Here is a 72089-nt window from a genome sequence, read left to right as displayed (position 1 = left end):
GGAAGTTCTTGGATGGATTCCATACCCATACCATGTCTCTCCTGGGATGCCTGGGCTTGCAAAACGAGCGCTTACCTTAGCATGTCATTTGTCTCGCATGGTGCCAATGTGTGCCACCCTGGGGACGGGAGGGTGCTGGCTGACAGGCTGATGCTAGGCAGCACTAGCCCAGGACCTCCAGCTATCTCTTTCTCACATGTGTGGCAGAAGTTAAGTCTCCAGTGAAGCAGGCTCTCTTTCCTTGCCTCCTCCTCCCAGTCTCTACCCTTTTCTCAAGGACCTTGGTCTCTTCACAATCCTGGGTCCTGCAGCAGCCATACCTACCGTTCCCATGGCAGCCAATGCCCCACAGACGGAGGGGTCCACAGGCAGTGGTTTTAAAGCCCCACACCACTTGATCTACTCTGGGTGACTCCTCAAACCCTCTACCCGTGCTTAACAACACACACAGACAAAACAACACAGCAGAAATTCTGAGCTTGTTTATGTCTCTTTCTCTAATTGCAGAGTTGTGGACTCACTGTCAGGAGCTGTCCCTGGCCATCCTTCTTTCATTGCTGTCCTGGGCATGGGCACCACACAGATGCGTGGACCAGTCTCCCCTAGGCTGTGGATGCCTTGGGCCTCCTCTTCTGGTTGTTCCACGTCTCATGTTCTGTCACCCTCATCTCTGTGTCTGCAGTGGGCCAGAACCACGCACCATCCACAAACACAGGCGACATGAACACACACCTGTACACACACACGTGCGAGGCACAGGGACAGAACCGTAACAGAGAACACATGTTTCAGTAGCTGAAGAACCAGTGGTTCACACGAAATAGAGAGATTTCCATAGTTCTTATGGGAAATTCCCCATTCTGATCTTCAAATGTGAGATACAGAGAAGCCCAACTTTATGAAAGGGTATTAGCACCCAGATTTTTATATAAGAGATACAGAGAATTCCATATCTCGTGGTGGAAAACTGCCTTGGTATATGTGTGAGAAATACAAAGAATTCCATATTTCATGAAGAAACAGTGATGCCCATGGTGGTCATGGCGACCTCATTCAAAAGGACTTATGCCAGGACTGTTACAGTCAGTGCTCCTGAAGCCATGGCAGGCCACTGTCGACACACGCCTCCACCAGAGACTCCTGAACACTCACTGGCCTCTCTCGTGGCCTCACTGCTCCTTGCTCCTGGGTCCTGGCGCACACAAGGTTGTGTCTGTGCCTTCCAAGTGTCTGTTTCCCTTGTCCTGTGGAAGCTCCATAACCAAACCCACTGGCCTCCAGAATCAAATACGCTGGGAGTTCTCAGTCCCTCTGCTGGATCCACAGGGTGGGAAATCTGTTTTGGGTCCTAGAACTTTCATAACAGTGGGAGGACTTCTTTGGGATAATTGTTCTCTAGTTTATGGGCTGTCTGCTTCCAAAACCTACGGGAATCAGTAAAAGCAGTGCTAAGAGGGAAGTTGATAGCAATACAAGCCTACCTCAACAAAGAAGAAAAACGTCAAATAGACAGCCTAACTCTACACCTAAAGCAGTTTGAAAATAAGTTAAAAAAATCCAAACTCTAAGTTAGTAGAAGGAAAGAAATCATAAAAATCTGAGCCAAAATAAATGAAAAAGAAATGAATGCAGCAATAGTAAAGATTTACAAAACAAAAAGTTGGTTCTTTGAGAAGATAAACAAAATTGACAAATAATTAGCCAGACTTATCAAGAAAACAAAGGAGAAAAATCACATGAAGAAAATTAGGAATGAAAAAGGGGAGTTTACCACAGAAAACACAGACATACAAAGGATCATAAGAGACTATTATGAGCAACTGTACGGTAATAAAATGGACAACCAGAGGATATGGACAGATTCTTAGAAAAGTTCAACCTTCCACGACTGAACCTGGAAGAAATAGAAATTATGAACAGGACTATTACAAAAACTGAAATCAAAACTGTGATCAAAAACACCCAAAATCACACAGCTCAGGGACAGATGGCTTCACAGGTAAATTCTATGAAACATTTAGAGAAAAGCTAATACCTATCCTTCTGAAACTCTTCACAAAATATGCAGAGGAAGGAACACTTCCAAACTCCTTCTATGACAGCACAACCTCCCTGATACCAAAGCCAGACAAAGATATCACAAAAAAAGAAAATAACAGGCCAATGACACGGATGAACATAAATGCAAAAATCACCAACAAAATTCTAGGAAACAGAATGCAACATCACATTAAAAAGATCACAAGTATGATTAAGTCAGATGTATTCCAGGGATGCAAGGATTCTTCAATATATGCAAACTGATCAATGTGATACACTATATTAACAAACTGAAAAACAAAATCCAAGGGATAATCTCAATAGATGCAGAAAAAGCTTTTGACCGATTTCAGCACCATTTTATGATAAAAACTCTTCAAAAATAAGTATAGACGTAACCTGACTCAACATAGTAAAGGTCATACATGATAAACCCACAGCAAACATTATTATAAATAGTGAGAAAATGAAAGCACTCGCTATAAGATGAGGAACAAGAGAAGGGTCCCCACGCTAGCCACTATTATTCAAATACTTTTGGAAGTGCTAGCTACGGCAATCAGAGAAAAGAAATAAATAAAAGGAATCCAGATTAGAAAGGAAGAGGTGAAACTCACACTATTTGCCGATGACATGATACTGTACATAGAAAACCCTAAAGATAACATCAGAAAATAACTAGAACCAATCAGTGAATTTAGTAGTTGCAGGATACAAAATCAATACACAAAAATCACATGCATTCCTATATATTAACAATGAAAAATCAGAAGGAGAAATTAAGGAATCAATCCCATTTACCATTGCAACTAAAAGAATAAAATACCTAGGGATAATCCTACCAAAAGAGGCAATAAAACTGTATACAGAAAAGTATAAGACACTGATGAGATATCAAAGATGATATAAACAGACAGAAGGATATTCCATGCTCCTGGGTTGCAAGAATCAACATTGTGAAAATGACTGAACTACCAACTGCAATCTACAGATTCAATGCAATCCCTATCAAATTACCAATGGCATATTTCATGGAGCTAGAATAAAAAAAATTTCACAGTTTGTATGGAAACACAAAAGACCCTGAATAGGTAAAGTAACCTTGAGAAAGAAGAATGGAACTGGAGGAATCAACTTACCTGATCTCAGAGTATACTACAAAGCTACAGTCATCAAGACAGTATGTCACTGACACAAAAACAAAAGTATTGGCCAGTGGAACAAGAGAGAAAGCCCAGAGAAAAACCCACACACATATGGGCACCTTATCTCTGACAAAGGAGGCAAGAATATGCAATGGGAACAAGACGGCATCTTCAAGAAGTTGTGCTGGAAAACTAGACAAGTAAGTGCAAAAGAATGAAATTAGAAAACTTCCTAAAACCATACACAAAGGTAAACTCAAAATGGACTAGAGACCTAAATGTAAGACCAGAAACTATAAAACTCAGAAAAAAACACAGGTAGAACACTGAAGGACATAAATCGTAGCAACATCCTCTATGACAAACCTCCTAGAATAAAGGAAATAGAAACAAAAATAAATAAGTGGGAGCTAATTAAATTTAAAAGATTTGCATAGCAAAGGATACTATAAACAAGGTGAAAAGACCACCCATGGAATGGGAGAAAATAACAGCAAAGGCAACAACTGACAAAGTATTAATTTCCAAAACATACAAGCAGCTCAGACACGTCACTACCAGAGAAACAAACAACCCAGTCGAAAAGTGGGCAAAAGTCCAAAACAGATATTTCTCCAAAGAAGACATATGGATGGCTAATAAACACATGAACAGATGCTTGACATCACTCATTATTAATGAGTGTTAGTCGCTCAGTCGTGTCCAACTCCTTGCAACCCCATGAACTGTAGCCTGTCAGGAATTTTCCAGGCAAGAATATTGGAGTGGGTTGCCATTTGCTTCTCCAGGGTATCTTTCCAACCAAGGGACTGAACCCGGGTCCCCCACACTGCAGGCACACTCTCTACCCACTAAGGCATCAGGGAAGCTCATTATTAGAGAAACACAAAGCAACACTACAATGTGATATCACCTCACACCAGACAGAATGGGCATAATCAAAAAATCCAAACAACAAGTGCTGGAGAGGGTGTGGAGAAAAGGGAAGCCCCATGCACTGCTGGTCGGAATGTAAATTGATAGAGCCACAATGGAAGGCAGTATGGCAATTCCTCAAAAAACTAGGAATAAAACCACCATATGACCCATCAACCCCACTATTAGGCATACATCCTTCAAAATCCAAACCTAAAAAGACACACGCACCCCAGTGTTCACTGCAGCACTATTGACAACAGCCAAGACATGAAAGTAAGCTAGATGTCCATGGACAGAAAAATGGAGAAAGAAGCTTTGGTGTACACATACAATGAAATACTACTCAGCCATAGAAAAACAGGAATGCATCTGAGTCAGTTCTAAGAAGGTGGATGAACCCAGAGCCTGTTATACATAGTGAAGTAAGTCAGAACGAGAAAAACAAATATACATTAACACACATATGTGGAATCTATGGAAGGATGGTACTGATAAACCTATTTGCAGAGCAACAATGGAGATGCAGATATAGAGAACAGATTTAGGCACAAATGTGGGGGAGAAGAGGGAGTGGGTGAGATCAATGGAAAGAGAGTAACATGGATACATATACACTAACATATGTAAATAGAGAGCCAATGGGAATTTGCTGGATGACTCAGGGAACTCAATGCTGACTCTGTAATAACCTAGACAGGTGGGAATGAGCGGGAAGTGGGAGGGATTCAAGAGGGAGGGGACATATGGACACCTACACCTATGGTTAATTCAGGTTGATGTATGACAGAAATCAAACCAATACTATAAATAAGAATGAATCAATGAAAAAATATTTTTTAAAAAGCTAAAATTCATTATTTGGAAATTATTTAGAATGTCACAGTTGAGAGAAAAAAATAAAACTTAGTAAGTGGTCTATTGCCCTCCAGGTTCTGTTCTCTTCATTTTTAAAAAGTATGAGATAAGGGAGTTAATGTCTTCATGATACTGTCTCTGCTGTTCTGTTTATAATTATACAATGGTTATGCTACTTTCCATAATGATGAGCGTGCTCCACTAATGTTGGTCACAGGAAACACATGTTGAGGCCTTCATTTGGACCAGGAACTTCTATGTGATGTGTGCAGGTTGACATGAAAGCCCAAGGTCTTTCATGCACTTTGGAGACACTGTGTTCAATCCAAACACAGATTCATACACAGTAATGTTTCCTGCAGATGGACATGTTGACCTGTCTTTTGATCCAGAGGACACTAGACACGGCACTGTATTCCAGATTGGGGGTCAGATACAACACGTCTCTGCTTCTTTCTGGCCTGGGCACTGATCTGATTCAGCTCTTGCCAGGAAGGTGACTTTGGGCAAATTCATTCACTCGTTAACTGCTATGTGTTTCTGCTTCCCCAGCTGCTGAAAAGGATGGTAGCAGTAAAAATGCTTAACCTCATCGTGTTGCTCTGAGTACTCAAAAGATTTTATTATACGTGTACACATGGAGAGCTAACCACGGTTCAGAAGGGTGAGCTTATCTCCTTGCCTCTCTTCACTTCCGTTTCTGCTTGTACTCACATTCCCTTGTCCCTGCCCCACCATTTCCCCCTCCCAGCCAACTCCACTCTCTCTCACCTGTGCCCCATCCTCAGACTCTACATCCAAAAACATGGCTGAAAAATCTCATGATTTGCCTCAGAAAATATCCATACCATCACCCTTGGATTAAAAAAATCATGAATATTAGCGGAAGAAATCAGAAACTTGCTAAAACTGGTTGTGTGAAAACTACACAAGAAATAAAGCATTATTGGTGAAAGTTTGACTATGAACATTTTCATATCTTCATCAGATTCAGATTTTCAGAATTCAATACTGGAGGATTATACTTGATAGAAATAATGGCAAAAAATAAAAATAAAAAAACCATGTTATGAGGTTTCTTGGCCTTTAAATATCCCTCTACAAGGTTTTTAAAACTTTATATACTCATGTTCTATTACTGTCCTGTGCCCACTTATTTCCTATCATTATACAGATCATGTGAAGGGGTCATTAGACCTGTATCTTCATAGAGAATATGCATTAAACGTTTCCATACAAGCACACAATGAAACCTCAGTGTTGCATTTAGGCTTCACAATATCCCCATAAGAAGAGGCGAATACTCATTATGCTGAAAAAAAAAAATCCTTCCCCCGTCCCCCCATGCCTAATACACTCTGTTCTTGAGGCCCTGAAGGGCTGAATTGACAGTGCTAGGTCCATGCAGTGAGTCAAAGGTGCTGCTGACACTGTGTCCATGGAACAGGGAAATGTGGAACAGCAATAATATTAACAACAGTAATGACAGCAGCTAGAATTGACTGGAACGTACCATATGTCAAATATTGTTCTGATGATCTCCCATGTCTTAACATGGTCAGTGTTCTATACTGCCCCATGAAGTAGTTAACTTTACTCCAAGCTAATGGGGCTAATGGAGGAATGAGGCACAGAGACGCTAAGTCACTTGCTCAGTGTCACCCAGCAGTAAGGGAGCCACTGTTCTGGACGTGTTGTGGAACATTGTGTGCTTGTATTTATTCAGTCAAGGGTAAGATCCAACGGCTATGGCAAAATATGCAGAATAACAGCTACCACATAACACAAATATATATCACATTATGGAAAGGCACACTAAATAGAAATCTGATTTCTTCAGAAATCTTTCAGATATAGGCTTGGCAAGACTGGAATCAGGATGTTTTGTAGAAATGATGGTCTGAGAGCCTCCTGAGAACAGCAGACAGAATGGCAGTGAGTCTGCTAGACTGGAGGTCGTGGGTTTGTGTGTCAGAGAAGGCAGTAAACCCCTGTCACCTACACAAGCTCCCAATGGAGACAGAGCATGGAAGTAGGCAACATAAGACCATTCCTCTGCTCTGGTAGTGCCCAGACAAGTTGTCCTTGTCAATCAGAACTGAGGGATTCTAAAAAAAAAGAAAGAAAGAAAATACTGCAGATTTCACGACCTTCACTCAGAGAATCTCACAGCTACAAGAGTGCCCTAGAATCTGTGAGTTTTCACTCGGCTTGGGAAACTCTCAGGGACTTTATTAAACCCCTTTAGTACCGAGACTGTCAGCAAAATAAGGGAAATAGTGATCAGAACAGATATTAGAAAAAAAATAGAGATTATCGACAAAACCCAAAGGTGGCTCTGTCAAAAGTTCAATACAAATTCATAAACTTCTACTCATATAGACCAAAAAAGGCAAGAAAGCTAAACACAACACTTACAAATATTGGGAGTAAAATAGGTTTCAGATCCCACAGAGATTAAAAGGATTCGACGACTGATTCTACATAACTACATCAGGCAATTTTGGTGAAAGGAAATAACTAACTACGTTGAGCAAAAAAGAAATTGATAATCTGTTTAAAAACCGAGCTTGTAGTTGAAAAACGTGCAGAAATCTCCAGGCCCATGTGGTACCCCTGGCACAAAAGAGAAAGGGAGGGAAAAAGTGGGTAGGGACAGAGAAAAGGTGAATATATTCTAATACAATCAGTTACTCAAGGTAAATTGAGCCAAATCCAAGCAATGTGATGAAGCCATTGGGTTTTATTTTCTCATTGTCCTCCAGCTTCCCCGTCCTGCCTCCCTCCTTTGCCCCAGTTGCTTTCGCCTTCTTAAGTCCTGCCCTCCATCAAGACTAGCATGATTATGAGGCATGATTCCCACATTAAAACTGATATCCACTGGCTGACTGACATTCAGCATGGATGCTATCATCCCTGCAGCTGGTATACTCAAGCTCTCTGTCTCTCATCATACCAGAAGGTTTCACTCCTAATTTCAGGTATAGCTAGGAGAGACTGGGCAGAGCACATGTTGGAGCCTTGAGCCCTTCATCTGTGAAATTTGGATGACCACAAATTGTGGAAGAAACAGAGATAGCATCACCAGACCCCTTTCAATGAGTGCTAAGCCCACTGAAACATCCCAAACCCAGAGTATCACAGGAATCCTTGACATTCAGAAGCATGTCAGGTGGATTTCCCTGCCAGGACTGTGGCATTTATTGTTCCTTCTGCTTGGAGTGCTCTTCCCTTAGGTAGCAATACGGCCTGCTCCCTCACTTCCTCCAGATCTCTGCTTAATTGCCATCTTTCAGGGAGACTTTCCCTCATTATCTTGAGTAAAATAATGATATCATACCTACACACACCCTTTCCGTGATCTAGCAACTCATGTCCATCGAGTCTGTGATGCCATCCATCTCATCCTCTGTCGTCCCCTTCTCCCCCGTCTTTGATGTGCATCTCTCTAATAATTAGTGATGTTGAGCATCTTTTCATGTGTTTTTTGGCCACTTGTATGTCTTCTTTGGAGAAATGTCTGTTTAGATCTGCCCATTTTTGATTGAGTTTTTATTTTGTTTTGTTTTTTTTTTTTTTTTTTTTGATACTGGCCTACATAAGCCCTTTGTATATTTTGGAGAATAATGCCTTGACCACTAATGAGGTTTGTGACATTACACAGGAGGCAGTGATCAAGACCATACCCAAGAAAAACAAATGCAAAAAGGCAAAATGGTTCTCTGGGGAGGCCTTACAAATAGCTGAGAAAAGAAGAGAAGCTAAAGTCAAAGGAGAAAAGGAAAGGTATACCCATTTGAATGCAGAATTCCAAAGAATAGCAGGGAGAGATGAAAAAGCCTTACTCAGTTATCAGTGCAAAGGAATAGAGGAAAACAATAGAATGGGAAAGACTAGAGATCTTTTCAAGAAAATTTGAAATACCAAGGGAGCATTTCATGCAAAGATAAGCACAATAAAAACCAGAAAAGGGATGGACTAACAGAAGCAGAAGATATTAAGAAGAGGCGGCAAGAATACACAGAAGAACTACAGAAGAAAGATCTTCATGACCCAGATAAACACAATGGTGTGATCACTCTCCTAGAGCCAGATATCCTGGACTGTGAAGTCAAGTGGGCCTTAGGATGCATCACTATGAACAGAGTTAGTGGAGGTGATGGAATTCCAGTTGAGCTCTTTCAAATCCTAAAAGATGATGCTGTGAAAATGTTGCCCTCAATATGCCAGCAAATCTGGGAAACTCAGCAGTGCCCACAGGAGGGGAAAACGTCAGCTTTCATTCCAATCCCAAAGAAAGGCAATGCCAAAGACTGTTCAAGCTACCACACAATTGCACTCATCTCACATGCTAGCAAAGTAATGCTCAAAAGTCTCCAAGACACGCTTCAACAGTACCTGAACTATGAACTTCCAGATGTTCAAGCTTGATATAGAAAAGGCAGAGGAACCAGAGATCAAATTCCCAACAGCTGCTGTACCATGGAAAAAGCAAGAGTTCCAGGAAAACATCTACGTTTGTTTATTGACAACACCAAAGCCTTTGACTGTATGGATCACAACAATCTGTATGCAGGTCAAAAAGCAACACTTAGAACTGGACATGGAACAACAGACTGGTTCCAACTTGGGAAAGGAGTACCTCAAGGCTGTATATTGTCACCCTGCTTATTTAACTTATAGTATATTCATGAAAATAACCTCAGATGAATACCTCTATATATGGTTAAAAGGATACATGAATGTGTACAATTACAATAAGGCCATTTGTGTCACTATGCATGGGGCGAAAGATGATTATATGAAGTGAACTGAGGCACACAGAGAAATACAAATACCAAATGATATCACTTAAATATGGAATCTAAGATGTGATATAAATGAACATATGTATGAAACAGAAAAAAAAAACACTCATGGACATAGAGAACAGACTTGTGGCTTCCAAGGCAGAGAGAATTGGTGGAGGGAGAGTAAGAGATTGGGGACTATACATATAAACTAGAGTATATGGAATGGACAGATTAGTTCCTACTGTAGGGAATAGAGAACTATATTCAGTATCCAGTGATAAATCATAAAGGAAAAGAATATATATAGGACGTCCCTGGTGGTCCAGTGGCTAAGACCCCACACTTCCACTGCAGGGGATGCAGGTTCAATTCCTGGTCAGGGAACTAATCCCACATGCTGCACATTGTAGCCATTAAAAAAGATTAAATAAATGAATATATATGTATATGTGTGTGTGTGTGTGTGTATACACACAATATATGTTAAGACATATATGTAAATAACTGCATCACTTTGTTGTAAAGCAATAATTCACACAACACTGGAAAGGAACTATACTTCAAATAAAAAATAACAAGACTGGGAAAAAAAGATGGGTGTATTTCATTGTACATAAACCTTATATTTCAAAGAAAACTACTGTAAACAAACATAGCTCACTACTGAATGGCAGGCTTGCTAAAATACTTATGGAGATGCACACTGATGTCTGCAATTTATCACAAAATGCACCAGGGAATAAGAGGGATTCACGGATGGATAGAGGGATGGACACATGGATAATTACATGACAAAGGAAGTACCTTAAAATGGTTACAGAAGAATCAAGGTGGGAAGTCTGTGTCTTAGCTAGAAAAAATTTTCAACTTTGTGGAATGTTTGGAAGATTTTATAATAAAATATTCAGGAAAGTACAGAGCAAAGAACAATGAAAACCAAAATGCACATGAAGTGTAATTCCAACTTTAAAAATATGGGCTGAAACATGATGGGGAGGAAATGGGGTAGAATGTGCACTGTGGTGAAAGGAACCATGGTTTCTGCTTACTATTTCACACTCCGTGCACTGACCAAGCTCTTTTCCCAATAGCCAAAGACTACATTTTCCATAATAAAAGAAGCATCACCTTCCCACTGGCCCAAGGGAGACAGGCTAACTGGGCAGCATCATCACCCTGCTTGTGCTTCCCTCCTCATGACCTTGGCTCTGAGCACGTGCTGGGGCTCCTGAGTCCTCCAATCACAGCTCGAGAGACGCGTCCCTTTTGGCTTTACAGGGCTGACCAAGCCTATGGCTGACTCATCTGTTTGGAGTCCCAGGTGCAGCTCCACCCCGTCCTGGCTTCATCTTGGCCCATCATGGCACTACCTGCCTTCACTTACTGTTTTCTCTATATATATATGTATATTTCAGTGCAAAGTAAATAGTTTATTGAAAAGTACATGTGGAAAGGCACACAGGTGAACTCAGAGTGAGTTGCCCGCCACCCCATAATTCTTTTAGTGTACACCCTCTAGCACCCTGGAGTTCTCTCAGCTATTTAAATTTCTTAATTTAAGTGATCTTTGTCCAGAAGCTAAAAAGGGAAAATTTACACTGTGTAGTAAAATTCCTGTAAATAAATAATAAACAAGGAATTATAAAAAGAGAATTGAGAAATATTTGGAAGATATTGGACAGAGGGCTCATATACCTAATTTATGCAGAGTTAAAAAGTCAAAATAAGAAAAGAAGATGAAAAATCCAATAGGAGACAATCAGGAAGTAAACATTCAGTACAAACAAATACAAATTACTCAAAAGAGGAAAAAAAAAAGAAAAATTACCAAAAAACAGGAGGAAATGTTGAAACTAATTAGAAATAAAAGAAAGACAAGCCAAAACAATAATGGAATGTGATTTCTCACCATGCAATTTGCCAAAGTTCAATGAGAAAGTTGAAAGGTCCCAAATGTTTCCTCCAAATTGAGGCTGAGGGATTGGAAAATGAGTGCTCATGCAGTGTTGTGAAAGCATAGTGTGATGCAACTTTCTGAAGGATACTTTCACACTATCTAGTAAATTTATAAATACATGGAGCCACTTAGCAAGACCCTGTTTGGAATTTACACTGCAGAAATATTTATGCAATTTCACCAAGATTATATGATGCTCAGTGCAATTTTTTCTCAGCATCCTAGAAAAGCTCTTTGGTACCCTTGCCCACACTGCCCTTCCCACATGAAACCCCTCTTCTCAGTTCCATTAGTAGAGATTGCTTTTGCCTCATCTAGAACTTCCTATAAATGGAGCCTACAGTATGTACACATGCAGTTGCTTTACAATGTCCTGTTACTTTCTGCTGGACAGCAACCTAAATCAGCTGTGTGTTTGTGTGTGTATATATGCCCTATTTTTTGAATTTCCTTTGCATTTAGGTCACCACAGATCATTGAGGACACTTGCCTGTGCTACAGAGGTAGTTCCCATTAGTTATCAAGGCACTATTCTCCAAAACATAAAAACAGCTCATGTACCCAAGTATAAAAAAAAAAAAAAAAACACTCAAAAAACAAGCAGATCTAAACAGACATTTCGCCAAAGAAGACATTCAGATTAAGATAAAACACATGAAAAGAGGCTCAACATCAGTAATTATTAGAGAAATGCAAATCAAAACTACAATGAGGTATTACTTCACACCAGTCTGAATAGCTATCATCAAAAATTCTACAAAGACTAAATCTAGGGAGAGTGGGGAAAAGGGAACCCTCTTGCACTGTCAGTGGGCATGTAAATTGGCACAGCCAATATGGTGAACAGTATGGCAGCTCCTTTCAAAGTTAAACGGAATTACCATATGACCTAGCAACCCCTCTCTTGTGCATATTCCTGGAGAAAACCTTATTTCCAAAAGGTACATGCACCCCAATGTTCATCGCAACATTATTTTCCATAGCCACGACTTGCAACATTTTTTAGTCATAGCAATAAGTCACACACACACACACACAAAGACCTCCTTGCAACAAAGAGTCTCTAAACAGGGGGTCAAATTACTAGGCATTTGTAAAAATAGAAGCTTAAAGATAAGTAAACAAAGCAAGAATCATGTATCAGAACCAAGTTCTACGTTAGCATTCAAATAGCAGAAAGGATGATTTTATACTAAAAGAACTAGTGCACTCTCATCTTTTTATCTCTCCTTCCCAGGAACTCAGAATTCTGAGGCAATGCTATATGAAATCATGGGTGATTTTTTTCTGTCTTTGTATTTTTCTAGCAACTTCACATTTTCTGTTATGAGCATGTGTTAATTTTTTTAAATGTTATACAGTATCATTTCCAACATGTAAAGAAAACAAATGGTTTTTATAAATTGCTCGGGCCTGGTGCACTGGGAAGACCCAGAGGAATCGGGTGGAGAGGGAGGTGGGAGGGGGGATCAGGATGGGGAATACGTGTAAATCTATGGCTGATTCATATCAATGTATGACAAAACCCACTGAAAAATTAAATAAAGGAGAAAAAAAATAAAATAAAATAAAAATTAAAATATAAATTGCATTCTTAAGCACTCTTCTATTTCTCCATGAGAGGGCAGAATAAGCACAGTGTATGTTTATTCATACCCACATGTACTTATGAGAGAATACATCTGGATTTTATACATTACATTCCAAAGCATTCTTCTATTACTCCATGAGATGTCAGCATAAGCACAGAAAATATGCATTCATACACACGTATACATATGAGTGAATACCTTGGATTTTGCAAATTACATTCATTAGCATTTTTGTTTATCCTCGAGAGGGCATCATATGCACAGTAAATATTTATTCATACCCACATATACATATGTGAGAACATCCGGATTTTATGAACTGCATTCATAACCATTCTTCTATTTCTCCACGACAGGGCAGCAAAGGTACAGTAAATAATTATTCACACCCACATACTTTGGCCAGCTGATGTGAAGAGCTGACTCATTGCAAAAGTCCCTGATGTTGGGAAAGACTGAAGGCAGGAGGTGAAGTGGACGACAGAGAATGGGATGGTTGGGTGTCATCACCGACTTAATGGACATGAGTTTCAGTAAGCTCCAAGAGAGGTGATGGACAAGGAAGCCTGGCGTGCTGCAGTCCATGGGGTCACAAAGAGTCAGACACACTGACCGACTGAACTGGACTCACATATGCCGGAGCCTGCCGGCAAACGAACTGGTCAAGAACGCGATTACCAGAGTACCTAGGAAAAAGAAGACTCAGAAAGAGAAAGATGGGGTTGAGAGGGACGGAGTCCGCTTGCGTCTGACTCCGCCAACTTTATTGAAGAATACCACGCCTATATATACGCTAACAGGAGTTACTAAGAATAGATCGAGGGTTTGCATACGTGCAGAGCTACAGATGTTTTAAATTCCCACACTCAAGATCAGTAAAGCGTTAATTACCCTAGTGCCCAACATGATTAAGATTAGAACATTAGATAGAAAACAGGCTTCATCAATAGAACATTAGATGGAAAACAGGTTTCAGGCATGATGAGTTTATCAGCACCAGAAAAACAGGCAAAAAGGTCACCAGTGTGTTTTTTCCCTGAAGGAGACAAATGCCAGTCTATACTTTTAACAAGAAGGGGTGGCAGGACAAAGAGAGACCTTTTGATCTCTCTTAGGGCCGTAAGGGGCCTGTACATTCAGGCCAGCTCCCTGCAACTCCCCCTTTTCTTTAAACTATTGGCAAATATGTCTCCCTCAGGGGAACCCGTTGTGCCTGTAAATGAGAAAACATCAACAATCTTTTATCATCTCAGATATACATTGACAAATTCAGTGGCCAAAGGTTATTTCCACAAACCCATCGGGTATTGTTAGAAGTTACCCATCTTATACCAGGATTATTGTTCCTAGTCTGACCCAGGCCACACAAAGGACTTATTAGTATCAAATGTCACATCTATCACAATTTTACATTTGTAGGTAGGTAACAGTCCCATATATTTCATCAGGTTTCCTGGGAGTGTTCAGTCTTCAAATGTTGGTATATGAGTCTTTTGCTCCCAGCAAATGTCGGCAGGGGTCAGTAGCTGTCCTTTTTCAGGGGTCATCCAGAAATACTCATCCCAAACTTGATAATAATCTTCTTCAAATCAATCAGGAGCACTGGGGGAAAGCTTGATTAATTACTGTACATGCTAATGTAAGAACAATATAGGCCAGAGCAGATCGGGGTCGAGCAGCGTCAGCGGCCATCCCTCTCGCCTGCAAGATGAACTCATGCATCTGCTGAGCTGTTGGGAATGCACTTCTCTGCTGTAGAGACAGCCGACCCATCCGCCGGCTCAGTGATCCTCTCCGTCTGCCGCACCAGCCTTTCCGGGAGCCAGCACGGTGTTTCGGCATCCAATGGAAAAACACATACATAACCCCTCCCCCAAATTAATACCGGATCCGGACCATGCCATGAATTGTCCAATGGGTCCTTCCATCCACGAGGGTTGACACCTAAATGAGGGACTGGAAGAAATTGAGGACAAACAGAACAAGATTTAACAATTTGTCGGGGAGCTTCTCAAGGGATTTGAAATTGCAAACAAAGGTTATTGCTATTTTGATGATGTAAGGCATGTGATTGTTGTGCTGCATCTACCTGTGAAAGAAGGACTCGAGTATGAGAATCGGCTATTTGATTTCCCATAAAGGTCCAGGAAGCCCGGTATGGGCGCGTAAACGCCCAAAAAAGCAAGGTGAGGCACACTGTTGAAGAAGAGATTGAATTGAGCGCAGTAAATACTGAATATTAGAATTAGTAGTGGAAATGAAGGGAACAGTTTCTATATATTGTAAGGCATGAACAATATATTTACTATCCGTAAACAAATTAAAAGGCTGTAAAAGATATTGAGAACAGACTTTGTGAACCGCTGGAAGTTCGACTTCTTGAGTGGAGGTATATCCAGTCTGCCAGGAAAAAGAAGTATTATTAACCACAAAAGCAGCAATTCCATTAGAAGATCCATCAGTAAAAACAGTTAGTGCATTTTGGATAGGGGAATTGGAAACATTTTTGGGGATGATAAATGAATGTTGACTAGCAAAATGTAAAACTTTGTCAGGAGGTAAATGATTGATAATCTGTCCTGTAAAAGAATCAAAAGCCAAAGCCCATGAATCATTAAACTGAAAAAGCCATTCCTGTTGTTCTTTAGTATAAGGCACATAAATGTAAGTAGGATCGGCCCCCAGCATTTCTCTGGAAAGACGTCTTCCTTTGGCTACAAGGAGGCTAATAAAATCAAAGAAAGGAGTAAGAACTTTTGAAGGCGATACAGGCAAATGGATCCAATGTAAAGGGGCATCTTGATATAACACTGCCGTTGGAGTATGTTTTGAGGGAAACACATATAATCCCCACAATCAAGAAAAGTCACAGTAGGTAGCAGAATGCTGAGAGAGGGCCTGTTCTACTAAGGCCAGAGCAGCTCGCCCCTCATCGTTTAGTGTTCTAGGGGAAGAAGGGTCAGTGGATCCTTTTAAAATATCAAACAAAGGCTTCCATTCTCCAGTGGTCAATTTTAGATAGGGACGGATCCAATTTATGTCCCCTAATAATTTCTGAAAGTCATTTAAAGTCTTCAGATTATCTTTTCGAATCTGAAGTTTCTGTGTTCGAAAGGCTTCTCCCTCTAACCTAAACCCCAAATAAGAAAACGGCGGGGATCGTTGTATTTTTTCAGAAGCAATTTGCAATCCAAATTTAGTTAATTGAAGCAATAGTAAGTCATACGCTTGCAAAAGAATACCCTCTATACAATGAGCAAGTAAAATGTCGTCCATATAATGAACCAAATAAACTTCAGGATAAGTCTTTCGAACGGGGTCAATTGCCTGATCAACAAATTTTTGACAAAGTGTAGGGCTGTTAGCCATGCCCTGTGGAAGGACTTTCCAATGATATCTTCATGCAGGCTGTTTAAAATTTGTAGAGGGAATACTAAAAGCAAAGCGATGACAATCATTAGGATGTAGAAGTATCATGTAAAAACAATCTTTTAAATCTATAATTATTTTATAGGTTGCACGTGGTATCCCACCAGGTGAGGGCAAGCCGGGCTGGAGTCCCATAACCACCATAGTTTCACTAACTTTGCGAAGGTCTTGTAACAACCTCCACCTGCCAGGCTTCTTTTTAATAACAAATATGGGGGAATTCCAAGGGGAGTTAGATGGCTCAATATGTCCTAATTGCAACTGCTCCTGTATCAATTGCTCAGCTGCAGAAATTTTCTCTTTAGTCAGGGGCCACTGATTAACCCAGACAGGTTCATCAGATTTCCAACTGATTGGGTCTGCATGGATTACAGGAGAATCAGTAACCCCCGTTAAAAACAACCTAATCCAGATCTAGAAGGTTTAGAAATAGGCATAACTGGTTGGGTAATACCTTGATTATTTCTTCCTAGCCCCTGCTGGGGAAGTAACCCTTGATTCATCATCATCTCAGAAACAATCTGATTTGGAGCAAAAATATAAACCCCCATTTGTTGCATTACATCTCTTCCCCATAAATTAACCGGGAGATGAGGGAGAATGAAAGGTTGAAAATCTCCCTCATGTCCTTCAGAGTCTCTCCAATGTAGGATACTGCTGCTCTGCTGTGGATTTTGAGATTGTCCTATTCCCCGTAACATGGAAAAGGCCTCCTGTTTGGGCCAATGCTGAGGCCAATGCTCTTCAGCTATAACTGACACATCTGCACCAGTATCTAAGATCCCTGTAATTTTTTTATTTTCAATAAAAAGATCTAGTTTGGAACGCTCAGCAGAAATGGACTGCACCCAATATACATCAGAAGAGCCAAAACCATGAGTCTTTCATTCTTGTTTAGAAGCAGTTTTCCCCTCTAAATGAAGAGGTAGCAAAATCAGTTGTGCTATTCGTTGATTGGTGGGAATGCTAATTATATTTGAAGGTGCATGGGCCATAATTTTAAGTTCCCCCATGTAGTCTGCGTCAATCACCCCTGGGGACACTGACAACCCTTTCATAGTCCAACTACTTCTACCAATAATTAGTCCTACAGTTCCTTTTGGTAACGGCCCGAAAACTCCAGTTGGAATGGCTTGCATTCCCATATCAGGTGTTAATACTGTGTGGGTGGTGGCACACAAGTCCAATCCTGCGCTGCCTGGGGTGGCTCGGAAAAGGCTTTTAATGCCGGGTCGATTAGGTTTGACTGAGGCTCGGTCTGAAGTGCCCCATAACATTGTTTTGGGGCCTGGGGCTGGCCCCTCACCCAGTTTCCCGACTGTGGAGGAAGAGGTTTGCCTTCTATATTCATTTTTGATCTACAGTCCCTGGCCCAATGTCTTCCTTTTTTGCATCTGGGACATACATCAGGATTCTTTGTACTATCTAAATTATTTTTCTTAGGACATTGGGCCATACGATGTCCCAGTTGTCCACATGAAAAACAACTACAGGGAGGCCCTCCCTTTTTCACACCACCCTTGTTCTTAATCTGTTGATATAAAATTCCTTGATAGTTTTTCCCTGGATAGCAGCAGCCATAGACAACCCCTAAAGATAGGAAGGGCCAATGTCAGCACAAATTCTTATATAATCTCTTAAACCCCCCTTTTTTCTATAAGGTCTCAAAGCGGCCTGGCAAGCAGCATTTGCATTTTCATATGCCATCTGTTTAGTTACAAGAGTGCCAGCTTCTTCATCTCCAATAATTTTAGACACAGCATCAAGTAACCGAGCGACGAAATCCTGATAAGGTTCGTCAGGTCCTTGCCTAATTTTTGATAAATCTTCAGTCTATTTGAGGCAGGGAGTTTTTTCCACGCTTTTAGCGCCGCTTCATTGATCTGTGGGTAGGCTTGTTCAAGATAGTTTAATTGCTGATTAAGATCTCTAAATGCTCTTTCCTCCATTAACATGTCCAAAGGTAACAAGTCTAGTTGTTCTATTCTCTGAGATATGGATGTTAGCATATCTTTAAGTTCAGAAAAAGGGGAGCCTTTATCTTTATTTTTGTGTTTAGTTACTATAAAGGCATCCCAATTTTCTTTATTATACTCAAAAGCCTGCTCTTCTAAGTCGTCCCGGTCTTCAGGGAAAAGTTCTGAATCAAAATCTTGCTCAAGAAAAATAGTCTCATCATCATTTTTTCTAGGACCTGGGATTATTGGGGAATCATATATGTGTTCCGCTACCCTCTGAGGAGTACTCAAACATTTGGGTGTTATAAGTTTCAAAGCTGTTTCAAGTTTCTCACTTTCGTGTTCTGGGTCCAAACAATCTCTTATTAAAGTCTATAGGGAATAGGCATCAGGAGGAGCTCTATCTGGCCCATGGAGAGTATAAGCAGCTTGAATTTGCTCTCCCACCTTTGCCCAAGTTTCCAAGTTAACAGTTCCTTCCTCCAGGAACCAAGGACAAGTTTCCTCTACGAAAGCAAGAAATCTTTCCAATTTCCGTTTAGACACCAAAACTCCTCTAGCTTTTAACATAGAAACAAAGAACTGTCTACTATTATTTTGCCCCATGATTTTTACTCTCAACTATACCCTCTCCACCCGCAATCATCCACAATACCTGTACTCGTAGATACTTTCTTTACCCCATATATACCTTTCTACTTCCCGCGGGACAACTTTTTTTCTTCGGGTGGCTGTACGCTGGAATCCGTTCCTGTCCCTGTTCGGGCGCCACTATGCCAGAGCCTGCCGGCAAACGAACTGGTCAAGAACGCGATTACCAGAGTACCTAGGAAAAAGAAGACTCAGAAAGAGAAAGATGGGGTTGAGAGGGACGGAGTCCGCTTGCGTCTGACTCCGCCAACTTTATTGAAGAATACCACGCCTATATATACGCTAACAGGAGTTACTAAGAATAGATCGAGGGTTTGCATACGTGCAGAGCTACAGATGTTTTAAATTCCCACACTCAAGATCAGTAAAGCGTTAATTACCCTAGTGCCCAACATGATTAAGATTAGAACATTAGATAGAAAACAGGCTTCATCAATAGAACATTAGATGGAAAACAGGTTTCAGGCATGATGAGTTTATCAGCACCAGAAAAACAGGCAAAAAGGTCACCAGTGTGTTTTTTCCCTGAAGGAGACAAATGCCAGTCTATACTTTTAACAAGAAGGGGTGGCAGGACAAAGAGAGACCTTTTGATCTCTCTTAGGGCCGTAAGGGGCCTGTACATTCAGGCCGGCTCCCTGCACACATATACATTTGAGAGAACACATCTGGATTTTATAAATTACATTCATAAGCAATCTTCTTTTTCTCCACGAGAGGCCAGCATAAGCACAGTAAAGATTTATTCATACCCACATATGCTCTGGGGACTCCCTTGGGCTATAAGGAAATCAAACAAGTCAATCCTAAAGGAACTCAGTCCTGAATATTCATTGGAAGGACTGATGCTGAGCTGAAACTCCAATAATTTGGCCAACTGATGGGAAGAACTGACTCATTTGAAAACTCCCTAATGCTGGGAAAGATTGAAGGCAGAAGGTGAGGGGCACACCAGGGGATGAGAGGTTTAGATGGCATCACCCACTCGATGGACATGAGTTTGAGCAGGCCCCAGGAGTTGGTGATGGATACGGAAGCCTGGTGTCCTACAGTGCATGTGCTCGCAAAGAGTCAGACACGACTGACTGACTGAACTGAACTGACTGACAAAAACGTATAAAATGCTAACACAGCTTCAAAATGGACATGCTATTCCACGAGTGGTGTACTACACAAGTTTTCATAATATATCCGGGAAAATAACCACAGATGAATACCTCTATGTGTGGTTAAAAGGGTACAAGAATCTGTACAGCTACAACAATAAGGCCATTTGAGTCAACAGGCATGGACCGAGAGATGATCATACTAGCTGAAGTGAGGCACACAGAGAAAGACAAACAACAAACGATATCGCTTAAATGTGGAATCTAAGATATAAAACAGAGTGAAGGAAGCCAGAAAGATAAACACCAATACAGTATACTAACGCATATAAATGGAATTTAGAAAGATGGTAACGATAACCCTATATGCAAGACAGAAAAAGAGACACAGATGTATAGAACAGACTTTTGGACTCTATGAGAGAAGGCGAGGGTGGGATGATCTGAGAGAATAGCATTGAAGCATGTATATTATCAAGTGTGAAACAGATCGCCAGTCCAGGTTGGATGCATGAGACAAGTGCTCAGGGCTGGTGCACTGGGATGACCCGGAGGGATGGGATGGGGAGGGAGGTAGGAGGGATGTTCAAGATGGGAAACACATGTAAACCCATGGCTGATTCATGTCAGTGTATGGCAAAAACCGCTACAATATTGTAAAGTATTTAGCCCCCAACTAATAAAAATAAACCAAAAAAAGAGATATAACACAAATGAGCACATGTATGAAACAGAAACACACTCGTGGACATAGAGAACAGACTTGTGGTTTCCAAGGCTGAGAGAATTGGGGGAGCAATGGAGTATGAGATCGGGGTTAAGATATATAGACACGGAATGGATTGACAAGTTCCTACTGTAGAGGACAGAGAACTATAATCAGAATCCTATGATAAATCATGATGGAAAAGAATATATATGGGACATCTCTGGCAGTTCAGTGGTTACGACTCCACACTTCCACTGCAGGGCATGCATGTTCAATTCCTGGTCAGGGAACTAAACCCACATGGTTAAAGTGTAGTCAAAAGAAATACAAAAATTAAAGATGAAACAAAAGAATGCATACATATATATATATATATATATATATATATATACATACACAGTGTATATATACAATATATGTGTTTAACTGAATCACTGTGCTATAAAGAAGAAGGGAAATGGCAAACCACTTCAGTATTCTTGCATTGAGAATCCCAGAAACAGTATGAAAAGGCAAAAACATAGGACACTGAAAGATGAACTCCCCAGGTCGGCAGGTGCCCAATATACTACTGGAGATCAGTGGAGAAATAACTCCAGAAAGAATGAACGGATGTAGCCAAAGCAAAAACAACACACAGGTGTGGATGCGACTGGTGATAGAAGCAAGGTTTGATGCTACAAACAGAAATATTGCATAGGAACCTGGTATGTTAGGTCCATGAATCAAGGCAAATTGGAAATGGTCAAATGAAATGGCAAGAGTGAACACAGATGGACTGGAATGGATGAATTTAACTCAGGTGACCATTAAATCTACCACTGTGGGCAAGAATCCCTTAGAAGAAATGAAGTAGACATCGTAGGCAACAAAAGACTCTGAAATTCAGTACTTGGATGCAATCTCAAAAATGACAGAATGATCTCTCTTCGTTTTCAAGGCAAACCATTCAACATCACAGTAATCCAAGTCTATGCCCCTACAAGTAACACTGAAGAAGCTGAAGTTGAATGGTACTATGAAGACCCGCAAGACCTTTTAGAACTAACACCCCAAAGAGATGTCCTTTTCATGATAGGGGACTGGAATGCAACAGTAGGACATCAAGAAACACCTGGAGTAACAGGCAAATTTGGCCTTGGAGTACAGCATGAAGCAGGGCAAATGCTAATAGAATTTTGCCAAGAGAACGCATTGGTCATGCAAACACCCTCTTCCAACAACACAAGAGAAGACTCTGCTCAAGGACATCACCATATGATCAACACCGAAATCAGACTGATTGTGTTCTTTGCAGCCAAAGATGGAGAAGATCTATACAATCAGCAAAATTGTATCACAGCCAATAATGTGATGAACAATAATGAACTCCTTACTGCCAAATTCAGACTTAAATTGAAGAAAGTGGGGAAAACCACTAGACCATTCAGGTATGACCTAAATCAAATCCTTTATGATTATACAGTGGAAATGAGAAATAGATTTAAGGGACTAGATCTGATAGACAGAGTGCCTGATGAACTATTGATGGAGGTTCATGACATTGTATAGGAGACAGGGAGCAAGACCATTCCCAAGAAAAAGATTTGCAAAAAAGCAAAAGGGCTGTCTGAGGAGGCCTTACAAATAGCTGTGAAAAGAAGAGAAGCTAAAAGCAAAGGAGAAAAGGAAAGATACATCCATTTGAATTCAGAGTTCCAAAGAATAGCAAGGAGCGATAACAAAGCCTTCCTCAGCAGTCAATGCCAAGAAATGGAAGAAAACAATAGAATGGGAAAGACTAGAGATCTTGTCAAGAAAATGAGAGATACCAAAGGAATATTTCATGCAAATTGGGGTCAATAAAGGACAGAAATGGTATGGACCTAACAGAAGCAGAAAATATTAAGAAGAGATGGCAAGAGTACACAGAAGGACTCTACAAAAAAGATCTTCACAACCCAGATAATCACAATGGTGTGATCATTCACCTAGAGCCAGGCATCCTGGAATCTGAAGTCGAGTGGGCCATAGGAAGCAGCACTAGGAACAAAGTTAGAGGAGGCGATGGAATTCCAGTTGAGCTATTTCAAATGCTAAAAGATGATGCTGTGAAAGTGTTGCACTCAATATGTCAGCAAATTGAGAAAACTCAGCAGTGGCCATAGGACTGGAAAAGGTCAGTTTTCATTCCAATCCCAAAGAAAGGCAATGCCAAAGAATGCTTAAACTACCACACAATTGCACTCATCTCACACGCTAGTAAAGTAAAGCTCAAAATTCTCCAAGTCAGGATTCAGCAATACTTGAACTGTGAAATTCCATATGTCCAAGCTGGTTTAGAAAAGGCAGAGGAACCAGAGATCAAATTGCCAATACCCACTGGATCCTCAAAAAGTCAACAGAGTTCCAGAAAAACATCTATTTCTGCTTTACTGACTATGGCAAGGCCTTTGACTATGTGGATGTCAATAAAGTGTGGAAAATTCTGAAAGAGATGGGAATACCAGACCACCTGACCTGCCTCTTGAGAAACCTGTATGCACGTCAGGAAGCAACAGGTAGAACTGGACATGGAACAACAGACTGGTTCCAAGTAGGGAAAAGAGTACTTTAAGGCTGTATATTGTCACCTTGCTTTTTTAACTTATATGCAGAGTACATCAGGAGAAACGCTAGGCTGGAATGAGCACAATCTGGAATCAAGACTGCCGGGAGAAATATCAATAAACCCACATATGCAGATGATACCAGCCTTATGGCAGAACATGAAGAAGAGCTAAAGAGCCTCTTGATGAAACTGAAAGAGGAGTGAGTGAAAAGTTGGCTTAAAGTTCAACATTCAGAAAACTAAGATCAAGGCATCCGATCCCATCACTTCATGGAAAATAGATGGGGAAGCAGTGGCTGACTTTATTTTTGGGGGCTCCAAAATCACTGCAGAGGGTCACTACAGCCATGACATTAAAAGACGCTTACTCCTTGGAAGAAAGGTTATGACCAACCTTGACAGCATATTAAAAACCACAGACATTACATTGTCAACAAAGGTTCATCTAGTCAAGGCTATGGTTTTTCCAGTAGTCATGTATGGATGTTAGATTTGGATTATAAAGAAAGGTGAGCCCGGAAGAATTGGTGCTTTCAAACTGTGGTGTTGGAGAAGACTCTTGAGAGTCCCTTGGACTGCAAGGAGATCCAACCAGTCCATCCTAAGGGAGATCAGTCCTGGGTGTTCATTGGAAGGACTGATATTGAAACTGAAACTCCACCACTTTGGCCACCTAATGCGAAGAGCTCACTCCTTTGTAGAGACACTGATGCTCGGAAAGATTGAGTTCAGGAGGAGAAGCAGACGACACAGTATGAGACGGTTGGAAGGCATCACCAACTCAATGGACCTGAGTTTGGGTAAACTCTGGGAGTTGGTGATAGACAGGGAGGCCTAGCATGCTGCGGTTCACTGGGCCGCAAAGAGTCAGTCATGAGTGAGCAACTGAACTGAACTGAGCTGAACACAACATTGTAAATCAACTATACTTCAATTAAAAAGCAGAATGACTGGAAAAAAAAGATTGGGACATTTCATTGTATATAAAGTTTATATCCAAAGAAAATTGCTGTAAACAAACACGGCTCACTACTAAATGGCAGGCTTGCTGAAATACTTACAGAGAGACACACTGATGTCTGCAATTTACCAGAAAATGCACCAAGGAAAAAGGTCAATTGATGATTGGACAGAGGCATTGGCAAATGGACAGCTAAATGACAAAGGAAGTATTGTAAAATCATTACAAAAGCAGACCCCTACACATGCTGTCTACAAGGGACCCACCTCACACCAAGGGACACCTACAGAGTGAACATAAACGTTTGCAAAAAGGTATGTCATGCAAATGGAGACCAAAAGAAAGCAGGAGTATCAATACTCATATCAGATAAAATAGACTTTGAAAGAAAGGCTGTGTAAAGAGACAAAGGACACTACATAAGAATCAAAGGATCAAACCCAGAATATATATACGTACCCAACATAGGAGAAGCTCAATATTCATAATGCAAATGCTAACAAACAGGAAAGGGGAAATTAACAGTAACACAATAAGAATAGAAGACTTTAATACACCATTCACACCTATGGATAGATCAACCAAACAGAAAGTTAGCAAAGAAACACAAATTTAAATGATACAATGGACCAGTTAGACCTAATTGATATCTATAGGACATTTCACCCCAAAACAATGAAATTCACCTTTCTCTCAAGTGCACATGGAACATTCTCCAGAATAGATCACATTCTGGGCCATGAATCTAGCATTGGTAAATACAAAATAATCGAAATCATTTTGAGCATCTTTTCTGATCACAATGAGGTAGGATCAGATGTCAACATCAGGAAAAAAACTATTAAAAATAAAAACATACGGAGGCTAAACAACGTGCTTCTGAATAACCAACAAATTACAGAAGAAATAAAAAAGAAATCAAAATATGCATAGAAACAAATGAAAATTAAAACACGAGAACCCAAATCTATGCCATTCAGTAAAGCAGTGCTAAGGGGAAAGTTGATAGCAATAAGAGCTTACCTCAAGAAACAAGAGAAACATCAAATAAATGACCTAACTTTACACCTAAAGCAACTAGAAAAAGAAGCAATGAAGAACCCCAGGGTTAGTAGAAGGAAAGAAATCATAAAAATCAGGGCAGAAAGAAGTGGGGAAAAAAAAAAAAAAGGAGACTATAGCAAAACTCAACAAAACTAAAAGCCGGTTCTCTGAGAAGATTAATAAAATAGACAAACCACTAGCCAGACTGATCAGGAAAAAAAAGGGAGAAGAATCAAACCAGTCAACAAAATTAGAAACGGAAATGGAGAAATCACAACAGACAACACAGAAATACAAAGGATCACATGAGACTACTATCAGCAGCAGGAAGAAATGGACGAATTCTTAGAAAGTATAACCTTCCAAAACTGAACCAGGAAGAAAGAGAAAATTTTACCAGACCCATCAAAAGCATGGAAATTGAAACTGTAATAAAAAATCTTCGGACAAACAAAAGCCCAGGACCAGTTGGCTTCACGGGTGAATTCCTCCAAACAATTAAAGAGCTAACACCTATCCTACTCAAACTCTTCTAAATTATTGCACAATGTAAACCCCCAAACTCATTTTATGAGGCCCCCATCACCCTAATCCCAAAACCAGACAAAGATGCCACAAAAAAAGAAAACTACAGGCCAATATCACTGATGAACATACAGGAAAAATCTTCAACAAATTCTAGCAAACAGAATCCAACAACATATCCAAAAGGTCAGACATCATGACCAAGTGGGTTTATTCCAGGGATGCAAGGATTCTTCAATATTTGCAAATCAGTCAATGTGATAAATTGCATTAACAAACTGAAAGATAAAAACCATATGGTTATCTCCATAGATGCAGAGAAAGCCTCTGACAAAATTCATGCATTTATGATAGAAACACTCCAGAAAGCAGGCACAGAAAGAATCAACACAAATCAACATAATAAAAGTCATATATGATAAAATCATAGCAAACTTTATCCTCAAAGGTGAAAAATTGAAAGCATTTCCCCTAAAGTCAGGAACAAGACAAGAGTGCCCACTCTCACCACTACTATTCAACATAGTTTTGGAAGCTTTAGCCATGGCAATGAGAGAAGAAAAAAATTAAAGGGTATCCAGATTGGAAAAGAAGAAATGAAACTCTCACTGTTTGCAGATAACATGATCCTCTACACAGAAAGCCCTAAAGACACCACCAGAAAATGACTAGAGCTAATCAATGAATACAGAAAAGTTGCAGGATATAACATTAATACACATAAATCCTTTGCATTTCGATACACTAACAATGAGAAAACAGAAAGTGAAATGAAGAAACAATCCCTTTCAGCATTGCGGTGAAAAGAATAAAACTACCTAAAGAAACAAAAGACCTATACATAGAAAACGCTAAGACACTGATGAAAGAAATCAAAGATGACAGAAATAGATGGTGAAATATACCTTGTTCATGGATCTGAAGAGTCAACACAGTGATAATGAGTATACTACCCAAGGCACTCGTAGATTGAATGCAATCCCTATCAAGCTATCACTGGTATTTTTCACAGAACAAGAACACATAATTTCACAATGTGGATTGAAATACAGAAAACCTCGAAGAGCCAAAGCTATCTTGAGAAAGAAGAATGGAAGAGGAGGAATCAATCTGCCTGACTTCAGACTATACTACAAAGCTACAGCCATCAGGACAGTATGGTACTGGCACAAAGACAGAAATATAGATCAATGGAACAAAACAGAAAGCTCAGAGATAAATCCACGCACCCATGGACACTGTATCTTTAACAAAGGATGCAAAAATATACAATGGAGAAAAAACAATCTCTTTAACAAGTGGTGATGGGAAAACTGGTCTACCAAATGTAAAAGAAGGGAACTAGAACACTTTCTAACACTGTACACAAAAATAAACTCAAAATTGACGAAAGATGCAGTACTAGACACTATAAAATTCCTAGAGGAGAACATATTCAAAACACTCCCTTACATAAATCACTGTAGGATCATCTATGACACACCTCTCAGAGTAATGGAAATACAAGCAAATTTAAACAATCTGGACCTCATTAAACTTAAAAGCTTGGGCACAATGAAGGAAAGTATGAGAAAGGTGAAAAGACAGCCTTCAGAATGGGAGAAAATAATAGCAAATGAAGCAACTGACAAAGAATTAATCTCAAAAATATACAAGCAGCTCCACACCAGAAAAATAAATGACCCAATCAAAAAAACGGGACAAAGAACTGAAGAGACTTTTCTCCAAAGAAGATATACAAACGGCTAACAAACACATGAAAAGATGCTCAGCATCACTCATTATCAGAGAAATGCAAATCATAACCACATGAGGGATCATCTCTCACTGGTAAAGATGGCTGCTATCAGGAAGTCTACAAACAATAAATGCTGCAGAGGGTGCAGAGTAAGGGAACCCTCTTACACCGTTGGTGGGAATGCAAACTAGAATGGCCCTATGGAGAACACTGTGGGGATTCCTTAAAAAACTGGAAACAGAATTGCCAAACAACCCTGAAATCCCACTGCTGGGCATACACACTGAGGAAACCAGCACTGAAAAGACATGAGTACCCTAATGCTCATCGCAGCACTGTTTACAATAGCTTGGATATGGAAGCAACCTAGATGTCCTTCAACATACAAATGGAAAAGAAAACCATGATACACATGACTCACCTATTAAAAAGAACGTCTGAATCACTTCTAATGAGGTGGATGAAACTGGAGCCTATTATAAAGAGTGAAGTATGTTAGAAGGAAAAAGACTCATAAAGTATATTAACACATATACATAGAAATTAGAAAGATGGTAATGATGACCACATATGCAAGGCAGTAAAAGAGACACAGATATAATGAAGAGACTTTTGGACACTGTTGGAGAAGGCCAGGGTGAGATGATTTGAGAGACTAGCAGTGAAACATCTATATTACGATATGTGAAATAGATCACCTGTCCCAACTTTGATGCATGACATAGGGCACTGAAAGCCGCTGTACTGGGGAAACCCTGAGGGGTGGGATGGCGAGAGAAGCGGTAAGGGTTTCAGGATGGGGAAGACATGTACTCCCATGACTGATTCAGCTCAATATATGGCAAAAACCACCACAAGACTGCAAAGTAAGTAGCCTCCAATTAAAATAAATACATTAATTTAAAAGAAAAAGACCCATGTACCTGCTGTCTATAAGAACCCCACTTCAGACCTAAAGAAACATACAGACTGAAAGTGACAGGATGGAAACATATATGCCATGCAAATGGTAATCAAAAGAAAGATGGAATAGCAATCCTCATATCAGACCTTAAGCTAAAGAAGATTACAATAGATAAGGAAGGACACTACATAGTGATGAAGGGATCAGTACAAGATGAAGACATAGCAATTGTAAACATCTATGGCCCAACAAAGGAGCACCTCAATACATAAGACAAACATTAGCAGACATTAAAAGAGAAATTGACAGTAAAAAAATCATAGTTGACTTTAACACCCCACTCACACCAATGGACAGATCATCAAAACAGAAAATTAATGCAGAAACACGTGTCTTAAATGATACATGAGATGAGATGAATCTCATTGATATCTTCAGGACATGCCATCCAAATGGAGAAGAATACACCTTCTTCTCATGTGCACAGGGAACATTTTCCAGGAGAGACCACATCTTGGGTCCCAAATTAAATCTCAGTAAAATGAACAAAATTGAAATTGCATCAAGCATCTTTTCTTACCACAACACTATGAGACTAGATATCAATTAGGAGAAAAAAAGAAAACTGTAAGAAACACAAACACATGGAGATGAAACAACACGTTTCTAAATAACCAACAGGTTGCTGAAGAAGTCAAAATGGAAATTGAAAATTTTCTAGAAAAAAATGACAATGAAAACACAACAACTCAAAATCTATGGGATGCAGGAAAAGAAGTTCTAAGAGGGAGGTTTGTAGCAATACAATCCTAACTCAAGAAACAAGAAAAGCATTGAATAGACAAGCTCAATTGACTCCTAAAACAACTGATAAAGAAAAACAAAACCAAAAAAAATAGCCAAAATTTGTACATGGAAAAAAATCATAAAAATCTGAGCTGAAATAAATGAAAAATAAATGAAAGAAACAATAGCAAAGGTTAACAAATTAAAAGCTGGTTCTTTGAGAAGATAAACAAAATTGACAATCCTTTAGCCAGACTCATCAAGAAACAGAGAAGAATGAAATCAACAAACTTAAAAATGAAAAGGGAGAATTACAACAGAAAATGCAGAAACACAAAGGATTATAAGAGACTATTATGAAAAACTCTATGGCAATAAAATAGATAACCTGGTAGAAATGGACAGATGCTTAGAAAAGCTCAATCTTCCAAGACTGAAACAGGAAGAAATAGAAATTATGAACCACCCAATTACAAGCTCCAAATCGAAGCTGTGACCAAGAAATTCCCAAAAGACAAAATCCCAGGACCAGATGACTTCACAGGTGAATTCCATCAAACATTCAGAGATGAGCAAATGCCTATCCTTCTAAAACTCTCTCAAAAATATTTCAGAGGAAGGAACACTTCCAAACTCATTCTACAGGACTACCATCACCCTGATACCAAAACCAGGCAAAGACAAGACCAAATAAGAAAACTACAGGCCAATATCACTGATGAACATAAATGCAAAAAATCCTCAGCAAAATTTTAGCACACAGAATTCAACAACATATCAAAAACCATGATCAGGTTGGCTTTATTCCAGGGATGCAAGGATTCTTCAATATTCGCAAATCAATTAATGTGACACACCATATTAACCACAGGAAAGCTAAAAATCATATGATAACCTAAATAGATGCAGAAAAGGCCAGTAAATTTAAAATTTTACAATTATTAAATTAAAAAATAATTTTTAAAAAGAAATAAACTTTAAAAAGGAAAACAACATTGAAATAACTCAAATGACCATGAACTGGTGATCGAATAAATAAAACATGCAATACAAAATTATTTGGCCATCAAATGAATGGAGTTCTTATATAAGCTATAACATGCTAGAGCTCTGAAATGATCATGTTAATTAAAAGAAGCTGGGAACAAAAGGCTGTGTATTGCATTATTCTGTTCGTGTGAACATTATGTCTTAGATTAGGTAATTCTCTGAAGACCGAAAATAGAGGAGTGAATGCAAGGACCCAGATGAAGGGGGAAATGGAAAATGTCTGCCAGCAAAAGAGTGTTTCCCAATTGGAATGATGAAAATATTCTAGAATGAGGCTGTGGTTATGGTTATTCAACCTATGAATAAGTTACAAATCAATGAATTATACAGCTTAACTAGTATATTCATGCTACAGGTACAACATTTCAATAAATCAAACGTATTTTTTTTCTTTTAAACTACTGAAATTAACTTCTACATCCAGGAATATTATCCTTCAAAAACAAAGGAGAAGGAGATATTTTCATATGAACAAAACATTGGGGAATTCATTTTCAGCAGATACCTTGTCTGTAAGAAATGTTAAAAGAAGTTATTTACACAGAATAAGATGATATTTAAGAGAAACTGTGAGTTAAGAAAGAGTGTTATGTTGAAGTTTGACAGAAAACAACAAAATTCTGGAAAGTAATTATCCTTCAATGAAAATTTAATTGAAAAAATAAACGAATGCAAATTGAAATGAAGGTTTTTATTCTTATTATTAATTGGTTAAAGATAAATGCTTTTTTGGGCTTCTCCATCTTTGTTTTTCACTGATTATGAATCTTCATAGTTAAAGTGGGTTTCACTTATACAAGATCCAGTTTCACTCAGTAGTAAAGAATCCGCCTGCAATGCAGGAGCTGTGGCAGATGCGAATTCCATCTCTGGGTCAGGAAGATCCCCTGCAGGAGAGCATGGCAACCCACCCCAGCATTCTTGCCTGGAGAATCCCTGTGAACAGAAGAGTCTGGTGGGCTCACAGTCCATGGGGTGGCAAAGAGTTGGACATGACGGTGCAAGTAAGCAACAGCAGACACACATTCCTAACAGAAACTCTGAAGATCCTAAAAATAGATGAGAAAATTCTCAGCCTAAACAAAGGAAAACAAACAAACAAAAATCCTAGATTGTAGAGCTGAATTAGAAAAGGTTTTAGGCAATAAAATATCTCCTAACACTAGTGTAAACAGTGTGTTCCACACAAGAGAGAGGAGTCATTTTTAATACTCACTCAATAGAAAAACATTCTAGTTACATTCATAAATTAAAGGAAATGAAAATGTCCAGAAAACATAGTATAAAATCTACTGATCATTTTATATCTAATTAAGAAGTTAAAACTGTAAGGGAATTTTTAAGAAAAAGCATCTGTGAAAATTTAAGCAGCCTCCAATGAAAAGAGTTGGACAGGCCTGAGTGACTGAACTGTACTGAAGCAGTCCCAATGAATGTAATTTTATTTTCTTTTCTCCATAGGCTCAAAGTAATTGACAATTAAGAATGAATTTCACTTTAACACATATTTTTCAATTTCAGCAGGATATTTTACATTCAAATATAAGATTTTTCAAGCTAAAAAAGTATGTACCTTGCAGTGAATATTTTGTTTCACTGACTTAAACATACATAAAATCACATCGTGTGTCTTTATCTTGACCATCTTTGTGGTATCACTGTGCATTAAGAATCAACTTGAATGTGGGGTCTGTGAAGTTCTCGGGTCACATACTGTTGAAGCCTAGCTTGAAGGATTTTGAGCATTATCTTGCTAGCATGAAAAATGAGTGCTGCCATGCCATAGTTTGAACATTGTTTGGCATTGCCCTTCTTTGGGATTGAAATGAAAACTGACCTTTCTCAGTCCTGAGGCCACTGACAAGTTTTCCAAACTTGCTGGCCTATTGAGTGCACCACTTTAACAGAACCATCTTTTAGGATTTGAAAGCTCTCAGCTGGAATTTCATCACCTCCACTAGCTTTGTTCGTACTGCTGCTTCCTAAGGCCCACTTGACTTTGCACTCCTGGATGTCTGGCTCTAGGTGAGTCATCACACCATCGTGGTTATCCAGGATAATAAGATCTTTTTTTTTTTTAATTTACAGTTCTTCTGTGTATTCTTGCTACCTCTTCATCTCTTCTGTTTTACTTAGGCCCATAACGTTTCTGTGCTTTATTGTGCCTGTCTTTGCATGAAATGTTCCCTTGGCATGTCTAATTTTCCTGAAGAGATCCCTAGTCTTTCCCATTCTACTGTGTCCCTGTGGTTCTTTGCTTTATTCAAATCCCTTGTGAGTATACTCTGGAAGGGACAAATAGACTCAAGGGTTAGGCCTGGCACACATGGCACCAGAAGACCTATGGATGTAGGTTCCCAACATTGTGCAGGAGGTGGTGATCAAAAGCATCCACAAGAAAAAGAATTGCAAAGAGGCAAAGTGATTGTCTGAGGAGGCCTTACAAATAGATAAGAAGAGAAGAGAAACGTAAAGCACACACGGAAAGATATAGCCACTGCCATACTGCCTCCCCCGCCTCCCGATCTGGGGGTCACCATCTGCTGTTCTCGGTGCCAGGGGGAGGGGACAACCCAGACTCTCCTACTGGGAAGCCACGGACTGGCTGTGTCTCCCTTAAGATGTCATTGTATAAATCATGCACTCACCTTTAATCATCACCTCACACTCTGCATTCGCCAAGAGACACACGGAGGACCGAGGAGACCATGGACCCTGCCACCTGGCCACACCTCTGCAGTCACCATCGTTCAGTGGATGGGTGGACGGATGACCAGCCCAGCAGGACAGGGCTGAGAATAGCCTCCGCAATACCCAGCTCCTAAACGTGCCGTCCATCAGCACCAAGGTGGCTACCGGTTTAGGCCGGTGACGGCACAGGACGTGACTGAGACGCAGCCTCCGTGACACCCAGCTCCACCCAAGCGCCGTCCAGCGGCCTCGAAGCAGCTTCCGGTTCAGCCCACTGACGTCACAGGATGTGATCTGAAGAGTGGCCTCGCAATGCCCAGCCCCTCAGTGCGTCGTCCGTCAGCCCCGAGGCGGTTTCCGTTTCAGGCTGGTAACATGAACGTGACTGAGACGCAGCCTCAGCGCTGCCAAGCTCCAGACACGAGCCGTTTGTCAGCCCCGAAGCAGCTTCTGGTTCAACCTGATGACATCGCCAACAAACCCGACGGCCCAGATGAAGTCGCCTGCGATGGTGTTGGTATAGCCAGCAGCTGACCCCGGGCACTGGCCCCGCACCCATGCGCAAAGGTAGTGGAGCCAAGGACCAGGCCGGGTGGATGAGGACAAGCTGCAGGTTCTCCGTGAGGTTGATGCCGGCCATGAACAGCCTTCCTGGGACAAGAGAGGGGCTGCAGTTCATGGTGCCAGCTGTGGGGTCAGCCACCTACATGTGAAGTCACTAACCCACGGAGTCATGTGACAAACCAGACCATGTGGTCAACAACTCACATGGTAGGTCACCCACCCACGGGGTCACTTCATAATGTGGTGATCCCTCCAAGTGGCCACCAACCCACGTGGTCACCCACCCATGGGGTCACTAACCTGCGAGGTCATGTGGTCAGCTGTCCACATGATTACCCCCTCACACCATCACCCGCCTATGTGGTCACCCACTCACCAGATCAGCAACTCACATGGTAACCCACCCTGCAGGCAGGAGCTCAAACCAGTCACCCACCCACATGGTCACCCACCCACAGGGTCACCAACCCACACATCTCCTGCCCATGTGACAAATAACCCATGGGGTCACCTGCACAGGCAGTCACCAAACTGTGGCATCGCCCCCCAGACTCGCCTCTGCAGCGGTCAGAGATTCAGATGTCCTACAGAGACCCAAGTTCAGACAGCAGGGACTCAAAGGGGTGTTGACTGATGAATTTCTCCTGTTACAGAGGGCAGGCGGGCTGGACAGTGACCCCAGAGATGTCCACGTCCTGACCCCGTGTAGTGGACACAATAATGTCCGCACGGATGTTCACATCCTGTCTACATCCTGACCCCCTGTGGTGGACACAGTAACATCCCCAAGAATGTCCATGCCCTGTTTGCCATGTGTTGAACGGAATAACGTCCCCTAATATGTACTGTTCCATTTATCCACTTGAACCCAAACCCAGCCCCTTGCGCTAGGACATGCGTGTGATCAGGTGTCCTGGTATGAAGGCGGCACTCACCTGGGTGGCTGCAGCTCTTCATGTGCTCCAGGTAGTGGACGAGGTCTAGGTGCTTCACTTGGTTCCCCCACCAGTAGGGGATACCGGGCCACAGTTCTGCATGCTGACTCATGGATGCCTCGTCCTTGTATGACAGGATGACCTGCTGGCCTTGGGACCACGACTGGCGCAGAGTTGGCACCTCCTGTGGGGAGAATCATCCAGGTGCCCATGAGACGTGTGCACAGGGGTTATTGGGGTGCCTCGTGACACAATGTGTCAGGTATTGGGGGCGTCCCAGAAGCTACAGCATTGTGTGGATTATTGGGGTGTCTATGAGAAGTGATAGAATGGTTATTGGGTTCTCTGTGAGAAGAGATAGTCATGGGTGGAATAATGACATGTCTGAGTAGAGACACTAGTGGGTAGATTACTGGGGTGTCTGAGTGGAGAAGGTGATGAGTGAGTTATTGAGGTGTCTTGAGCAGTGATTGGTAGATTTTTGGGGTGCTTGAGTGGAGACAGTGGTGGGTAGATTACTTGGGTGTCTTGAGCAGTGATGGGTCAATTATTGGGGTACGTACCTGAGTGGAAACAGAGGTGGGTGGATAATTGGGATTTCTGATAGGAAATGGCAGGTGGATTACTGGGGCATCTTGAGGCGTGATTGATGGATTTTGGGAGTGTCTGAATAGAGACCGGGCAGGGTGGATTATTGGGCGTGCCTGTGACCAGTGATGGGCTGGTTACTGGGGTGTTTGAGTGGAGACAGTGGTGGGTGGATTACTGGAGTTCTGTGAGCAGCATCACCTGGAGTCTGAATCAGCTTCACGCAGTGAGCAGATAGTCGGATTACAGTGAAGCCTAGTGCTCCCACTGACAAGAGCATGGGGAGCCTGTGGCCCCTGCACACCCCACGGAAACACAGCATGTCCCCAAAGATGTTCTTGATGCAGCCCATCAGGTTCTCGTGCAGGTCCTCCATCATGCCCTCGGAGTTCCTGCATGCCAGGATAACCACCTCCTGGGGGTGGTTCTCTAGCCACTCCGAGATCTCCAGGAGGGCATTCTGGGAGGGGGTGGAGGAGAGGGGCCTTGTAGTGAGAGACAGAGGGGCGTGGGTGGGGACGTCCCCCAGCACAGCCCCTCTACAGACTGGTTGGGGGGTCCTGACTCACAAAGACATAAAGCATGGCGCCTGCTCCCAAGGGACCCAGCCTCTTCTGAGTGGCAGTGGGGAACTGTGGCATTGCTCTGGGGGGTCTGTGTGTGTGTGTTTCTCTGTGTGTGTGTACACGCTCCTGTAGGTACAGGTGCACACACATGTGTGCATGTGTTCAGGGTCTGTGTGTGCACAGATATGCATGTGTGTGTGTGTGCACAGCAACAGAGAGCAGTGCTTATACTACTGTGAGAAGTCTGTACTCCAGGGAGCGTGGGAGGCCAGCAGGGTACATTCACAGTGAGGCCCAGGCCGGAACCTCCAAGGGTCATTAGGTTCTGTGGTGGGGGCACTGGGGGCCAAGGCCAGAGTGAAACATTAAGTGACTTGGCCAGCAGCTGAGAGAATGGACTGGACACCCCAAAACGGGACACAGGAAAAGATGTGTCAGGAACCTGGTTTAGCCAAATTCTGGGAGACACCCCAGAGGCCAGGGGTAGAGGTGTGAGTTCAGAAATCCATGTTTGTCAGGAATTCTGAGTGCCTGATGCCAGAGGTCAGCCCTCTCCTGCCAGGAGGAGTGTATCCGTCCCCTTAGAGATCAGTGTCTTCTAACGGGAGTGGACCTGTGTTGTTCCCTTAAAGGTCAGCCTCTCCTGCCTGGAGTGACCGTGTGTCCATCTGAGTGGACGTGTGTCCATCTGAGTGGATGTGTGTTCCTTCCCTTAGAGGTCAGCATCTTCAAACTGGAGTGGACCTGTATTTTCCCCTTAGAGGTCTGCCTCTCCTGCCTCGAGTGACCAGATGTCCCATCTGAGTGGACGTGTGCCCATCCCCTCAGAAGCCCTCCCCACCCTGCCTGGACCAGACGTGGGTGTCCCTGGCTGGCAGACCCCCGTCCATACCCCCTGCCCCCACCCTCACCTCCACGAGGGCCATCGTGTACACCATGTGGTAGAGTGCAGGTTCCCCTCGGTGCCCTCCTCTGTGTGCGCCATCTACAGGTCCTCACGCCCAGCATCCAGCTGCTTCGTGATGCTCAGCACCTGCACACAGAGATCGGTCACCTGTGCTGGGCACAGAGGGCGGCCCCCCGCTCAGGGGCTGGGCATGCACTGAGGATGCCCAATGAGGGCCACATCATCCACTGTGAAATCAACAGTGTTGGTGCTGCCAGGATTGAGGCCCTGCTTCTGGGAACAGGGTCTCCAGGGTCACTGGTCACATGGAGCACACAGCCCGGGTCCAGATTGTGGTCTTGGGGGGGTGTTCCTGCAGAGTCCAGCCTCACCCTCCTCTCAGGCAGTCCCTGGGTGGAAGCGCCCATGGGTTCAACAGCCCAGGCTCCAAACACCCAAGCTGGACCCTTGGACATGAGGACACACAAGACCCACAAAGGTCTGTGCCCACCCCCAGAAACAGTACTAGGAAAGGCAAGAAGGAATCAAGCGGGCAGAACGAAAGGAAGAAACATCTGTCCACCGCACAAATAAGACAGGAAAAAGCAAAAAATAACTAACATAAGTTGAAAAGTGAAAGTTGTTCAGTTGTTTCCAACTCTTTTCTATCCAGTGGACTGTAGCCCACCAGACCCCTCTGTCCATGGAATTATCCAGGCAAGATTACTGGAGTGGGTTGCCATTCCCTTCTCCAGGAGATCTTCCCAACCCAGGAATCGAACACATGTCACCGGCATTGCAAGCAGATTCTTTACCAACTGAGCCACAGGGAAGCCCTAATATAAATTTGTAGCAGAAAATGTACTGTGTCCTCTACAAGGAGTCATAATGGAAAAACAAGAAAACATAAGGATAAAAAAAAAGGGGGAAAGAAAATAATAGATTCTCTCCATCCAAAATAAAAGAAAAAGCAAAAAACTAATATTAATATAAACTAGTAGCAGAAAATGGTACTGTGTTCTCTGTAGAGAGTCATGACGGACAAAAAAAATATGAGGATAAAACATGGGGAAAAAATGGGAAAGGAAGTCACAGCGCCCCCACCCAATCCAAATTAAAAGAAAAAGCAAAGACTCCTATGAATATTGTCAGCTACACACAGGCACTTGCCATCCACCTCTACAAGGATTAAATTAGGTGCTGCTGCAGCAAATGACCTTCAGCACCCCTTGAAAGACCACCACCCGTGTCCCGCACCCCGCACACAGTCCACTTCTCCTTGGCAGCCATACCACTTGAGACCACAGCACTGAGGCCCCCCAGGATGGAGGGACCCTGCCCTGGAGGGACATAGAACAGAGAGACCCTGGCACCAAGGGACCCTCAGAGCAGAGGGACCCCAGTCCTGCAGGACTCCCAGGTTCTGGTGGACCCCCTACTGCTCACTCCCTCCTCTGGGTGTGAGCTCTTAAGGCCAGGCTGCAGGCACCTGATGCAAGCAGGAATGAGGTTTGCCCATATTCCAGCCCTGGCTCTCTGCCCATCAGATCCCCTGAGAGGGGTCCCAGCAGCCGGGGGTCTCCCAGGAGGAAGCAATGACACAAGGCAAGAGCTGTGCTTGATAGCCATCTGTCCCCTCCAGGTGGGCCCCGGCTCCTGGGGGCACCTGGGCCCAGGTGGGTTGTCTACCTCTGTCTACTGCATGAGGTCACACGGGGCCTCTTCCAGTGTCTCACTGCGGGCCGGCGGGGGCAGAACCTGACCTCACCGGCACGCGCCCCACCTGCTCACCTGAGTGGGCTGAGAACTCAGAGGGTGCGGCAGACTCACAGGAGGAAGCGCCATCAGGGTGTGCAGGGGCACCCGGCTTGCTCCCTGGGGTACTGTCCAAGGCCTCGCGGCTGGGTGGCACTACTGCTGAGCACTCCTGAATCTGCACTGGGAAACCAGACAGCTGGGGTTCAGAGACAAGGAAGAGAGGACAGGTGACCCACACCTATGTAACTGGGAGATGGGAGAGTGTCTTGCAAGTACAGGATTGGTGTCCACAGGCGATGGGACATTATTCCTCCCATCACAGTGAACCCACCACCATCTCAGGCCAGTGCAAATGGGAAGATGAAGCGCTTGTGACACCCTGACCCGGATTCTGATGGAACAGAGGTCCAGGGATGTGGAGACAGGATGGCTCAGGGGTGGGCAGGTGACCTGTGCTAGGTGGAGAGTTGTGGAAAGGACACCCAGGAGGCAGGTGACCTGTATTATGGGGAGGTCTCCTCTGTGAAGGGAAGACAGACACACACCCTCAGGTGTCCCCAGGATGGTGACACAGACACACCAAAGGAGCCCTATGTGGCGGGGCACACACATCCACAGGGGTCCCCACGGTGCAGTGCTTGGGGTTCTGACATACGGTTTTGCTGTGTGTTCTACTTGCATCTCATTGACTATTTGAATTAGAGAAGAGACTTTTATTCTGAAAGGTTATTGTGAAGAGGAAAGGGGACTATTACAGGAGGATGAGCTCTTCAGGGAGAAGGACTATTATTCTAGAGAGGGGGTGATTACATAGAGGTAGGACTTTATTTGTACAAGGGGCAACATTACTGTAGAGAGCTGACTAATATGATAGAGGGGAGATACAACAATAAATAGGGCTATGGCCATGTAGGGGGGATGTCACTGTGGAGAAAGTGAAAGTTGATCACTCATGTCTGACTCTAGACAGGCCATGGAATTCTCTAGGCCAGAATACTGGAGTGCATAACCTTTCCCTTCTCCAGTGGATCTTCCCAACGCAGGGACTGAACCCACTTCTCCCACAATGCAGGCAGAATCTTTACCAGCTGAGCCACCAGGGAAGCCCTACCATGGAGAGGGAATTCATAATCAAGGAGGACCCTTACTGTAGTGGGGGACTATTACTGTGGAGGGGGGAAAGTTATAATAGGATGACTCTGGTACCATGGGTCTTGTGTGTCCTCATGTCCAAGGGTCCAGCTTGGGTGTTTGGAGCCTGGGCTGGTGAACCCACAGGGCGCTTCCACCCAGGGACTGCCTGAGAGGAGGGTGAGGCTGGACTCTGCAAGAACCCTGCCCCCAAGACCACAATCTGGACCCGGGCTGTGTGCTCCAGTGACCCTGGAGACCCTGTTCCCAGAAGCAGGGCAGCACCAACACTGTTGATTTCACAGTGGACGATGTGGCCCTCATTGGGCATCCTCAGTGCATGCCCAGCCCCTGAGCGGGGGGCCGCCCTCTGTGCCCAGCACAGGTGACCAACCTCTGTGTGCAGGTGCTGAGCATCACGAAGCAGCTGGATGCTGGGCGTGAGGACCTGCGGATGGCGCACACAGAGGAGGGCACCGAGGGGAACCTGCACTCTGGCCACATGGTGTACACGACGGCCCTCGTGGAGGTGGGGGTGGGGGCAGGGGGTATGGACGGGGGTCTGCCAGCCAGGGACACCCACGTCTGGTCCAGGCAGGACATGGAGGGCCTCGGAGGGGATGGGCTCACGTCTACTCAGAGGGACATCTGGTCACTCCAGGCAGGAGAGGCAGACCTCTAAGGGGACAACACAGATCCACTCCAGTTAGAAGATGCTGACCTCTAAGGGAATGGACACATCCACTCAGATGGACACACGGTCACTTCAGGCAGGAGAGGCTGACCTTTAAGGGGACAACACAGGTCCACTCCCGTTAGAAGACACTGATCTCTAAGGGTACAGACAGACGTCCACTCCTGGCAGGAGAGGGCTGACCTCTGGCATCAGGCACTCAGAATTCCTGACCAACATGCATTTCTGAACCCACAGCTGTACCCCAGGACTCTGGGGTGTCTCCCAGAATTTGGCTAAAGCAGGTCCCTGACACATCTTTTCCTGTGTCTACCAGTTTTGGGGTGTCCAGTCCATTCTCTCGGCTGCTGGACAAGTAACTTAATGTTTCACTCTGGCCGCTGGCCTCCCACACTCCCTGGAGTACAGACTTCACACAGTATTATAAGCACTGCTCTCTGCTGCTGTGCACACACACACACACACATGCATATCCGTGCACACACAGACCCTGAACACATGCACACATGCGTGTGCACCTGTACCTACCAGAGCATCTACATACACACACAGAAGCACACACACACACACACACCAGAGCAATGCCACAGCTACCCACTGCCACTCAAGAGAGGCTGGGTCCCTTGGGAGCAGGCACCATGCTTTATGTCTTTGTGTGTCAAGACCCCCAACCCGTCTGTAGAGGGGCTGTGTGGGGAGAAGTCCCCACCCACGCCCCTCTGTCTCTCACTACAAGGCCCTTCTCCTCCACCCCCACCCAGAACGCCCTCATGGAGATCTCAGAGTGGCTGGAGAAGCATCCCCAGGAGGTGGTCATCCTGGCATGCAGGAACTCTGAGGGCATGATGGAGGACCTGCACGAGTACCTGATGGGCTGCATCAAGAACATCTTTGGGGACATGCTGTGTTTCCGTGGGGTGTGCAGGGGCCACAGGCTCCCCATGCTCCTGGCAGCAGGAGCACTAGGTTTCACTGTAATCCAACTATCTGCTCGCTGCATGAGGCTGATTCAGATACCAGGTGATGCCGCTCACAGAACCCAAGTAATCCACCCACCACTGTCTCCACTCAAACACCCCAGTAACCAGCCCATCACTGGTCACAAGCACCCCCAATAATGCACCCTGCCCGGTCTCTATTCAGACACTCCCAAAATCCATCAATCACGCCTCAAGAGCCCCAGTAATCCACCGCCGTTTCCTATCAGAAATCCCAATAATCCACCCACCTCTGTTTCCACTCAGGTAAGTATCCTAATAATTGACCCATCACTGCTCAAGACACCCAAGTAATCTACCCACCACTGTCTCCACTCAAGCACCCCAAAAATCTACCAAACACTGCTCAAGACACCCCAATAACCCACCCACAACCTTCTCCACTCAGACACCCCAGTAATCTACCCACTAGTGTCTCTACCCAGACATGCCATTATTCCACCCTTGACTGTTTCTTCTCACAGAGAACCCAATAACCATTCCATCACTGCTCATAGACACCCCAATAATCCACACAATGCTGTAGCTTCTGGGACACCCCCAATACCTGACACATTGTGTCACAAGGCACCCCAATAACCCCTGTGCACACGTCTCATGGGCACCTGGATGATTCTCCCCACAGGAGGTGCCAACTCTGCGCCAGCCGTGGTCCCAAGGCCAGCAGGTCATCCTGTCATACAAGGACGAGGCATCCATGAGTCAGCATGCAGAACTGTGGCCCGGTATCCCCTACTGGTGGGGGAACCAAGTGAAGCACCTAGACCTCGTCCACTACCTGGAGCACATGAAGAGCTGCAGCCACCCAGGTGAGTGCCGCCTTCATACCAGGACACCTGGTCACACGCATGTCCTAGCACATGGGGCTGGCTTTGGGTTTAAGAGGAGAAATGGAACAGGACATACTGGGGGACGTTATTCTGTTCACCACCTGGGGACCATGGCATGGACATCCTTGGGGATGTTACTGTGTCCACCACAGGGGGTCAGGATGTAGACAGGACGTGAACATCCGTGTGGACATTATTGTGTCCACCACATGAGGTCAGGACGTGGACATCTCTGGGGTCAATGTCCAGCCCGCCTGCCCTCTGTGACAGGAGAAATTCATCAGTCAATACCCCTGTGAGTCCCTGCTGTCTGAACTTGGGTCTCTGTAGGACATCTGAATCTCTGACCATGGAGGAGGCCAGAGTCTGGGTGGGTGATGGCACAGCTTGGTGACTGCGTGGGCAGGTGACCCATGGGTTACTGTTCACATGGGCAGGAGATGTGTGGGTTGGTGACCGCATGGGTGGGTAAGTGTGTGGGTGGGTGACCGGTTTGAGATCCTGCCTGCAGGGTGGGTTACCATGTGAGTTGCTGACCTGGTGAGTGGGTGACCTCGTGGGTGGGTGATGGTGTGAGGGGTAATCATGTGGACAGGTGACCGCATGACCTCGCAGGTTAGTGACCCCATGGGTGGGTGACCAATCATGTGAGTCGGTGACCACACGGTTTGGTTGGCCACATGACTCCATGGGTTAGTGACTGCACTCGTGGGCACCGGACCCCACATCTCGCACCATGAACTGCAGCCCCTCTCTTGTCCCAGGCAGGCTGTTCATGGCCGGCATCAACCTCACGGAGAACCTGCACTTTGTCCTCATCCACCCGGCCTGATCCCTGGCTCCACTACCTTTGCGCATGGGTGCGGGGCCAGTGCCCGTGGTCAGCTGCCGGCTATACCAACATCATTGCAGGCGACTTCATCTGGGCTGTCGGGCTTGTTGGCGATGTCATCAAGTTGAACCGGAAGCTGCTCCGGGGCTAACGGATGGCGCGTGTCTGGAGCTTGGCAGCACTGAGGCTGCGTCTCAGTCACGTTCTGTGATGTGACCAGCCTGAACTGGAAGCCGCCTCGGGGCTGACGGACGGCGCACTGAGGGGCTGGGCATTGTGGAGGCCACTCCTTGTTCACATCCTGTGACATCAGTGGGCTGAACCGGAAGCTGCTTGGAGGCCGCCGGACGGCGCGTGGGTGGAGCTGGGCATCACGGGGGCTGCGTCTCAGTCACATCGTGTGCCGTCACCAGCCTAAACCGGAAGCCGCCTTGGGGCTGATGAATGGCGCATTTAGGAGCTGGGTATTGCGGAGTCTATTCTCAGCCCTGTCCTGCGGGGCTGGTCATCCATCCGCCCGTCCACTGAATGTTGGAGACTGCAGAGGTGTGGCCAGGTGGCAGGGTCCATGGTCTCCTCGGGCCTCCGTGTGTCTCTTGGCGAATGCAGGGTGTGAGGTGATGACTAAAGGTGAGTGCATGATTTATACAATCACATCCTCAGGGAGACACACCCGGTCCATGGCTTCCCAGTAGGAGAGTCTGGGTTGTCCCCTCCCCCTGGCACCGAGAGCAGCAGACGGTGACCCCCAGATCGGGAGGCGGGGGAGGCAGTATGGCAGTGGCTATATCTTTCCGTGTGTGCTTTACGTTTCTCTTCTCTTCTTATCTATTTGTAAGGCCTCCTCAGACAATCACTTTGCCTCTTTGCAATTCTTTTTCTTGTGGATGCTTTTGATCACCACCTCCTGCACAATGTTGGGAACCTACATCCATAGGTCTTCTGGTGCCATGTGTGCCAGGCCTAACCCTTGAGTCTATTTGTCCCTTCCAGAGTATACTCACAAGGGATTTGAATAAAGCAAAGAACCACAGGGACACAGTAGAATGGGAAAGACTAGGGATCTCTTCAGGAAAATTAGACATGCCAAGGGAACATTTCATGCAAAGACAGGCACAATAAAGCACAGAAACGTTATGGGCCTAACTAAAACAGAAGAGATTAAGAAGAGGTAACAGGAATACACAGAAGAACTGTAAATTTAAAAAAAAAAAGATCTTATTATCCTGGATAACCACAATGGTGTGATGACTCACCTAGAGCCAGACATCCAGGAGTGCAAAGTCAAGTGGGCCTTAGGAAGCAGCAGTACGAACAAAGCTAGTGGAGGTGATGAAATTCCAGCTGAGAGCTTTCAAATCCTAAAAGACGGTGCTGTTAAAGTGGTGCACTCAATAGGCTAGCCAGTTTGGAAAACTTGTCAGTGGCCTCAGGACTGAGAAAGGTCAGTTTTCATTTCAATCCCAAAGAAGGGCAGTGCCAAACAATGTTCAAACTACCACACGACTGCACTCATTTTACATGCTAGCAAGATAATGCTCAAGATCCTTCAAGCTAGGCTTCAACAGTATGTGACCTGAGAACTTCACAGACCCCACATTCAAACAGTTGATTCTAAATGCATAGTGATACCACAAAGGTGGTCAAGATAGAGACACACAATGTGTCTTTATGTCTAAGTCAGGGAAACAAAATAGTCACTTCAAGGTACAAAACTTTTTAGCTTCAAAAATCTTATATTTGTATATAAAACATCCTGGTGAAAATTTAAAAATATGTGTTAAAGTGAAATTCATTCTTAATTGTCAATTACTTTGAGCCTATGGAGAAAAGAAAATAAAATTACATTCATTGGGACTGCTTCAGTTCAGTTCAGTCACTCAGTCGTGTCCAACTCTTTTCATTGGAGGCTGCTTAAATTTTCACAGACGTTTTTTCTTAAAAATTCCCTTAATGTTTTTTTTTTTTATTTATTTTTATTAGTTGGAGGCTAAAATTAGATACAAAATGATGAGTAGATTTTATACAATGTTTTCTGGACATTTTCATTTCCTTTAATTTATGAATGTAACTAGAATGTTTTTCTATTGAGTGAGTATTAAAAATGACTCCTCTCCCTTGTGTGGAACACACTGTTTACACTAGTGTTGGGAGATATTTTATTGCCTAAAACCTTTTCTAATTCAGCTCTACAATCTAGGATTTTTGTTTGTTTGTTTTCCTTTGTTTAGGCTGAGAATTTTCTCATCTATTTTTAGGATCTTCAGAGTTTCTATTAGGAATGTGTGTCTGCTGTTGTTTACTTGCACAGTCGTGTCCAGCTCTTTGCCACCCCATGGACTGTGAGCCCACCAGTCTCTTCTGTTCACAGGGATTCTCCAGGCAAGAATGCTGGGGTGGGTTGCCATGCTCTCCTGCAGGGGATCTTCCTGACCCAGAGATGGAATTCGCATCTGCCACAGCTCCTGCATTGCAGGCAGATTCTTTACCACTGAGTGAAACTGGATCTTGTATACGTGAAACCCACTTTAACTATGAAGATTCATAATCAGTGAAAAACAGAGAAACCCAAAGAAGCATTTATCTTTAACCAATTAATAATAAGAATAAAAACCTTCATTTCAATTTGCCTTTGTTTATTTTTTCAGTTAAATTTTCGTTGAAGAATAATTACTTTCCAGAATTTTGTTGTTTTCTGTCAAACTTCAACATAACACTCTTTCTTAACTCATAGTTTCTCTTAAATATCATCTTATTCTGTGTAAATAACTTCTTTTAACATTTCTTACAGACAAGGTATCTGCTGAAAATGAATTCCCCAATTTTGTGTTCCTGTGAGAATATCTCCTTCTCCTTTGTTTTTGAAGGATAATATTCCTGGACAGAAGTTAATTTCAGTAGTTAAAAAAAAAGTTTGATTCATTGACATGATGTACCTGTACCATGAATTTACTAGTTAAGCTGTATAATTCATTGATTTGTAACTTATTCATAGGTTGAATAACCACAGCCTCATTCTAGAATATTTTCATCACTCCAATGGGAAACACTCTCCAGTTGGCAGTCATTTTCCATTTCCCCCTTCATCTGGGCCCTTGCATTCACTCCTCTATTTTCGGTCTTTAGAGAATTACCTAATCTGAGACACACGTGTTCACACGAACAGAATATGCAATACACAGCCTTTTGTTCCTGGCTTGTTTTAATTAATAGTATCTTTTCAGAGCTCTAGCATGTTATAGCTTTTATAAGAACTCCATTCTTTTCATGGCCAAATAATTTTGTATTGCCTGTTTTATTTATTCATGTTGATGGACATTTGAGTTATTTCAACGTTTTTTCCTTTTTTTAGTTTATTTCTTTTTAAAGTTTATTTATTTTTAATTTAATAATTGAAAAATTTAAAATTTAATGGCTTTTTCTGCATCTATTTAGGTTATCATATGATTTTTAGCTTTCCTGTGGTTAATATGGTGTGTCACATTGATTGATTTGCGAATATTGAAGAATCCTTGCATCCCTGGAATAAAGCCAACTTGATCATGGTTTTTGATGTGTTGTTGAATTCTGTGTGCTAAAATTTTGCTGAGGATTTTTTGCATCTATGTTCATCAGTGATATTGGCCTGTAGTTTTCTTATTTGGTCTTGTCTTTGTCTGGTTTTGGTATCAGGGTGATGGTAGTCTTGTAGAATGAGTTTGGAAGTGTTCCTTTCTCTGCAGTTTTTTTGAGAGAGTTTTAGAAGGATAGGCATTTGCTCATCTCTGAATGTTTGATGGAATTCACCTGTGAAGCCATCTGGTCCTGAGCTTTTGCCTTTTGGGAATTTGTTGATCACAGCTTCGATTTGGAGCTTGTAATTGAGTGGTTCATAATTTCTATTTCTTCCTGTTTCAATCTTGGAAGATTGAGCTTTTCTAAGCATCTGTCCATTTCTTCCAGGTTATCCATTTTATTGCCATAGAGTTGTTCATAATAGTCTCTTACAAGCCTTTGTGTTTCTGCATTTTCTGTTGTAACCTCTCCTTTTTCATTTCTAAGTTTGTTGATTTCATTCTTCTATTTTTCTCGGTGGATCTGGCTAAAGGTTTGTCAATATTATCTTCTCAAAGAACCAGCTTTTAGCTTATTAATCTTTGCTTTTGTTTCTTTCAATTATTTTTCATTTATTTCAGCTCAGATCTTTATGATTTTTTTCCATGTACTAATTTTGGCTGTTTTTTTCTTGCTGTTGTTATTGTTCTTCATTATCAGTTGTTTTAGGAGTCAATTGAGGTTGTCTATTTGATGCTTTTCTTGTTTCTTGAGTTAGGATTGTATTGCTATAAACTTCCCTCTTAGAACTTGTTTTCCTGCCTCCCATAGATTGTGAGTTGCCGTGTTTTCTTTGTCCTTGTTTTCTAGAAATTTTTCAATTTCCGTTTTGACTTCTTCAGCAAATTGTTGGCTATTTAGAAACGTGTTGTTTCATCTCCATGTGTTTGTGTTTCTTACAGTTTTCTTTTTTTCTCCTAATTGATGTCTAGTCTCAGTGTTGTGGTCAGAGAAGATGCTTGATACAATTTCAGTTTTGTTCATTTTACTGAGGTTTGATTTGGGATCCACGATGTGGTCTCTCCTGGAAAATATTCCCTGTGCACATGAGAAGAAGGTGTATTCTTCTCCATTTGGATGGCAAGTCCTGAAGATATCAATGAGATTCATCTCATCTCATGTATCATTTAAGACATGTGTTTCTGCATTAATTTTCTGTTTTGATGATCTGTCCATTGGTGTGAGTGGGGTGTTAAAGTTAATTGTTTTACTGTCAATTTCTCTTTTAATGTCTGTTAGTGTCTGTCTTATGTATTGAGGTGCTCCTGTGTTGGGGGCAGAGATGTTTACATTTGTTATGTCTTCATCTTGTATTCATCCCTTCATCACTATGTAGTGTCCTTCCTTATCTATTGTAATCTTCTTTCGTTTAAGGTCTGATATGAGGATTGCTATTCCATCTTTCTTTTGATTCCCATTTGTGTGGAATATATGTTTCCATCCTGTCACTTTCAGTCTGTATGTGTCTTTAGGTCTGAAGTGGGGTTCTTGTAGACAACATGCACATGGGTCTTTTTCTTTTAAATTAATGTATTTATTTTAATTGGAGGCTTCTTACTTTGCAGTATGGTGGTGGGTTTTGCCATATAAGGAGTTGAATCAGCCATGGGAGTACATGTCTTGCCCATCCTGAAACCCCTACCACTTCTCTCCCCATCCTATCCCTCAAGGTTTCCCCAGTACAGCGGCTTTGAGTGCCCTGTGTCATGCATCAAAGTTGGACGGGTGATCTATTTCACATATCATAACATACATGTTTGGATGCTAGTCACTCAAATCATCTCACCCTGGCCTTCTCCCACAGAGTCCAAAAGTCTCTTCTTTATATCTGTGTCTCTATTGCTGCCTCGTGTATGCAGTCATCATTATTATATTTCAAGTTTCCATAGATATGTGTTAATATACTCTATGGGTGTTTCTCCTTCTGACATACTTCACTCTGTATAATAGGCTCCAGTTTTACATGTTCTCGTATTGCATTTGATTCTTTCATCCATTTTGAGTTTATTTTTGTGTATGGTGTTAGAAAGCATTCTAGTTTCCTTCTTTTACATTTGGTAGACCAGTTTTCCCATCACCACTTGTTAAAGAGATTGTCTTTTCTCCATTGTATTTTTTTCCATCCTTTGTTAAAGATACGGTGTCTATGGGTGCATGGGTTTATCTCTGAGCTTTCTCTTCTGTTCCATTGATCTATATTTCTTTCTTTGTGCCAGTACCATACTGTCTTGATGGCTGTAGCTTTGTAGTATAGTCTGAAGTCAGGCAGATTGATTCTTCCTCTTCCATTCTTCTTTCTCAAGATAGCTTTGGCTCTTTGAGGTTTTCTGTATTTCAATCCACATTGTGAAATTATGTGTTCTTGTTCTGTGAAAAATACCAGTGATAGCTTGATAGGGATTGCATTCAATCTACGAGTGCCTTGGGTAGTATATTCATTATCACTATGTTGACTCTTCAGATCCATGAACAAGGTATGTTTCACCATCTATTTCTGTCATCTTTGATTTCTTTCATCAGTGTCTTAGCGTTTTCTATGTATAGGTCTTTTGTTTCTTTAGGTAGTTTTATTCCTAAGTATGTCATTCTTTTCACTGCAATGCTGAAAGGGATTGCTTCTTCATTTCACTTTCTGTTTTCTCATTGTTAGTGTATTGAAATGCAAAGGATTTATGTGTATTAATGTTATATCCTGCAACTTTTCTGTATTCATTGATTAGCTCTAGTCCTTTTCTGGTGGTGTCTTTAGGGCTTTCTGTGTAGAGGATCATGTTATCTGCAAACAGAGTTTCATTTCTTCTTTTCCAATCTGGATACCCTTTAATTTTTTTCTTCTCTCATTGCTATGGCTAAAGCTTCCAAAACTATGTTGAATAGTAGTGGTGGGAGTGGGCACTCTTGTCTTGTTCCTGACTTTAGGGGAAATGCTTTCAATTTTTCACCTTTGAGGATAAAGTTTGCTATGATTTTATCATATATGACTTTTATTATGTTGATTTGTGTTGATTCTTTCTGTGCCTGCTTTCTGGAGTGTTTCTATCATAAATGCATGAATTTTGTCAGAGGCTTTCTCTGCATCTATGGAGATAACCATATGGTTTTTATCTTTCAGTTTGTTAATGCAATTTATCACATTGACTGATTTGCAAATATTGAAGAATCCTTGCATCCCTGGAATAAACCCACTTGGTCATGATGTCTGACCTTTTGGATATGTTGTTGGATTCTGTTTGCTAGAATTTGTTGAAGATTTTTCCTGTATGTTCATCAGTGATATTGGCCTGTAGTTTTCTTTTTTTGTGGCATCTTTGTCTGGTTTTGGGATTAGGGTGATGGGGGCCTCATAAAATGAGTTTGGGGGTTTACATTGTGCAATAATTTAGAAGAGTTTGAGTAGGATAGGTGTTAGCTCTTTAATTGTTTGGAGGAATTCACCTGTGAAGCCAACTGGTCCTGGGCTATTGTTTGTCCGAAGATTTTTTATTACAGTTTCAATTTCCATGCTTTTGATGGGTCTGGTAAAATTTTCTCTTTCTTCCTGGTTCAGTTTTGGAAGGTTATACTTTCTAAGAATTCGTCCATTTCTTCCTGCTGCTGATAGTAGTCTCTTGTGATCCTTTGTATTTCTGTGTTGTCTGTTGTGATTTCTCCATTTCCATTTCTAATTTTGTTGACTGGTTTGATTCTTCTCCCTTTTTTTCCTGATGGGTCTGGCTAGTGGTTTGTCTATTTTATTAATCTTCTCAGAGAACCGGCTTTCAGTTTTGTTGAGTTTTGCTATAGTCTCCTTTTTTCTTGTTTTCACTTCTTTCTGCCCTGATTTTTATGATTTCTTTCCTTCTACTAACCCTGGGGTTCTTCATTGCTTCTTTTTCTAGTTGCTTTAGGTGTAAAGTTAGGTCATTTATTTGATGTTTCTCTTGTTTCTTGAGGTAAGCTCTTATTGCTATCAACTTTCCCCTTAGCACTGCTTTACTGAATGGCATAGATTTGGGTTCTCGTGTTTTAATTTTCATTTGTTTCTATGCATATTTTGATTTCTTTTTTATTTCTTCTGTAATTTGTTGGTTATTCAGAAGCATGTTGTTTAGCCTCCGTATGTTTTTATTTTTAATAGCTTTTTTTCCTGATGTTGACATCTGATCCTACCTCATTGTGATCAGAAAAGATGGTCAAAATGATTTCAATTATTTCGAGTTTACCAAGGCTAGATTCATGGCCCAGAATGTGATCTATTCTGGAGAATGTTCCATGTGCACTTGAGAGAAAGGTGAGTTTCATTGTTTTGGGGTGAAATGTCCTGTAGATATCAATTAGGTCTAACTGGTCCATTGTATCATTTAAATTTGTGTTTCTTTACTAATTTTCTGTTTGGTTGATCTATCCATAGGTGTGAATGGTGTATTAAAGTCTTCTATTCTTATTGTGTTACTGTTAATTTCCCCTTTCCTGTTTGTTACCATTTGCATTATGAATATTAGGCTTCTCCTATGTTGGGTACGTATATATATTCTGGGTTTGATCCTTTGATTCTGATCACACCATTTTGTTTATCTGGGTCATGAAGATCTTTCTTGTGTAGCTCTTCTGTGTATTCTTGCCGCCTCTTCTTAATATCTTCTCCTTCTGTTACTCCATCCCTTTTCTGTCTTTTATTGTGTCCATCTTTGCATGAAATGTTCCCGTGGTATCTCGAATTTTCTTGAAGAGATCTCTAGTCTTTCCCTTTCTGTTGTTTTCCTCTATTTCTTTGCATTGATCGCTGAGAAAGTCTTTCTTATCTCTCCTTGCTGTCCTTGGGCATGGTCTTGATTCCTGTCTCCTGTACAATGTCATGACCCTCCGTCCATAGTTCATCAGGCACTCTGTCTATCAGATCTAGTCCCTTAAATGTATTTCTCACTTCCACTGTATAGTCATAAGGGATTTGACTTAGGTCATACCTGAATGGTCTAGTGGTTTTCTACACTTCCTTCAATTTCAGTCTGAATTTGACAATAAGGAGTTCAAGATCTGAGTCACCTTGAGTGACTGATTGTATTAGAATATATTCACCTTTTCTCTGTCCCTACCCACTTTTTCCGTCCCTTTCTCTTTTGTGCCAAGGGTACCACATGGGCCTGGAGATTTCTGCAAATTTTTCAACTACAAGCTCGGTTTTTAAACAGATTATCAATTTCTTTTTTGCTCAATGTAGTTAGTTATTTCCTTTCACCAAAATTGCCTGATGTAGTTATATAGAGTCGGTCATAGAATCCTTTTAATCTCTGTGGGATCTGAAACCTATTTTACTCCCAATATTTGTAAGTGTTGTGTTTAGCTTTCTTGCCTTTTTTGGTCTATATGAGTAGAAGTTTATGAATTTGTATTGAACTTTTGACAGAGCCACCTTTGGGTTTTGTCGATAATCTCTATTTTTTTTCTAATATCTGTTCTGATCACTATTTCCCTTATTTTGCTGACAGTCTCGGTACTAAAGGGGTTTAATAAAGTCCCTGAGAGTTTCCCAAGCCGAGTGAAAACTCACAGATTCTAGGGCACTCTTGTAGCTGTGAGATTCTCTGAGTGAAGGTCGTGAAATCTGCAGTATTTTCTTTCTTTCTTTTTTTTTAGAATCCCTCAGTTCTGATTGACAAGGACAACTTGTCTGGGCACTACCAGAGCAGAGGAATGGTCTTATGTTGCCTACTTCCATGCTCTGTCTCCATTGGGAGCTTGTGTAGGTGACAGGGGTTTACTGCCTTCTCTGACACACAAACCCACGACCTCCAGTCTAGCAGACTCACTGCCATTCTGTCTGCTGTTCTCAGGAGGCTCTCAGACCATCATTTCTACAAAACATCCTGATTCCAGTCTTGCCAAGCCTATATCTGAAAGATTTCTGAAGAAATCAGATTTCTATTTAGTGTGCCTTTCCATAATGTGATATATATTTGTGTTATGTGGTAGCTGTTATTCTGCATATTTTGCCATAGCCGTTGGATCTTACCCTTGACTGAATAAATACAAGCACACAATGTTCCACAACGCGTCCAGAACAGTGGCTCCCTTACTGCTGGGTGACACTGAGCAAGTGACTTAGCGTCTCTGTGCCTCATTCCTCCATTAGCCGCATGGAAACACTAGCTTGGACTAAAGTTAACTACTTCATGGGGCAGTATAGAACACTGACCATGTTAAGACATGGGAAATCATCAGAACAATATTTGACATATGATACGTTCCAGTCAATTCTAGCTGCTGTCATTACTATTGTTAATATTATTGCTGTTCCACATTCCCCTGTTCCATGGACACAGTGTCAGCAGCACCTTTGACTCACTGCATGGACCTAGCACTGTCAATTCAGCCCTTCAGGGCCTCAAGAACAGAGTGTATTAGGCATGGGGGGACGGGGGAAGGATTTTTCTTTTTCAGCATAATGAGTATTCGCCTCTTCTTATGGGGATATTGTGAAGCCTAAATGCAACACTGAGGTTTCATTGTGTGCTTGTATGGAAACGTTTAATGCATATTCTCTATGAAGATACAGGTCTAATGACCCCTTCACATGATCTGTATAATGATAGGAAATAAGTGGGCACAGGACAGTAATAGAACATGAGTATATAAAGTTTTAAAAACCTTGTAGGGGGATATTTAAAGGCCAAGAAACCTCATAACATCGTTTTTTATTTTAATTTTTTGCCATTATTTCTATCAAGTATAATCCTCCAGTATTGAATTCTGAAAATCTGAATCTGATGAAGATATGAAAATGTTCATAGTCAAACTTTCACCAATAATGCTTTATTTCTTGTGTAGTTTTCACACAACCAGTTTTAGCAAGTTTCTGATTTCTTCCGCTAATATTCATGATTTTTTTAATCCAAGGGTGATGGTATGGATATTTTCTGAGGTAAATCATGAGATTTTTCAGCCATGTTTTTGGATGTAGAGTCTGAGGATGGGGCACAGGTGAGAGAGAGTGGAGTTTGGCTGGGAGGGGGAAAGGGTGGGGCAGGGACAAGGGAATGTGAGTACAAGCAGAAACGGAAGTGAAGAGAGGCAAGAAGATAAGCTCACCCTTCTGAACCGTGGTTAGCTCTCCATGTGTACACGTATAATAAAATCTTTGAGTACTCATAGCAACACGATGAGGTTAAGCATTTTGACTGCTGTCATCCTTCTCAGCAGCTGGGGAAGCAGAAACACATAGCGGTTAATGGGTGAATGAATTTGCCCAAAGTCACCTTCCTGGCAAGAGCTGAATCAGATCGGTGCCCAGGCCAGAGAGAAACAGAGACGTGTTGTATCTGACTCCCAATCTGGAATACAGTGCGGTGTCTAGTGTCCTCTGGATCAAAAGACAGATCAACATGTCCATCTGCAGGAAACTTTACTGTGTATGAATCTGTGTATGAATTGAACACAGTGTCTCCTAAGTGAATGAAAGACCATGGGGTTTCATGTCAACATGCACACATCACAGAGAAGAGTTCCTGGTCCAAATGAAGGCCTCAACATGTGTTTCCTGTGACCAACATTAGTGGAGCACCCTCATTATTATGGAAAGTGGCATAACCATTGTATAATGATAAACAGAACAGCAGAGACAGTATCATGAAGACATTAACTCCCCTATCTCATACTTTTTAAAAATGAAGAGGACAGAACCTGGAAGGCAATAGACTACTTACTAATTTTTTTTTCTTTCTCTCAACTGTGACATTCTAAATAATTTCCAAATAATGATTTTTTTAGCTTTTGAAAAAATATTTTTTCATTGATTGATTCTTATTTACAGTATTGGTTTGATTTCTGTCATACATCAACCTGAATTAACCATAGGTGTAGGTGTCCATATGTCCCCTCCATCTTGAATCCCTCCCACTTCCCGCTCATTCCCACCCATCTAGATTATTACAGAGCCCCCATTTGAGTTCCCTGAGTCATCCAGCAAATTCCCATTGGCTCTCTATTTACATATGTTAGTGTACATGCATCCATGTTACTCTCTTTCCATTGATCTCACCCACTCCCTCTGCTCCCCCACATTTGTGCCTAAGTCTGTTCTCTATATCTGCATCTCCATTGTTGCTCTGCAAACAGGTTTATCAGTACCATCCTTCCATAGATTCCACATATGTGTGTTAATGTATATTTGTTTTTCTCGTTCTGACTTACTTCACTATGTATAATAGACTCTGGGTTCATCCACTTTCTTAGAACTGACTCAAATGCATTCCTGTTTTTCTACGGCTGAGTAGTATTTCATTGTATATATACTGCAAAGCTTCTTTCTCCATTCCTCTGTCAATGGACATCTAGCTTACTTTCATGTCTTGGCTGTTGTCAATAGTGCTGCAGTGAACACTGGGGTGCATGTGTCTTTTTAGCTTTGGATTTTGAAGGATGTATGCCTAGTAGTGGGGTTGATGGGTCAAAAGGTGGTTTTATTCCTAGTTTTTTGAGGAATTGCCATACTGTCTTCAATAGTGGCTCTATCAGTTTACATTCCGACCAGCAGTGCATGGGGCTTCCCTTTTCTCCACACCCTCTCCAGCACTTGTTGTTTGGATTTTTTGATTATGCCGATTCTGTCTGGTGTGAGGTGATACCACATTGTAGTATTGCTTTGCATTTCTCTAATAATGAGCTTCCCTGATGCCTTAGGGGGTGGAGAGTCTGCCTGCAGTGTGGGGGACCCGGGTTCAGTCCCTTGGTCGGGAAGATCCCCTGGAAAAAGAAATGGCAACCCATTCCAGTATTCTTGCCTGGAAAATTCCTTGGACAGAAGAACCTGACAGGCTACAGTCCATGGGGTTGCAAGGAGTTGGACACGACTGAGCGACTAACACTCATTAATAATGAGTGATGTCAAGCATCTCTTCATGTGTTTATTAGCCATCCATATGTCTTCTTTGGAGAAATATCTGTTTTGGACTTTTGCCCACTTTTTGACTGGGTTGTTTGTTTCTCTGGTAGTGACGTGTCTGAGCTGCTTGTATGTTTTGGAAATTAATACTTTGTCAGTTGTTGCCTTTGCTGTTATTTTCTCCCATTCCATGGGTGGTCTTTTCATCTTGTTTATAGTATCCTTTGCTATGCAAATCTTTTAAATTTAATTAGCTCCCACTTATTTATTTTTGTTTCTATTTCCTTTATTCTAGGAGGTTTGTTATAGAGGATGTTGCTATGATTTATGTCCTTCAGAGTTCTGCCTATGTTTTCTTCCGAGTTTTATAGTTTCTGGTCTTACATTTAGGTCTCTAGTCCATTGTGAGTTTACCTTTGTGTATGGTTTTAGGAAGTTTTCTAATTTCATTCTTTTGCACTTACTTGTCCAGTTCTTCCAGCGTGACTTCTTGAAGATGCCGTCTTGTTCCCATTGCATATTCTTGCCTCCTTTGTCAGAGATAAGGTGCCCATATGTGTGTGGGTTTTTCTCTGGGCTTTCTCTCTTGTTCCACTGGCCAATACTTTTGTTTTTGTGTCAGTGACATACTATCTCGATGACTGTAGCTTTGTAGTATAGTCTGAGATCAGGTGAGTCTATTCCTCCAGTTCCATTCTTCTTTCTCAAGGTTACTTTACCTATTCAGGGTCTTTTGTGTTTCCATACAAACTGTGAAATTTTTTTATTCTAGCTCCATGAAAAATGCCATTGGTAATTTGATAGGGATTGCATTGAATCTGTAGATTGCAGTTGGTAGTTCAGTCATTTTCACAATATTGATTCTTGCAACCCAGGAGCATGGAATATCCTTCTGTCTGTTTATATCATCTTTGATATCTTTCATCAGTGTCTTATACTTTTCTGTATACAGTTTTATTGCCTCTTTTGGTAGGATTATCCCTAGGTATTTTATTCTTTTAGTTCCAATGGTACATGGGATTGATTCCTTAATTTCTCCTTCTGATTTTTCATTGTTAATATATAGGAATGCATGTGATTTGTGTGTATTGATTTTGTATCCTGCAACTACTAAATTCACTGATTAGTTCTAGTTATTTTCTGATGGTATCTTTAGGGTTTTCTATGTACAGTATCATGTCATCAGCAACTAGTGTGAGTTTCACCTCTTCCTTTCTAATCTGGATTCCTTTTATTTCTTTCTTGTCTCTGATTGCTGTAGCTAGGACTTCCAAAAGTATTTGAATAATAGTGGCTAGCGTGGGCACCCTTCTCTTGTTCCTCATCTTAGAGGGAATGCAATCAGCTTCTCACTATTTAGAATAATGTTTGCTGTGGGTTTATCATATATGACGTTTACTATGTTGAGTCAGGTTACGTCCATTCTCATTTTTGACGAGTTGTTTTCATAAAAGGGTGCTGAAATTGGTCAAAAGCTTTTTCTGCATCTATTGAGATTATCACTTGGATTTTGTCTTTCAGTTTATTAATATAGCCTATCACATTGATCAATTTGCATATATTGAAGAATCCTTGCATCCCTGGAATACATCTGACTTGATCATACTTGTGATCTTTTTAATGTGATGTTGCATTCTGTTTGCTAGAATTTTGTTGATGATTTTTGCATCTATGTTCATCCGTGTCATTGGCCTGTTATTATCTTTTTATTTGATATCTTTGTCTGGCCTTGGTATCAGGGTGGTTGTGCTGTCATAGAAGGAGTTTGGAAGTGTTCCTTCCTCTGTATATTTTGGGAAGAGTTTCAGAGGATAAGTATTAGCTTTTCTCTAAATGTTTGATAGAATTTACCTGTGAAGCCATCTGTCCCTGAGCTGTGGTTTTTTGGGTGTTTTTGATAAACGTTTTGATTTCAGTTTTTGTAATAGTCCTGTTCATAATTTCTATTTCTTCCAGGTTCAGTCGTGGAAGGTTGAACTTTTCTCAGAATCTGTCCATATCCTCTGGTTCTCCATTTTATTAGCATACAGTTGCTCATAATAGTCTCTTATGATCCTTTGTATGTCTGTGTTGTCTGTGGTAAACTCTCCTTTTTCATTCCTAATTTCCTTGATTTGGTTTTTCTCCTTTGTTTTCTTGATAAGTCTGGCTAATTATTTGTCAATTTTGTTTACCTTCTCAAAGAACCAACTTTTAGCTTTGTAAATCTTTACTGTTGCCACATTCCTTTCTTTTTCATTTATTTTGGCTCTGATTTTTATAATTTCTTTCCTTCTACTAACTTAGAGTTTGGATTTTTTTAACTTATTTCTCCAGCTAATTTAGGTGTAGAGTTAGGCTGTCTATTTGACGTTTTTCTTGTTTGTTGAGGTAGGCTTGTATTGCAATCAACTTCCCTCTTAGCACTGCTTTTACTGATTCCCGTAGGTTTTGGAAGCAGACAGCCCATAAACTAGAGAACAATTATCCCAAAGAAGTCCTCTCACTGTTATGAAAGTTCTAGGACCCAAAACAGATTTCCCACCCTGTGGATCCAGCAGAGGGACTGAGAACTCCCAGCGTATTTGATTCTGGAGGCCAGTGGGTTTGGTTACGGAGCTTCCACAGGACAAGGGAAACAGACACTTGGAAGGCACAGACACAACCTTGTGTGCACCAGGACCCAGGAGCAAGGAGCAGTGAGGCCACGAGAGAGGCCAGTGAGTGTTCAGGAGTCTCTGGTGGAGGCGTGTGTCGACAGTGGCCTGCCATGGCTTCAGGAGCACTGACTGTAACAGTCCTGGCATAAGTCCTTTTGAATGAGGTCGCCATGACCACCATGGGCATCACTGTTTCTTCATGAAATATGGAATTCTTTGTATTTCTCACACATATACCAAGACAATTTTCTGCCACGAGATATGGAATTCTCTGTATCTCTTATATAAAAATCTGGGTGCTAATAATCTTTCATAAAGTTGGGCTTCTCTGTATTTCACATTTGAAGATCAGAATGGGGAATTTCCCATAAGAACTATGGAAATCTCTGTATTTTGTGTGAACCACTGGTTCTCAGGTACTGAAACATGTGTTCTCTGTTATGGTTCTGTCCCTGTGCCTCGCACATGTGCGTGTACAGGCATGTGTTCATGTCACCTGTGTTTGTGGGTGGTGCATGGTTCTGGCCCACTGCAGACGCAGAGATGAGGGTGACAGAACATGAGACGTGGAACAACCAGAAGAGGAGGCCCAAGGCATCCACAGCCTAGGGGAGACTGGTCCACGCATCTGTGTGGTGCCCATGCCCAGGACAGCAACGAAGGAAGGATGGCGAGGGACAGCTCCTGACAGTGAGTCCACAACTCTGCAATTAGAGAAAGAGACATAAACAAGCTCAGAATTTCTGCTGTGTCGTTTTGTCTGTGTGTGTTGTTAAGCACGGGTAGAGGGTTTGAGGAGTCACCCAGAGTAGATCAAGTGGTGTGGGTCTTTAAAACCGCTGCCTGGGGACCCCTCCATCTGTGGGGCATTGGCTGCCATGGGAACGGTAGGTCTGGCTGCTGCAGGACCCAGGATTGTGAAGAGACCAAGGTCCTTGAGAAAAGGGTAGAGACTGGGAGGAGGAGGCGAGGAAAGAGAGCCTGCTTCACTGGAGACCTACTTCTCCCACACGTGTGAGAAGGAGATAGCTGGAGGTCCTGGGCTAGTGCTGCCTAGCATCAGCCTGTCAGCCAGCACCCTCCCACCCCCAGGGTGGCACACATTGGCACCATGCGAGACAAATGACATGCTAAGGTAAGCGCTCGGTTTGCAAGCTCAGGCATCCCAGGAGAGACACGGCATGGGTATGGCCTCCATCCAGCACTTCCTGGTTAATGGCCGTGCAGAAAGTTGGGAAAAGCAATGGTGTGGGGTGCATGTGTGTGCCCCTGTGCTGGTGTGTGTCTGTGAGAGAGAGAACAGTGATGAAGCACGGTTGGTGGGCCGTTTGTATGCAGGGACCCTGGGGCAGTGAGAGACAGTTGGCAGTTCAGAGCCTGCTGGTTTTCAGGCTCCAGGGGTTCATGCATAGCAGTCCTGCAAAAGAGGCCCCATTGCTTGCTCCAGAAGTTTTGACATTAATTTCCTCCTTTCTTGGCAGTTTCCTCCTTGGCCATGGAGGGCAAAGGGTTAAAGGTGTCAGTCTGCACCTGAAGGAGAGTCCTGAAAGCCTGACGGGAGCACAACCTCTGCTTTCTTCATGGAGTTCCTGAAGGAGACCTGCACCACGTGACTCTCACAGGGACCCTGGATTCTAAGTGAGTGTCTTGGATGTCCCCCAGCCCAACCATTAGCTGGGTTCGGTGGCCCACACTGTGTAGAAGAGTTAGGGAATGCCTGAGCTGTAGGCAGACCTACCACAGCCGAGCGAGGGCAGCAGGAAGAGAGCCTTGCCATTCAGCAAGTCAGTGAGGCCTGGTGGAATCAACCCCTCTTGGTGCATTTAGGAGAGGAATGCTGCTTCCTGTACAAGGGAGAGGAGAGCTGTGGGCGTAGGGCGGGCAGACAGGCCAGGGTGCCTTTCGTGTGGGGCTCTCTGTCTGCTGGTAGTAGTAAACTGTAGAGCCGACAGGAAGGGAGGCCAGCTTACCATTTCAGGTGTGCATTCACTGCTTCGTTTTGTCACAGCCCCTCTGGATCCATGTGCACCTTCTTCACGGCACTGTATCAGAGTGAGAGGCCTGTCACATTCTCTTTGACCTTTTGGGGGACCAGGCATCGATTTGGCCTTTTCCTGCTACAGGAAGATAGCAATTTGGTGAAAAGGAAAACAGTTGCAAACAGAAAAGTACAAAGTTAGGAAGAGCAGGGGAACCTCGGTCAGAAGGTGTCAGCCCCGGGGAGGGCGTGCTGGCCCTGCAACGAGCACGGCATTGGGAAGGAATGATCTTGAGAGGTGCACGCTGAGAAAAAGATGCTCCAAGTCAGCTCCATGTGTGTTATTGCACTTCCGGTCCTAACTGGTGCTTCTTCACCTGCACACAGATTTCTCATGAGGCAGGTAAGGTTGTCTGCTATTCCCACCTCTATAAGAATTTCCCACATTTTGCTGTGATCCACAACAAAGGCTTTGGGGTAGTCATTAAAGCAGAAGCAGATGTTTTCTGTGAACTCTCTTGCTTTTTTGATGTTCCAACTGATGTTGGCAATTTGATCTCTCTGGTTCATCTGCATTTTCTAAATCTAACCTGAACATCTGGAAGTTCACGGTTCACAAGCTGTTGAAGCCTGACTTGGAGAATTTTGAGCATTACTTTCCTAGAGTGTGACATGAGCACAACTGTGTGGTCATGTGAAAGTTCTTTGGCATGGCCTTTGGGATTGGAATGAAAACTGACCTTTTCCAGTCCTGTGGCTACTGCTGAGTTTTCCAAATGTGCTGGCATATTGAGTGCAGCACCTTCACAGCAGCATCTTTGAGGATTTGAAATAGCTCAGTTGGAATTCCATCAGTTCCACTAGCTTTGTTGGTAGTGATGCTTCCCAAGGCTCACTTGACTTTGCATTCCAGGATGTCTGGCTCTAGGAGAGTGATCACACTATCGTGGTTATCTGGGTCATGATGATCATTTTTTTTTTATAGACCTTCTGTGTTCTTGCCACTTCTCCTTAATATCTTCTGCTTCTGTTAGGTCCAAACCATTTCTGCCCTTTATTGTGCCCATCTTTGCATGAAATGTTCCCTTGGTATCCCTAATTTTCTCGAAGAGATCTCTAGTCTTTTCCATTCTGTCGCTTTCCTGTATTTCTTTGCATTGATCACTGAGGAAGGCTTTCTTATCTCTCTGTGCTCATTCTTTGGCACTCTGTACTCAAATGGCTATAGCTTTCCTTTTCTCCTTTGCCTTTAGCTTTTCTTCAATGCTCAGCTATTTGAAAGGCCTCCTCAGAAAACCATTTTGCCTTTTTGCATTTCTTTTTCTTGGGGATGGTCTTGATCACTGCCTCCTGAACAATGTCATGAACCTCCATCCATAGTTCTTCAGGGACTTTGTCTATCAGATCTAATCCCTTGAATCTATTTGTCACTTCCACTGTATAATCATAAGGGATTTCACATTGATCATACCTGAAAGGCTTGGTGGTTTCCCCTACTTTCTTCAATTTAAGTCTGAATTTGCAGTAAGGAGTTCACGATCTGAGCCACAGTCAGCTCTTGGTCTTCTTTTTGCTGACTCTATAGAGCTTCTACATCTTTGGCTGCAAACAATATAATCAATCTGATTTTGGTATTGACCAACTAGTGATGTCCATGTGTAGAGTCTTCTCTTGTGTTGTTGGCAAAGGGTGTATGCTATGACCAGTGCCTTCTCTTGGCAATACTCTGTTAGGCTTTGGCCTGCTTCCTTTTGTACTCCCAGGCCCAATGTTGCCTTTTTCTCCAGGCATCTCTTGATTTCCTACTTTAACATTCTATTCCCCTATGATGTAAAAGACATATTTTTTGGTGTTAGTTCTAAAAGGTCTTGTAGGTCTTCCTAGAACCATTCAACTTCAGATTCTTCAGCTTTGCTGGTTGGGGCATAGACTTGATTACTGTGATATTGAATGGTTTGCCTTGGAAATGTTCAGAGATCTTTCTGTCGCTTTTGAGATTGCACCCAAATACTGCATTTCGGACTCTTTTGTTGATTATGAGGGCTATGCCATTTCTTCTAAGGGATTCTTGCCCATAGTAGTAGATATATTGATCATCTGAATTAATCCACCCAATCAAGTCCATTTTAGTTCACTGATTCCTATAATGTCAATGGTCACTCTTGCCATCACCTATTTGACCACTTCCAAACTACCTTGATTCATGGACCTAAGATTCCAAGTTCCTATGCAATGTTGTTCTTCATAGCATCAGATTTTCCTTCCAACATCAGTTACATTTTCTTTGGCTCTGTCTCCTTATTCTTTCTGGAGCTATTTCTCCACTCTTCTCCAGTAGCATATTGGGCACCTACTGACCCGGGGAGTTCATTTTTCAGTGTCACATCTTTTTTGCCTTTTCATACTGTTTGGTTCCGAATTGGAAATGGAGTGTGTCAAAGCTGTATATTGTCATCCTGCTTATTTAAATTATATGCAGAGTACATCATGCGAAATTCCAGGCTGGATGAAGCACAAGCTACAATCAAGATAGTCAGGAGACATATCAACAACTTCAGATACGCAGATGACACCCCCCTTATGGCAGGAAGCGAAGAAGAACTGAAATGCCTCTTGATAAAAGTGAAAGAGGCGAGTGAAAAAGTTGGCTTAAAAGTCAGCATTCCAAAAACTAAGATCATGGCATCTGGTCCCATCACTTCATAGCAAATAGACGGGGAAATGCTGGAAACAGTGACAGACTTTATTTGGGGGGTGCTCCAAAATCACTAGAGATGGTGACTGCAGCCATGAAATTAAAAGACTCTTGCTCCTTGGAAGAAAAGCTATGAGTAACCTTGACAGCATATTTAAAACCAGAAACATTCCTTTGCTGATGAAGGTCCATCTAGTCAAAGCTATGGTTTTTCCAGTAGTCATGTATAGACATGAGAGTTGGACTATAAAGAAAGGTGAGTGCTGAAGAATTGATGCTTTTCAACTCTGTTGTTGGAGAAGACTCTTGAGAGTCCCTCAGACTATAAGGAGATCAAATCAGTCAAACCTAAAAGATATCAGTCCTGACTATTCAATGGAAGGACTGAAGCTGAAGCTGAAGCTGAAACTCCAATGTCTGACCACCTGACATGAAGAACTGACTCATTGGGAAAGACCCTGATGCTGGGAAAGATCAAAGGTACAAGGGGAAAGATGACAGAGGATGAGGTGGTTAGATGGCATCACTGACTATTGGACCTGAGTTTCAGTAAGCCCCAGGAGTTGGTGATGTTCAGGGAAGCCTGGAGTGCTACAAGTCCTTGGGGTCGCAACGAGTGGGACACGACTGAGAGACTGAACTGAACTGAACTGAAGTAGCCAAGTGCAAAACCCCTGGCCATCTCTGTATGGTTCCTGGAAGGAAAGCCCAGGGAAAGGAAGCATGCCAAAGTGATGGGCACTGTGAACCTGTCCAACATGATGGGAGGACACAGAACACAGGTGAACATCACTCAGCTCTCCATGGGGAGAACTCCCAAACCTGCCCACCTCTTTACAGGTCGCTTCCCCTCACGAGCAAATCCAAGGATTGTATAACCTTCCAGGGTAAGTCATAGAGGTCGAAGAGGACATTGACTTGATTGAAGAGGGAATGAAAGAATGTGACCAGGAAAAAAAAGAGGGGTGCTTATAAATTCCATTATTCTGGATAAGTAGACCTATAGTTCTGTATATGTGCAAGTCTCCTTTAAGGTTGCATGTGTGTGTCTGTGTATGAGCTATCAGAATGGGCTGGGCCGGGAGATGGAAGAATGGACACCAAAACCGTGAAAGAACTTGTGTAAAGTACACAGACCATGGGGCAGCAGAAGCATGGAAACCAGGGAAACGAGCCCAAGGATCTCACCAAGCAAGCAAGCTGTAATTGGAAACAAGCTGCTGCAACCTGGATCCCTGCCAGAAAGGAAAGGCTGGAAGAAAGCAACTGGGGGTGGTCAGTGAGAATGCACAGAACATGAAAAAGAGAATGGGGTAGATTCCCAGGCACAGAAGAGGCAGGGCCTACAGCCCTTGGACGCCCAGCTAGAGAGATCTTTCTGTTCTTCTCAAGTGCAGGAACATTCCCTGGCATGACCAGGCACATGAGCACACCTTGCCTTTTTTGTAAGCTTTGGGAGACAGACAGGCACTGCAGCATAAGCCGCTGCTACCTGCAGAGTTTGCCAGTTTGAAACATCACTCTTTGTATTCTTCGCAGAACCCTTGGGCATCAGGACTATGCAAAGCATGGATTAGGTTGATTCTCTCACTGCTCCCATCCCCACAGGGCTGGGGAGACACGGTAGGCTGTGATGTGTTCTCATGTGGAGGCTAGATGAGAACAGAACAACTTGCAAAGGGCCTCTATATGGTAAATGGGCAGACTTCAATTCCTCTAGTACCAAAGAATCATGGCCCTTAATGCAGTGCTGTCCTTAGTATCTCACTGACTGGCATTCCAACAGGGTTCTGGGAGTTCTTCATGCCAGGAAGAGCATGCCCTGTTTCTGCCTCTCTCCAAAGTGTGACCAAGTCTCCTTAGTCCTGTGCAGTGTTCATGTCTGCCATGCAACGGATGGAAGGACGCCTGTTCCCTGCTGTGGTTCAGCAGAGATTGCCTATGTTCGCCTCTCAAGTTTGAGAAAGCATTGTCCGACTGTGTGGACTGACAATGTCGGATCTCCCCTGGATGCACCTGACACATTGCCCCCCTGCCTTTCATTGGACACATTGGGAGAGCTCCCAATGGTTAAAGGTCCTCTGGGACACAGGAATCTGCTTTTTCGATATGGAAGCAAGGAACTCGTGGTTCGAATTTCCGGAGGCCAAGTCAATGGCCGTTGGCACCCGGGAGGTACCAGACACCAGGCAGGGAAAGTATGTGGACAGGCACGTTGACTGGAGCAAAGGCAGCCACGTGTGGGCGCTGGAGCCCAGGACCCCCTGGAGCAATTCCCTCTGGGCTAGGGGCATGTCCCTGGAAGGTGCCTCCCACTACCTTCTCTGTGATTGGTCGAGATTTTTGCCCAGAAAACTGGGCATGACTCACAGCTCCAGCAGCCTAGGGGGCCCGAGTGCCGGGGTGATTCAGGCTGGAATGTGCGCCGTGCCCCAGGCCATTCCCCACCGTTTTCTTAAGTCTCAGAACACCCCCAGAAAGATGAAGCTATCTCCAGATGGTGACTGCAGCCTGTGGGCAGGCTGTGCATGCCACCTGCTGTGCTGTCATGTCCAGCCCCTTAACTGCTGCCCCAGCTCGGGGTCAAGTCCATGGCCATGTGGAGAGTGAGACAGCCAGAAGAAGGCCGGAGCTGTGGAGGACTGTGGAACTTTGTAGTTGTGATCCCAGGTTCAGGGCGCACGGCCCCTGTGGCCTGCCAGCACCGTGGGGTCATCAGGGACGTTGCAGGCACCAGGGGACGTTCCAGGCGAGGAGGTTGCTCTCTTCAGGTTGGAGGCAGTGTGGAAGTTGCGGACCTGGAGGGGGCAGAATTGGCGGGGATGGTGCTGCTGCTGGTTCCAGCTGCTGGTGGTAGACATTATGTAGGAGATGGAGGTGGTGACTGACAAGGAGAAGGAGCAGATGTCCTCGTAGGTGTGTGAGGAGAAGCCAAAGGAGTAGAGCCAGGAACATTCAAGGCCAGGAGCCCCAAGTGACTGGCCTGCGCTGGAAGGACTAGAGTCAGTGGCAGCCCTGCAGGCGGAGATGAGCTCTCAGCATGAGAAAGACCACAGGACCTGCACTCCTATCAGGCAGAAGAACCAACAGAGGAAGAAGGCTCACGTGGCTGGAAGAAGTGCCATCATCCAGGGCATCCCTGGCTTCTGGGCCAAAGCTGTATCCTGACCTCCACTCCATGGGTTTGGCTTCTCAGGAGGAAGACATGGAGGGGGGGCAGGAGGAAGGTTGGGGAAGAGGGCACAGGCAAGGTGAGGGGGCTGAGGGAAGAGGGTCTGGTGGAGTGGCAGTCTCCAAAGCACCTCAAGAGGAGAGCCTGGGCAGGGCCACCACAGCTGTAGGTGTCAGAGGCATGACTCTTGGTGCCTCTTTTACTCCTGCATCTGAAGAGCAGATGCAGAGGAGTCTCCTGGCGGGGACACTATGTCAGGAGTTAGCAGTGACATTAGGCCAGAGGAACATTCCAAGAAAGCTTTCATTGCAACTGTGGATAATCCTGGAAAGTAGTAGAGACAGCAGAAGTCTCACAACCCATCCCAGTCAGTCAGAGCCCCTGAAAGTTTCCCCACGAGTGCAGTGCAGAAGCACGGGGGTGTCCACCCTTGTGGAGCTGGAAGGGACTGCTGTCCTTGTATGCTACGAGTGAAAGATGACTGCAGACACATCCTTGCCACCCCTTTTGAAGACAGGTAGCAGATCAGAGACCCAGGGCTTTCTTGCTAAACAGACACAGAGACTCACAATGATACCCACACACAACACACACACTTACCGCAGACAAGATGTCCCGCAGAGACTGCCGTTCCTGACATTCTAAACAGTGACATGGAGCTACCCAACAAACACAGGCCAGGCAGAAATCAGGAGCAGTCAGAAACACTCTCCCTAGGCGGATGCAGATAGCCTCAGATGCAGGAGACCATGGGGGACCGAGACTCATGAGCGTGTCTGATGGTATGGCAGGGGCTGGGGACAGCAGTGGGGTGGCTGGGCACGAAGGAGTGCCCAGAGCCCTTGCAGGTGCCTGTGTCAGTGTCCTTGTCTGCCACAGGCAAGCCCTGTTGCTCATGGCACGCCGTTGCCCAGCAGTTGACATGACTGGCTCCTTGACGTAAAGCAGCTTATGAACCACCCCCAGGTGTCCATCATTATCAGTAACCAACATGAAGACTTGGTTAATGACATGATGGATTTGAAGGTCTGTGAGGGAGACTCAGAGGACTGGTGGGCCGGGGAGCTGAATGGGGAAGGATGAGGGGGAATCATGTTATCCCTGTGCATGTGGTGTGAGCATTCGGAGAGGAGTAGCAGAAGCTGTTGATGCCTGCCTGGCAGGCAAGCTGAGGCCCCTAGAAGCTTGCACCTTTTCCCTCTCCCTGGTCCTGAAATGTGCAGGAGCTGAGCCGTCCCTGGTCTCGCTGCAAGCTGATATTTTCCTTTTGGAACAACCCCTACTTGTGGAAGACAGTGATCATTAAGGAATACCACCTCGACATTGCTGTCACAACTTAGCTCCCAGTGCAGTGTGAGTGGGTAGGGGAGGGAGTGCATGCTCCTCCTGCATGATCCTACCCTGTCTCCCCTGTATTCCTCCAGGATCCAGGATTCCTCCAGGGTGTGTCGTTCGCCTCTAGGCCACTAACTCTGGGATTATGAAAGGGGAGCTCCCAGCCAATGGGCTGCACAGCAGCAGCCTTAACTTCCTCAACTGGCTGTCAGATCACAACTGCCCAGGATCAAACAGGATTGCTGAGGTGGAGTCTCTCTGGGCCTCTGCAGAATTGGTGATTGCTATTAGAGTTCTTGGCTGCTCATGGGAGGGTTTGGGGCCTGGTCAGCCCAGTGCTGGCCTTGTTTATGTTGCCAGCAGATCATCGACGAAGACTTGTTGATCGATCCCCTGCAGCACTACCCAGGAAGAAGGTTCTGAAACGAGAGGTAACTGGGAGAACATGGGTTGTGAGGGGATCAGCAGCTGGGCCCTGAAGGCACAGCCGTGTAGAGGCCAGGACACTCCTTTCCCACATGGGGAATTTCAGGCTCATGCAGGCTGGATGTGGAGCCTGGATTCGTGTCATGCACATAGACTGGATGATTGAGGACCTCATCCTCAAGTCATGCTCAAGTCACTTCATCTCCAAGTCCTACACGAAGCAACTGTGCTTACAGCATGAGAGTCCTATGTGATTCTGATAGAGGCAGGTTAATCTAGCTCCTTGGTCAGAATCTTCCTTCCCTGGGTCTTGCCATCCACAGGCCTCCTGCTGCTCATTGAGTTTGAGATTCCCTTGGTCATTCACCCCCACCCCTTCTCCTGGGAAGCCCCACCATTTGCAACGGGCTTCTGTCTGCTGTCACATTGCACTTTTGTGCTGAATTTGGAGTCTTCTCTGAATTTCCACATCCGCCGCTTGGCCTCTCACCACCAAGACACAGTCAAAGCTGGAAATGGCTTAAGAGTGGCTGGTGATAATACTGAAGGGCTGGGGAAGAAATGGACAGGGATCCCAAAAGGGCAGGACATGGACCCTCCTGACATCGTCTCCCACATTGCTGGACACAGGCGTCTTCAGCTACTGAAACACCTGTGTTCTCTGTTTGTGTTTATGTCCCTGTATCTTGCATGAGTGTGTGTACACAGGCGTGGTTGTGTCGCCTGTGTTTGTGCATGTGTCTGGCCCGCTGAAGACACAGAGGTGAAGGCGACAGAACATGAGACTTGGAGCAACCAGAAGAGGAGGCACGAGGCATCCACAGACTCGGGGAGAGTGGTCATGGTATCTCCGCAGTGCCCATTTCCAGGACAGAAGTAAGGAAAGGAAGGCCAGTGACAACAGTCCTGCAAGTGCCAGCCAATCGCACAAATAGTATCTCCTGAACTTCTAGGCCGTTGCACTGCAATTGGTCTAGTCTGGTATTCTGCCCTCTCGTGGAGATATAGGAGAATGCTTATGAATATAATTTATAAAATCCAGATGTATTCTTTACATGTTGATAAAGATACCGTATAATTTGGATGACCACAAATTGTGGGAGAAACAAAGACAGCATCACCAGACCCCTTTCAATGAGTGCTAAGCCCACTGAAACATGCCAAAACCAGAGTATGACAGGACTCCTTGACATTCAGAAGCATGTCAGGTGGATTTCCCTGCCAGGACTGTGGCATTTATTGTTCCTTCTGTTTGGAGTGCTCTACCCTTAGCTCACACTACGGCCTGCTCCCTCACTTCCTCCTGATCTCTGCTTAATTGCCATCTTTCATGGAGACGTTCCCTCATTATCTTGAGTAAAAGAATAACATCATACCTACACACACCCTTTCTGTGATCTAGCAACTCATGTCCATTGAGTCTGTGATGCCATCCAACCATCTCATCCTCTGTCATCCCTTCCCCCCCATCTTTGATGTGCATTTCTCTAATAATTACTGATGCTGAGCATTTTTTCATGTGTTTTTTTAGCCACTTGTATGTCTTCTTTGGAGAAATGTCTATTTAGATCTACCCATTTTTTATTGTGTTTTTTTTTCTTTTTTGGATACTGGCCTACATAAGCCCTTTGTATGTTTTGGAGAATAATGTCTTGACAACTAATGAGGTTTGTGACATTACACAGGAGGCAGTGATCAAGACCATACCCAAGAAAAACAAATGCAAAAAGGCAAAATGGTTCTCTGGGGAGGCCTTACAAATAGCTGAGAAAAGAAAAGAAGCTAAAGTCAAAGGAGAAAAGGAAAGGTATACCCATTTGAATGCAGAATTCCAAAGAATAGCAGGGAGAGATAAGAAACCCTTCCTCAGCGATCAATGCAAAGAAATAGAGGAAAACAGAATGGGAAAGACCTCTTCAAGAAAATTCGAGACACCACGGGAACATTTCATGCAAAGATGAGCACAATAAAAGACAGAAAAGGGATGGATTAACAGAAGCAGAAGATATTAAGAAGAGGTGGCAAGAATACACAGAAGAACTCTACAAAAAAGTTCTTCATGACCCAGATAATAATAATGGTGTGATCACTCACCTAGAGCCAGGCATCCTGGAATCTAAAATTGAGTGGGCCTTAGGAACCATCACTATGAACAAAGTTAGTGGAGGTGACGGAATTCCAGTTGAACTATTTCAAATCCTAAAAGATGATGCTGTGAAAGTGTTGCACTCAATATGTCAGCAACTTAGAAAACTCAGCAGTGGCCAGAGGACTGGAAAAGGCCAGTTTTCATTCCAATCCCAAAGAAAGGCAATGCCAAAGAGTGCTTAAACTACCACACAATTGCACTCATCTCACATGCTCATAAAGTAATGCTCAAAATTCTCCAAGTCAGGCTTCAGCTATATGTGAAGCGTGAACTTCCAGGTGTCCAAACTGGTTTTAGAAAAAGCAGAGAAACCAGAGATCAAATTGCCAATACCCACTGGATCGTCGAAAAAGCAAGAGAGTTCCAGAAAAACATCTATTTCTGCTTTATTGACTATGGAAAGGCCTTTGACTATGTGGATGACAATAAACTGTGGAAATTCTGAAAGAGATGGGTACCAGACCATGAGACCTGCCTCTTGAGAGACCTGTATGCAGGTCAGGAAGCAACAGGTAGAAGTGGACATGGAACAACAGACTGGTTCCAAATAGGGAAAAGACTACGTCAACGTTGTATATTGTCACTCTGGTTATTTAACTTATATGCAGAATACATCATGAGAAACACTAGGCTGGAATGAGCACAATCTGGAATTAAGATTGCTGGGAGAAATATCAATGAACTCAGATATGCAGATGATACCACCGTCATGGCAGAACATGAAGAAGAACTAAAGAGCCTCTTGATGAAACTGAAAGAGGAGAGTGAAAAGTTGGCCGAAAGCTCAACATTCAGAAAACTAAGATCATGGCATCTGGTCCCATCACTTCATGGGAAATAGATGGGGAAACAGTGGCTAACTTTATTTTGGGGGGCTCCAAAATCACTGCATGTGGTCACTGCAGCCATGAAATTAAAAGACGCCTACTCCTTGGAAGAAAGGTTATGACCAAACTTGACAGCATATTAAAAAGCAGAGACATTACATTGTCAACAAAGGTCCATCTAGTCAAGGCTATGTTTTTACTGGTAGTCATGTATGGATGTGAGATTTGGACTATAAAGAAAGGTGAGCCCTGAAGAATTGGTGCTTTTGAACTGTGGTGTTGGAGAAGACTCTTGAGAGTCCCTTGGACTGCAAGGAGATCCAACCAGTCCATCCTAAGGGAGATCAGTCCTAGGTGTTCATCAGAAGGACTGATGTTGAAACTGAAACTCCAATGCTTTGGCCACCTGATGTGTAGAGCTGACTCCTTTGTAAAGACACTGATGCTGGGAAAGATTGAGGGCAGGAGAAGAAGCGGACGACAGAGGATGAGATGGTTGGACATGAGTTTGGGTAAACTCTGGGAGTTGGTGATGGACAGGGAGGCCTGGTATGCTGTGGTTCACAGCGTCGCAGAGACAGTCATGACTGAGCGACTGAACTGAACTGAACTGAACACAACATTGTAAATCAACTATACTTCAATTAAAAAGTAGCATGACTGGAAAAAAAAAAAGATTGGTATATTGCATGTATGTAAAGTTTATATCCAAAGAAAACTGCTGTAAAAAAAAAACATGGCTTACTAGTAAATGGCAGGCTTGCAGAAATACTTCCAGAGAGACATACTGATGTCTGCAATTTACCAGAAAATGCACCAAGGAAAAAGGTCAATTGATGATTGGACAGAGACATTGGCAAATGGATAGATACATGACAAAGCCAGTATTGTAAAATCATTACAAAAGCAGACCCCTACACATGCTGTCTACAAGAGACCCACCTCATACCAAGGGACACATACAGAGTGAACATAAAGGTTTGGAAGAAGGTATGTCATGCAAATGGAGACCAAATGAAAGCAGGAGTATCAATACTCATATCAGATAAAATAGACTTTGAAAGAAAGGCTGTGAAAAGAGACAAAGATGGACACTACATAAGGATCAAAGGATCAAACCAAGAAGGTATAACAATTATAAACAAATACGCACCCAACATAGGCGAAGCTCGTTGTACATAATGCAAATGCTA

General features: G+C 43.1%; 3 pseudogenes; 2 read left to right on the top strand and 1 right to left on the bottom strand.

Moving 5' to 3' along the window:
- Positions 1–33874: 33874 nt before the first annotated feature.
- On the bottom strand, positions 33875–39076 carry LOC122690574 (annotated as a pseudogene).
- An 89-nt stretch (positions 39077–39165) lies between these two features.
- LOC122690573 lies at positions 39166–43375 on the top strand (annotated as a pseudogene).
- A 21721-nt stretch (positions 43376–65096) lies between these two features.
- Positions 65097–68800, top strand: LOC122690572 (annotated as a pseudogene).
- Positions 68801–72089: the final 3289 nt, after the last annotated feature.

Source organism: Cervus elaphus, chromosome X, assembly GCF_910594005.1.
Source record: "Cervus elaphus chromosome X, mCerEla1.1, whole genome shotgun sequence".
In the NCBI taxonomy this organism is placed as follows: domain Eukaryota; kingdom Metazoa; phylum Chordata; class Mammalia; order Artiodactyla; family Cervidae; genus Cervus; species Cervus elaphus.
The sequence above is the reverse complement of the archived record's forward strand: the minus strand, read 5'-3'. Positions and strand labels throughout refer to the sequence as shown.